The following is a 72,089-nucleotide window of genomic DNA, read 5'->3' on the forward strand; positions in this document are numbered from 1 at the left end:
CTCCACACCTTGATTAGTTCCAAAGAACTGGTCTACAATAGTGCTTTACACACAGTGGCCACTGACTAACTTGTTTCAGCTGGGTAACTCCCAAACCAAGGCCAGCTACTCTGCTCCAGACCAAACAATGACTGCTGGCAACCTCCAACCCAGCTCTACTACTTTGCACCAGACCAGATGATGACCAGTGGCAACGTGTTTTGACTGGGCAACCTCCAGCACCTCTCTGGCTATGCTCTTGATCAGACGTGTTGGTCTGTGGAACAGATGGTGACCATTGACTACATGATTTGGCCTGATGATATCCACCCCAGCTCCAGCAACTCTGCTCCAAGCACCTCACCTCCAGACCAGCCATTTTGGCCGGACCTTCTCATGCCTTCAAATGACCAAATCTATTGACCTGATCCTCAGTTACCTGTCCTTGATCATATGCATTGGTTGGACAGTCTCCTGGAGAACCGTGTAGAATCTGACATCCTTTTGCCTGATAATGATGTTCTGAGGAGCCTAACAGGGGCCGAGGAGATAGCTATTTAGGCAATGCAGCAATAAGAGGCTGTGGATCAACCAGTAGAAGCTCTGGTCATTTGGAAAATCTCACCCAAAGAGGGTGATTATGCAAGTATGGACCTTGAGCAACTATGTGGAGCCATGGGTGAAACATTTCGAAAGGCTCTGAAACTGATTAAGAGTTTGATTTCTTAGTTTACTACCTGTATTTTGATATAATTAAATGACTTTTTTCTTCATTAAATAACTCCCCTTAGTGTAATCAATTTAGTTTAAAACGCTCCGCAAACAGCCGGGTCTTATGAGTTTTAAAGGCAACCTATATTCATTATTTTAATATTCATTTTCAACCCACTGAATGGCATTAGGGTGATCTGAAAAAAATGTATTAAGGCTTTCATTAGTACAAAAAAGTCTTCCTTGGGATTTTGAATTTTATTTCTTATGACCTTTAAATGATATGTGAAAAACAAGGGGTCATGTTCAGATTAGATTAAGATCTCCCGCAAAGAGTGGGAGCTTATTTTTCTTATGACTACCTGTGACAATTATGAATTGTCGCAATGAATGTGAGTCTGAACAATCTTATTGTTAAGGCTTTTCTCAGTAAAAACAGAAGTATGCATTTTTAGTATTAAAACTTGTCTATGTATCAAAGTAGGAGGACTGCATATTTTCTTAATAGTTTTGAATCAGGTCAGAAGAAGTATTTTACATTAAAATCTTATTATATAAAAAATGGGATATGTTCAAATTAGTTTAAGTGTGCCGGGGGTTAATTATCAAGGTAAAAAAGGCTCATTATCAAAAAACAAAAAGGCGCTGACTTTTTGTGGCAATGTAATTAAAATAGGGTATAATGAATTGTCGTGATGAATGTGAATCTTATTGTTAAGGCTTTTATCCGTAAAAACAGAGGTATGCATTTTTAACGTTAAAATCTTATGATATGTTAGATTAAGTACGCCGGGGGCTTTTTTGTTGGAATTCAGCCGGGGCTCATTATCAAGAAAACAAAAAAGGCGCTGACTTCTTGTGGCAATGTAATTAAAATAGTGTGTAAGGAATTGCTGCATTAAATCGTGGTCTGAATGATCTTATTGTTAAGGCTTTTTTCAGTAACAGAGGTATGCATTTTTACTTTCTCGTATAGGAAGTATAGAGAAAGTATTGTAATTGTCCAAAGAGTCGATGTTGAGATTTTGATGAATCTCAGCATTTTAGACATCCCTGATTTTCACGCATACAAAGTGTAGGGAAAGTAGTGGAATCCTCCAAAAATTCAATTTTGAGATTTTGATGAATCTTAATGAAAATACCATTTTTGGAATTATGTCTGCGTGGGTGTGTGTGTGTGTGTGTGTGTGTGTGTATGTAAACACGATAACCTGAGTAAGCTTTCACTTTGGTCAACCAAATTTTGCATACAAGTATTAGGTACAAAATGGAAATTTCTGTCCACTCTTGAGCTATTTCCGCTAACCAGAAGTGGTACTTTACTTTTTTTTCACGCAGCTGCAGAGTCCGATTATTTCAACTTTAACTTTATAATAATTGTTCAATATATTATTAATTTGATTTGATTTATTGTTGATGGATTTTTAATGTATGTAATATAAAAATAAAGTCATATGAAAAACTTTCTGAACCCCTCTTAATTCTTTGGATTTTTGTCATTATCATTGGCTGAGCTTTCAAAGTAGCAACTTCCTTTTAATATATGATATGCCTTATGGAAACAGTAATATTTCAGCTGTGACATTAACTTTATTGGATATTAACAGAAAATATGCAATATGCATCATAACAAAATTAGACAGGTGCATAAATTTGGGCACCCCAACAGAGATATTACATCAATACTTAGTTGAGCCTCCTTTTGCAAATATAACAGCCTCTAGACGCCTCCTATAGCCTTTGATGAGCGTCTGGATTCTGGATGGAGGTATTTTTGACCATTCTTCCATACAAAATCTCTTGAATTCAGTTCAATTTGATGGCTGCCAAGCATGGACAGCTTGCTTCAAATTATCCCATAGATTTTCAATGATATTCAAGTCAGTGCACTGTGACGGCCATTCCAGAACATTGTACTTCTCCCTCTGCATGAATGCCTTTGTAGATTTCGAACTGTGTTTTGGGTCATTGTCTTGTTGGAACATCCAACCCCTGCGTAACTTCAACTTTGTGACTGATGCTTGAACATTATCCTGAAGAATTTGTTGTGTGGATGAAGTCAAGACAACAGCAGGCAAACACCTATTCAAACAAGCAGAATTCTTTTATTTCTTTACACTTGGTGAGCAGAAGGGTCCTTGCCTTACAGAGCCTAAGTGCAAAAGCCCCATCATAGGGGGGTGATTTGCATTTTTATAACAGAGATCTTCAAAGAAGCGGTTAGAAAAAAATAAGCTCAGTTTCATCCAAAGGTCACAGAACATTCTTACACAATTTGTTGATTACAACGGAAAGCAGAAATTCTAATCTTTTCTTATATTTTTAATTAAGCTTATCAGAAAACTTGTCATACGTTTGGCATCTTAATTGGACGATAACCAGATACCGCTGAGACAAGCCGGGAAGTAGCCAAAAACTGCATTCCCCACTGGCAGCCCTACTCTATGTAAGCACGCTTATTTATCTGTTATAATAATACCTAGCCACACAGAGAACATGCAGATTTTCATACAGAAGCTAGCAATAGATTTTAAATTCCATTCCACAGTTGATATTGGGTTGAATTCATCCGACCCTCGACTTTAACAAGGGCCCCAGTCCCTGAACTAGCCACACAGCCCCACAGCATGATGGAACCTCCACCAAATTTCAAAGCAGGTAGCAGGTGTTTTTCTTGGAATACAGTGTTCTTCTTCCACCATGCAAAGCGCTTTTTGTTATGACCAAATAACTCAATGTTTGTCTCATCAGTCCAAAGCACTTTGTTCCAAAGTGAATCTGGCTTGTCTAAATGAGATTTGAATATAACAAGTGACTCTGTTTGTGGCGTGAGTGCAAAAAGGGCTTTTTTTTCATTACCCTTCCATACAGATGTTATTTGTGCAAATTGCGCTGAATTGTAGAATGATGTAAAGACACGCCATCTGCAGCAAGATGTTCTTGCAGGTCTTTGGAGGTGATCTGTGGGTTGTCTGTAACCATTCTCACAATCCTGCTCATATGTTGCTCCTGTATTTTTCTTGGCCTGCCTGACCTGCTGGGTTTAACAGCAACTGTGCCTGTGGCCTTCCATTTCCTGATTACATTCCTTACAGTTGAAACTGACAGTTTAAACCTCTGAGACAGCTTTTTGTAGCCTTCCCCTAAACCAGGAGACTGAACAATCTTTGTTTTCAGATCTTTTGAGAGTTGCTTTGAGGATCCCATGCTGTCACTCTTCAGAGGAGAGTCAAAGGGAAGCACAACTTGCAATTGACCACCTTAAATACCTTTTCTCGTGATTGGACACGCCGGTCTATGAAGTTCAAGGCTTAAGGAGCTAATCCAACCAATTTGGTGTTACAAGTAATCAGCATTGAGCAGTTACATGCATTCAAATCAGCAAAATTACAAGGGGACCCACATTTTTGCACAGCCAGTTTTTTACATTTGATTTAATTTCATACAACTAAATACTGCTTCACTAAAAATCTTTGTTAGGAAAACACACCAGTACTCAGATGTTCCCTAGGAAATGAAAGACATACCACAGTTATCTTTTTGGTTGAAAGTAGAGTAAATTATTATGCAGATTGACAGGGGTTCCCAAACTTTTTCATATGACTGTAGATGGCTTCTTACATCAAAGGTTTAAATTATATTATTGTATTACAGGCTACTCCTAAGGCTACAGACATTTTACTAGATAAACAGGTTGTTCCAAGTAAATGGTTTTCCTTATTTAGGTTTTTTTACCAAACATTTAAAATGTATTGTTTAACTGTTTTAAAACTACAACACTAGCAGGCAGCCAAGATCCTGTAGCAACCCCTAATCTGCCCATACTTCTAAAAATGCAATGTGATGCACTTAAACATTTAAATGAAACATAATTAAATTTTTTCACAAACACAGAAACAAAAAATTCAGGTTCAAATATAACACAAAATTCAAAACGTATGCTTTCATAGTGTAAAAATCTCTTTAACCAAAAAGAGTATTTCTGTTGCTATGTTTGATAAGACGGTGACATTCAAAAGAATGAGTTGTATAGTCAGTAAGAGCACTTTGTGCCTGTCAGCTAAGGAAAACATGCAGGAAAAGTGAAACATTTTCATTTGGTTTATGATTCTGACTGCCTTTTGACTTCTGATTCTGTTTTGTCCTTTGACTTCTTATTGTGTTTTCCAATATTTATAAACCAAGCTGGACTGACCTTCTATCAGTTTACTTCAGAGGTTTAAAATAGTGAAGTTCAACTGCTTCATTACTTTGCCTAAGCACGTGTTTCAACTATTTGTACAATACTTTACTTAAGTAAATTTCACTTTGGGCTATTTTTACTTGGAGCACTGCTCAGAAACAGCCAATAGAATGCTGTATCTCAGTGGTTCTCAACATGTGGGGTGGGTCCCCCTATGGGGGCACGAAGTAACAAAAAGGGGGGTGCAAAAATGTGAAAAAAAGAAAACAGTATGAAAAATACATCTGTCATTCCAAAATAAAAGCACCATAGCACGCCTTCCACTGCTCATTCGTTCCCACGCTTGCCTAGCACTGATATGGAGACTGAATATGCCTTTTCCCCACATTCATATTTGAACACTATGTTCAAATTTGAAAAATGCAAATGTAATTCATATAAAATGCAGCGTCCTCTGTGCCTGCTAGCACCTAAAAAAATCTCTGCTTTCAAGAATTTGCCTTCAAATGTAAAGACACATGTTATGGTGTTTTTTTCCCTCTTCTTAAGCTGTCATTTGGGGAGTCCCTGACGTCTCAAAAAGCGGAGTCTTTTTAATCATTGCAAACAAGATTTTATGGGGACAAGTACAAATGTACTTTTACTTTTCTTACTTGGCTACTTTTTTTACTTTCACTCAAGTATTTTTTAACTGAAATGCTTTTTACTTGCAAAATTAAAACTTCTAACTACTTCTTCTTTTACTCAAGTATAATTTCAGAGTATGTTTTACAACTCTGGTTTATCCAATTTCAACTTCTTAAGTAAATGAACACTGCAGTTGTTTTGAGCACCTGTAGAACTGTTCCACTACATGTTTTGTTAAACTTTCTTTTAAATATTTTCTATTCTAATAGTGCTGCACAAGAGTCAGTGAAATTTCATCTTTCTTAGAAATACATAAATGAACTTTTTAGTGTATTGTTAATTTGAGAAATCTTATTGTAGCTAACCTTCAATTGTGCATATTGATTATAACAATAGTCCTCTTTTGCTGGCTTTTTTATCCTTATAGCATAATAAAAGTCTACTTAAATATTTTGTGAGATCAAAGAGGTTTTCTTCCTGTCTTAAATGTGTTTAAATGGTATTTCCAAGACCAAACATATATATACGTTGTCACCAAACTGGTAGTAAGATAGAATCTCAAATGAAATGTTAGGGTGCCAACAAGACCACTCTGTTTACTCAGAAAGTACTTAAACAAAAATCAGGCGCACAATGGTGCAGACACTAACAATAATATAACTAGCCATTGGCTGAAGTAGGGTTCAGGGATAAGAGCTCAGAAACAAATCCATCCATCCACTATCCTACCCGCTATATCCTAACTACAGGGTCACGGGGGTCTGCTGGAGTCAATCCCAGCCAACACAGGGCGCAAGGTAGGAAACAAACCCAGGGCAGGGCACCAACCCACTGCAGGGCACACCCACACACACACACACACACATACACACACACCAAGCACACACTAGGGACAATTTAGAATCACCAATGCACCAGACCTGCATGTCTTTGAACTGTGGGAGGAAACTGCAGTAACCAGAGGAAACCCACGCAGACACGGGGAGAACATGCAAACTCCACTCAGGGAGGACCCAGCAGCTACCACTCCACCACCGTGCTGCCCTCAGAGACAAAAGAATATAAGAAATTTGACAAACAACAGGAGACCATTCACTCCACCAAGCTTGTTTGTCTACCTAACAGCTAAGCTCTTCCAACATTTCATCCAGACTCTTCTGAAAGGTTTTCAAGGTTTCTGCTTCAACTACATGTTTCGGTAGTTTGTTCCAGAGTCCCACAACTCCTTGCATAAAGAAGTGCTTTGGATTTGTTCAGAGTCCTGGAGACTTTGGGCATCAAGCTGCCTCCCCTTATTGGCCATTCCACAGCTGAGTCAGCGCTGGACCAGCCAATCTGATGAAAGGATCCATCTACTCGATAATTCCAGCGATCCTCCATCAGGGATAACTTTACCTTAGGCAGGCAAAACAACTTGGCAGGTGGGCAGTGGCACCAAGTGCCACATTTGAGAAAAGAAACAGAATAGGTGAGGGTTAGTATCCAATTATAACGATCATATCACTTATGTTTAAGTGCTAATGACTAACAACAGAGATGCAGTATCTTCCTGTATGTACAGTTAATCAACAGCTCTAGTCAGGATATACTAAACTGAAGTAGTGAGTCTTCAGCTGGGATTTAAAAGCTGAGACCGAAGGGGCATCTCTTATAGTAGCAGGCAGACCATTCCACAGTTTAGGGGCCCTGTAACTAAAAGCTCGACCTCCCACTGTTATTTTATTAATCCTTGGAACCATAAAAAGACCAGCATCTTGAGATCTTAATGTGCGCTCTGATTTGAAAGTCATGATAAGTTCAGACAAGTAAGTAAGATCCTAGTCATTTAAGGCTTTATATGTTAAAAGAAGGATTTTGAAATCTGCCCTAAACTTAACCGGGAGCCAGTAAAAGGATTTAAGAACTGGAGTTATGTGTTCATATTTTCTTGTTCTTGTAATAATCCTTGCAGCAGCATTTTGGATAACTGGAAGCTGTATAGAGAACAGTTTGAACATCCAGTGAACACCGCATTGCAGTAGTCAATTCTACTAGAAATAAATGCGTAAATGCCTGATGCCTACAGCTTCTAGTTTTAGAATAAGTCTTTGGTGTGGGACTACTGTATCAAATTATTTTTGAAAGTCCAGGTAAATTATATTGTATGCTTTGTTTTTGTCAATTATTCCAGTTGCTTCATAAAAAAAAATCAAGCTTGTTTTTCCAGGACCTTCCTTTCATAAACCCTTGCTGGCGGTATTTAGAACATTATTTTCATTTAGGTAATTTCCTAATTTTTTTCTAATTTCTAATATTGTCCACAATTTTGCCTGGCACAGAAGTAATTATTGGTCTGTAATTACCAGGATCCATTTTGTCTCCCTTCTTGAAGATTCACATTTGCAACTTTCCTGTCCTCAGCTACTTCTCCTTTCTGAAATGACTGCTGAAATATACCTAAAAAGGATTTATAGATGCCGTCTTTCATTTCTTTCAATACAATTAGTAAGATCCCATCAGGTCCAGGGGTTGTATTGGTCTTCAAAGTATTGAGGGCTTGAAGCACATCTGACTCCTATTTTAAAATCTATTAACTCAGAGCTTGTATTTTACTTCTGCATGAGGCATTCTACTTGTTTCATCCTTTATAAATACTTAGGTGAAATATTTGTTCAGCTCATTTGCTATTTCCTTTCCCCTTTAACATGACTTCTCCATTTGTGCCACTAAGGTTTCTTAAATTCTCTTTTATTGTCTTTTTACTGGGATAGTACTGAAAATAGTGCTTGCTGGCAATTTTTATTTCAGCTTCTCTTTTGACATTTTGAATGCTTTTTTGAAATCTTGCAGTATTGTCTGGTGTTCCTCTATGTTAGAATTATTTGGCTTTTTTATTTGGTTTTCTTGCATAGTGATTATTTTAATTTTCTTGTACAGTCTTGCAGGTTGTAAGATGAGATGCTTCCTTCTGGGAGTGTCCTGCTTTTATACTCTGTGGACCAGAAAAGGTGGGTTCAGGTGCCATCACTGGGCATTGAAAAAGGAGACAAGGTGGTTAGCGATTGTGCCCCCTGGTGTCCCAGGCTGGTAGTGCTTACATTAGATGGGTCTGGAAGGTGACCCTCTGACATGCATACATGACAACATATAAACTCCAAAGAACAATGTAATAAAACATATACACATACTCAAATATATTTAATATTGAATAAGACGTAAATCAATGAAATAAATTAATTTAAATTTACATTTTTATTTTTTATATTTATCCACATATGAAACACATGGAAAAATGGTGGTTCTTAAAGACCTGTTTACATGGCTTTACTTCAGGCCATTGATGATTAAAGTGGTTATCAGCTTTTTGTACAAAAATGTCAAATAAAATTTACAATAAATACAATACAATACCATTTATTTTTGTATAGCCCAAAATCAGACAAGAAGTGCCACAATGGGTTTTACCAAGCCCTGCCTCTTGACAGCCCCACCAGACTTGACTCTCTAAGAAGACAAGGAAAAATCCAAAAAAACAAAAACCCTAGTAGGGAAAAAAAATGGAAGAAACCTTAGGAAAGGCAGTTCAAAAAGAGACCCCTTTCCAGGTAGGTTGGGTGTGCAGTGGGTGTCAAAAAGAAGGGGGTCAATACAATACACAGAATAGAACAAATCCTCAATACAGTATAAAAAATAAAAAAATTTACAAGTATGGAGCAGAATATTTGTTTGTGTTTTGCATTTGTTTTGTTAAGTGCAACATGTCCCAGTAGGGAGAGTTCAAGTATCCTGGCATGGTACTTGGAGTACCGAAAGGATGACCTCAGTGTCCCTAGATGTGTCTGTAATGGGGTAACCTTTAAACATAAAGCTTGGGTGTGCCTGACTAGCACATGGGTAAATAACAACTTACAACTTTAAAAAGAGTTGCTTAGCTTAAGAGTTTATTTACAGCATGTCAGGCCCCGAGGTTTGGCTTTATCAGGCTCTTGGAAACATTGAGTACCAGGAACAGTAAGGACACAGCTGGTGCAGCAAACAAAAACGTTCATTTATTGTGCAAAAGTCAATATTAATTTCAAAGCAATTACAAAAGTGCAAATAAATACTTCAATAGCTAAATGAAAAGGCAAAACTAGCTTCCTGTTTGACGGTGTCTTCCATCTTTCATTTCTAAATGACGTTCCTGTTGCCCACATGTAGTTCTTTATATTTTCCTACATTAAGCTGCATTTTCCAGGTATTTTACCAGTTCGGAAGGTTGTCTGGGTCTTTTTGAATTCTGTCTGCTGCCTCCTCAATGTCTGCCATCCCTTCAGTTTTAGCATCATCTGCAGATTTCACAAGTTTACTGAGTGCAAATCCTTATCTGACCTCCGGATTGCAAATCTCTGAAGTATTCAAAGTTTTTCTTTGTGCTCTTTTCTCACATGTACTTTCAGTTTTGGACCATTTTGTTCTCTTGACCAGGATATTGTCTCTTGTATTGGGCTTTAATTCCATATCACTTTATTTCTTTTTGTTTTGTTTTGTTTTGTTTTTTATGTGCATCTCCCGGTTTTTGCTCAAATGTTTATCTGCCAGTTCACTGACAGAACACCAACTGCCGATGACCTGCTAGTAGTCAGAACCAACTGTGGCTAAAAGGTATAAATGAAAGTCAATAAAAAGATGGCAAATGTAGACAAACAGTTCCTTCAAAAGAATACAAAGTTGTTGTTGTGAAAAATTATTTACAGTAGAAAAATATTTGAAAAAATAACATTCAGTTTCAAAAACATACATGTGGGACACAAAAAAATACATGATAAAAAAATAACAAAACAAAAATGCTCCCAAATCTGCTGAATTACAAAGTAAATGGGTCAAAAATCAGCCCTTCTATAAAAAGGAACAGATGTACATCAGCCCAAAATGAAATGATCTTTTTCTTCTTCTTTCGGCTGCTCCTGTTAGGGGTTGCCACAGTGGATCATCTTCTTCCATATCTTTCTGTCCTCTGCATCTTGTTCTGTTACACCCATCACCTGCATGTCCTCACTCACCACATCCATAAATCTTCTCTTAGGCCTTCCTCTTTTCCTCTTCCTTGGCAGCTCTATCCTTAATATCCTTCTCCCAATATACTCAGCATCTCTCCTCTGCACATGTCCAAACCAACACAATCTCGCCTCTCTGACTTTGTCTCCCAACCATCCAACTTGAGCTGACCCTCTAATGTACTCATTTCTAATCCTATCCATCCTCATCACACTCAAAGCAAATCTTAGCATCTTTAACTCTGCTACCTCCAGCTCTGTCTCCTGCTTTCTGGTCAGTGACACCGTCTCCAGCCCATATAACATAGCTGGTCTCACTACTGTCCTGTAGACCTTCCCTTTCACTCTTGCTGATATCTGTCTGTCACAAATCACTCGTGACACTCTTCTCCACCCATTCCACCCTTCACTCTCTTTTTCACCTCTCTTCCACAATTCCTATTACTCTGTACTGTTGATCCCAAGTATTTAAACTCATCCACCTTCACCAACTCTACTCCTTGCATTCTCACCATTCCAGTGACCTCCCTCTCATTTACACACATGTATTCTGTCTTGTTCCTACTGACCTTCATTCCTCTCCTCTCTAAAGCATATCTCCACCTCTCCAGGGTCTCCTCAACCTGCTCTCTACTATCACTACAATGCACCAATAACATTGGCTCATAGGGGTAATTCAAAGCCCCTACCTTGCAGCCAACTACTGCGCCACTAAACGTTCCTTCAGCTCTTCCCTGCATATTCTGTGTGTACTCAAATTGGTCCACCCAATACCATGGCTCACGCAGCCATTATAAAGGAAAAACAATCTCCCTTCCAACCTCAGAGCACAGCCATTCTTAGTGGTGGAAATGAACATATCTGCTGAACCCTATGTAGAACTGTGGCTTATATCCACACTCAAAAAGAGGCCCATCCATACTTAAGCAGAAAGACACTAACCCATAACTCTACAGGTATGTCAAACAGAAATACCAAGCACACTGTAAACTGCTTCCATCAAGCCAGTCCTAGTGAGCCCATCCATCAATACACCTGCACTTGACCAGAGCACTACATTTAAATTAAGTTGGCCAAATTGACAATAAGCTTCACAGAATAGAAGAAATTTGGACTCACAAACCCTGCCTGGAGGGAAGCCTGGTTTTACCTATTGATTTCCATCCATCCATCCATCCTCTTCCACTTATCCAAGATCATGTCGTGGGGGCAGCAGCTTGAGCAGAGATGCCCAGACTTCCCTCTCCCCGGCCACTTCTTCTAGCTCTTCCGGGAGAATCCCGAGGCGCTCCCAGGCCAGCCGGGAGACATAGTCCCTCCAGCGTGTCCTGGGTCTTCCCCGGGGCCTCCTCCCGGTTAGACGTGCCCGGAACACCTCACCAGAGAGGTGCCCTGGAGGAGCAGCAGCTCTACTCTGAGCCCCTCCCGGATGACTGAGCTTCTCACCCTATCTTTAAGGGAAAGCCAAGACACCCTACAGAGGAAACTCATTTCAGCCGCTTGTATTCGCGATCTCGTTCTTTCGGTCACTACCCATAGCTCATGACCATAGATGAGGGTAGGAACATAGATCGACTGGACGACGTTTTCCTTTGCCCAGAATTGGGTCACCGGGGCCCCCCTCTGCAGCCAGGCCTGGAGGTGGGGCTCGATGGCGAGCGCCTGGTGGCCGGACCTGCACCCATGGGGCTCGGCCGGGCACAGCCCGAAGAGGCAACATGGGTCCCCCTTCTCATGGGCTCACCACCTATGGGAGGGGCCAAGGAGGTCGGGTGCAATGTGAGTTGGGTGGTGGCCTAAGGTGGGGACCTTGGTGGTCCGATCCTCAGCTACAGAAGCTGGCTCTTGGGAAGTGGAATGTCACCTCTCTGAAGGGGAAGGAGCCTGAGCTAGTGCACGAGGTTGAGAGGTTCCGGGTAGATATAGTCGGGCTCACCTCGACGCACAGCTTGGACTCTGGAACCAATCTCCTTGAGAGGGGCTGGACTCTCTACCACTCTACGCAGAGTGGGTGTGGGCATACTTATTGCCCCCCGACTTGGAGCCTGTTCATTGGGGTTTGCCCCGGTGGATGAGAGGGTAGCCTCCCTCCGCCTTCGGGTGGGGGGACGGGTCCTAACTGTTGGTTGTGCGTATGCGCTGAACAGCAGTTTGGAGTACCCACCCTTTTTGGAGTCCCTGGAGGGGGTGCTAGAGGGCATACCTTCTGGGGACTCCCTCGTTCTGCTAGAAGACTTCAATACTCATGTGGGCAATGACAGTGAGACCTGAAAGGGCGTGATTGGGAGGAATGGCCCCCCCGATTTGAACCCGAGCGGTGTTTTGTTATTGGATTTCTGTGCTCGTCACAGATTGTCCATAACGAACACCATGTTCAAGCATAGGGGTGTTCATATGTGCACTTGGCACCAGGACACCCTAGGCCTCAGTTCGATGATCGACTTTGTGGTTGTGTCATCAGACCTGCAGCCCCATGTCTTGGACACTCCGGTGAAGAGAGGGGCGGAGCTGTCAACTGATCACCACCTGGGGGTGAGTAGGCTTCAATGGTGGGGGAGGATGCCGGTCAGGCCTGGTAGGCCCAAACGTGTTGTGAGGGTCTGCTGGGAACATCTGGCAGAGTCCCCTGTCAGAAGTAGCTTCAACTCCCACCTTCCGGCAGAACCTATTGATGTGTTTCATGATTTAAAATTCAGATGGGCCATTTATAGGATGAGTGCTACATGAGCATGACACAGCTAATGCTTTTTCACAGATCTTTAAACTAAAGCCATTCAATTGGTGCACCGGGTTATCTGCACACGTTATCTACTACACTTTCCTTTTTCATTAGCAGGTCAAAGTTCACCATCTGAAAATATATTACCCCTCTCCTCAGGTCAACAGTCACACGGTTTTGTGTAGTGCCTTTGATGTTAACAAAGATACAATGAAAGTTTAAGTTTGAAATGCCATCAGAATTAGAATCACAATTCACTTTAGAGACCAGGTGCACTAATATGTATTTAGATATTGTCCTGATAGTTTTGGTGCATCATGCAAGGATAACACAGAATTCCAAAGAATATAAGAAGATAAAATATAAAATGCTAAAATATGAAGCAGCATACAAGGGAAATGCATATACAGAGTCATGAATAGAGGAGTATCTGTCAGTGTCATTGCTCAAATAATTGAACTGGTGAGCAAGGGGGATTGACATGGGAAAAGTAGCAGAACAGTTTGAGGTGTTAAGTGGGAGTATATTTTTTAGTGAAAGTTTCAGTCCTGCACAGAGCACTATTTGTTTTGGACCCTTCCTGCATGACCTCCTTTGAACCTTATGTCAGAGGGCTTCACCAGGCTGTTGTTTTTATTTCCTATGTGGGTGAAAAATCTTTATCCTTGGTATGCAGCAGCATTTACAGAGTAAAAGGTTCTTTAGACTTCAGTGATATATAAACAAAATACATTTTTTTAACATGGTCACCTTTGGAGACACCAGCAATCTGTAATCACAGCATGCGCTAACAATTCATTGGTAGACAAAGCCTTTATAGCATATGAATATACAAAAGCATCTTTGGCATATAGTTGATAACATGCTAATCAAATATGAATAGATCCATATACAGTAAGTGACATTAGATCATTCTGTATTAGGTTACAAGGAGAGATACTGTCATAAATCTAGACCACCACCCTGGCCCATTAGTGAAAACTCGGCCTAAAAATCAGATCAAGCCAGAGATGGGCCAGAGAGACTCAGATAAGCAAATTCTAAGATTGGCTAGTAATGATATAACTATCAATTAGGGAAATTTAAAAATGGAGTAATTTTCTGAACATGAGGGTTTCTGTGTCATTTAAAGAGCACTCCTCCTTGTGAGGTAAGGCACAGGGAACTGAACTTTTGAACTGTCCTTTTCATCTTTACGCCTCTGACAAATGTAATACAGGAAGCTGATTTTTTGAACTGGGAAGTGGTACACCACTGGAAAAGATAAAATCCAGCGTGGGACAAAAATGAACCAATGAATGGGGAGATCTGGTCACCAGGACACATAATATTTCTAATATAAACAGAATTGAGATTTGTAATAAAGCAGAATCATCTTGAAGACAAAGAGGAAGGAATAAATCTGTATAATTGCTGTTAAATTGTAAGAATATCATCTATTATACAGGCATTTAGTCTTCTAATTTCGCATTTTATTCTTATGCTTTAATAAATACACTAAATGCATTTAATTTTAATTTGGTTTAGCTTTAGTTTTGTATTATAGTATTATATCTTTCTGTTCTCATAAGTTTAAGGAAGGGTGTCACCTTAGTGACATTAACGTTAACGTCAAAGTCTCCACTTGCTGCAGGGACATCGAACTGTTTGCCGTAAGTTTGCGTCCCTATTACTTGCCCAGAGAGTTTGGACACGTCATTGTTGTTATTGTTTATATCCCTCCTCAGGTGGACGTGGAGACAGCGAGTGACATCATCCATTCTGCTGTTGCTAAGTTACAAATGCAGCACCCTGAGGCGCTTGTGCTAATCGCTGGAGACTTTAACCATGTGAAGCTGGACAAAACATTACCAGCCTTCTCTCAGTATGTGGACTGTAACACCCGGGGAAATAAGACTATTGACTTACTGTATGCAAACGTTAAAGACGCATACAGCGCCACCCCGCTGCCTGCGCTTGGGAAAGCAGATCATAACCTGGTTCTGCTTCAGCCTCACTACAAACCAAAAGTGAGGGTCCTACCTGTAACCACATGATCATTCAGGAAGTGGACCCCGGAGGCTGAGAATGCTCTGAGAGAATGTTTTGGAACTACAGACTGGGATATCCTGCAGGAATCACATAGTGAGAACATTGAGGAAGTTGATGACTGCACTACTGACTACATCAACTTCTGTATGGACATTGTAGTTCCAGTAAGAACAGTACGCTGCTATGCTAACAACAAGCCATGGATTACAAGTGACATCAAGGGCCTTTTGAATCAGAAGAAAAGGGCTTTTAAAGACGGTGATCAGCATGAGCTCAAGCGCGTGCAGAAGGAACTCCAGGAGTCCAGCTCAGGGCGGCGAAGGAGCAGTACAGGAGAAAGCTGGAGCAGAAGTTGCAGAATAACAGCATGAAGGAAGTGGGATGGGATGAAGATGGCTGCAGCTCGAAGCGGGGTACCACCATCGAGAGAGACGTAAAGAGAGCAAACCAAATGAACAACTTCTTTAACAGGTTTGACCACCCTAACCCACTCTCACCTTGGAGTACTGCACCCTCCACACAACCTTCTGCTCATACCATGTCATAGGAGAGACATCCCCACCCATAATTACAACAGCGCAAGTGAGCAGAGAGCTGAGGAGACTTCGTGCCAGCAAAGCAGCGGGTCCAGATGGAGTATCGCCACGACTGCTGAAGGTCTGTGCATCGGAGCTGGGGGGTCCTCTACAGCGCATCTTCAACCTGAGCCTGGAACAAGGGAGAGTCCCGAGGCTTTGGAAAACATCTTGCATCACCCCAGTCCCAAAGGTATCACATCCTAGTGAGCTGAATGACTTCCGGCCTGTTGCTCTGACATCACATGTGATGAAGACCATGGAGAGGCTGCTGCTTCACCACCTGAGGCCACAGGTTCAACATGCCCTCGACCCTCTGCAGTTTGCATATCAGGAAAAGGTGGGAGCGGAGGATGCCATCATCTATATGCTACATCGATCCCTCTCTCACTTGGACAGAAGCAGTGGTGCTGTAAGAATTATGATTCTAGACTTCTCTAGCGCCTTCAACACAATCCAACCTCTGCTCCTTAGGGACAAGCTGACAGAGATGGGAGTAGATTCATACCTGGTGGCATGGATCGTGGACTATCTTAAAGATAGACCTCAGTATGTGCGTCTTGGGAACTGCACGTCTGACATTGTGGTCAGCAACACAGGAGCGCCGCAGGGGACTGTACTTTCTCCGATCCTGTTCAGCCTATATACATCGGACTTCCAACACAACTCGGAGTCCTGCCACATGCAAAAGTTCGCTGACGACAGTGCTATCGTGGGCTGCATCAGGAGTGGGCAGGAGGAGGAGTATAGGGACCTAATCAATGACTTTGTTAAATGGTGTGACTCAAACCACCTACACCTGAACACCAGCAAAACCAAGGAGCTGGTGGTGGATTTTAGGAGGCCCAGACCCCTCATGGACCCCGTGATCATCAAAGGTGACTGTGTGCAGATGGTGCAGACCTATAAATACCTGGGAGTGCAGCTGGATGATAAATTAGACTGGACTGCCAATACTGATGCTCTGTGTAAGAAAGGACAGAGCCGGTTATACTTCCTTAGAAGGCTGGCGTCCTTCAACATCTGCAATAAGATGCTGCAGATATTCTATCAGACGGTTGTGGCGAGCGCCCTCTTCTATGAAGTGGTGTGCTGGGGAGGCAGCATTAAGAAGAAAGACGCCTCACGCCTGGACAAACTGGTGAGGAAGGCAGGCTCTATTGTTGGCATGGAGCTGGACAGTTTGACATCTGTGGCAGAGCGTCGGGCGCTCAGCAGGCTCCTATCAATTATGGAGAATCCACTGCATCCACTAAACAGTGTCATCTCTAGACAGAGGAGTAGCTTCAGCAACAGACTGCTGTCACTGTCCTGCTCCACTGACAGACTGAGGAGATCGTTCCTCCCCCAAACTATGCGACTCTTCAATTCCACCCGGGGGGGTAAACGTTAACATTTAACATTATACAAAGTTATTGTCTGTTTTTACCTGCATTACTATCAATCTTTAATTTAATATTGTTTTTTGTATCAGTAAGGTGCTGCTGGAGTAAGTGAATTTCCCCTTGGGATTAATAAAGTATCTATCTATCTATCTATCTATCTATCTATCTATCTATCTATCTATCTATCTATCTATCTATCTATCTATCTATCTATCTATCTATCTATCTATCTATCTATCTATCTATCTATCTATCTATCTATCTATCTATCTAAGCAGGGATAGGGGTGTTAAACACAGGCCTGTGAGACAATCGTCTGCAAAACGATAACCAAACCTGTTAAAGTCTCAACACCAGGTACAAGAACCAGAAATATGGAACTGCAGGGGGAGCCTTAAAGGTCACCACTGCCGCCATATCTTTCACCTCTTAGCCTGAGATAAAGAGCCGGATAACCTGGGTATCCATCCAGGCCTGGTTCTAGACAATACATGATGTCTTCCTTTCAAGGTGGAAGGCTAACTTCAGGTCTGCATACTAGGATGAGCTCGTCCTACTTAGAGTATTTAAACAAAAAGGCAAAATAACTGAAAAGCTTAATAGGCTAGAACAGATACAGAAAGGGTTTCCACTACACTTGCTCCTACCCTCTTTTTAAAGGGTTTGTCCACCCAATGTATGTTAGTTTCAGAAAATCCTAATTGGTCCATTTTTAATTTACTGTCTTTTCATGAATGGATTTTCTTTGAAAGGTTCACTCTTAATTTACATTTAACTAGTGTGAGTTGGATTATTTTTGTTGTGATCAATTTTTTAAGAAAATCAACATACCAGAACAAGGTCCAATCATGTGAATGTAAATCAGAAATTAACCCAAAGAGCACCCCTCAAACTCCTCGTTCTTCATATAAAGTCCTGCTCCATACCACCAGGCACCACATTGGCACTGTAGCAACTGACCACATCACTCACCTGTCCATGGGAGCAACTGCATCAAAGATTTAGGTTTTTAAGATTTTAATGGAGTTGTTGGACGCTCCGTTAATTTGTGATGCAGATGACTTCAGAATAAATCAAATTACAAAAAAGCAGACAGCCAGTTTTTCAGTGTAATCAGGTCTGAGGGTCTTTTATCTATAGTATGGTTTCTTAAACTTTTTTTCTTGTGGCCCAGTCTTGTCCTTCTTGGTGTCTTTGAGACCTATACCATATTGATCATCAGATTTGGGGGGTGGAGGTCCTCCTGTACAATCCCCATTAATCATCATAACAGTGGGCTCATATCGGAGTAATGTTGACTGATTAATCAATCAACCCATGGCAACCCTCCACTACACACTTCACAAAGCATATGCGACCCATTCCAATTAAATACAATGGGGACTCACAACCCTTTGTGACCCAAAAGCACCAACCCACAACACAAACTATGGGACCCATAGTTTAAGAAACTCTGATCTAGAAGTAAGGAGAAGTTTTAGCAGATGCTGTTGATCCAACAAACTTGCACTGGTGTGTGAAGAAAGTGAAGCCTGAAATGTCTAGGATTTCAAGAATTTGTGGCAAGGGGAATAGTAATATCTTTCTGTCCTCTGCATCTTGTTCTTTTACACCCATCACCTGCATGTCCTCTTTCTCCACATCCATAAACCTTCTCTTAGGCCTTCTTCTTTTTCTCTTGCCTGGCAGCTCTATCGTTAACATCCCAATATACCCAGCATCTCTCTTCTGCACATGTCCAAACTAACGCAATCTCGCCTCTCTGACTTTGTCTCCCAACAGTCCAACTTGAGCTGACCCTCTAATGTACTTGTTTCTAATTCTGTCCATCCTCGTCACACCCAATGCAAATCTTAGCATCTTTAACTCTGCCACCTCCTGCTCTGTCTCCTGCTTTCTGGTCAGTGCCACCATCTCCAACCCATATAACATAGCTGGTCTCGCTACCGTCCTGTAGTCCTTCCCTTTCACTCTTGCTGATATCTGTCTGTCACTAATTACTCTACTGACACTTTCCTCTACCCATTCTACCCTGCCTGCACTCTCTTTTTTCACCTCTCTTCCACAATACCCATTACACCCCTAACGAGAGTAGCTGAAAGAAGAAGAAGAATCATTGAAGAGAGAAATTAGAGACCAGAAAACCCAAACAAGAGGACTAAAACAATACAATACACATATATGTCTGTGGGAAATCAAGTGAGCAGAAGAGACAGAGGACATCTGCATGGACACTTATTTTAAATATATAGTAGCTTAGGGTTAATTTGTGCACAAATGTATATTGAATAAATTGGTGGTTTTTAAAAGTAGTATCCCAGCGAAGAAGGGAGGACAGTGTGAGGTCCTGAAAGGGGTTTATAGCGGGTTTTACATCATAGGGAGTGAAGAACTGAGACAGGTTTTCTGGGAGGAGAACAGGAGCTAGCAAGAGAAAAAAGATGATCACAGGGTAAAGGAGATTCAAGGGAGACACCCTTAGCAATGAACCAATGTGCAAATAGTATAAAAAAGTGGACTAGGGAATGCCAAGGTGAGACTTGGAATGATGTAAGGCCAGAATCACCAAACTAATCACTCAATGCACTGATACTGTGCTGCGTCAAGGTAGGCAGAAAGCTTTCACAACCACCCAATAGCAATGCACGATTATGAATAATTTGCATACATTGCCTGACTTCTTTCCCGTTTTATACCAGATTTGGAAAGCATATGTTATAATGGTTCCTAGGTCAAGTACATAGGCTCTGAGATTGAAATTGGTGCATATAACTATAATTAATTCATAAGAGAATGAAATTGCAGATTCAAGGGAAACCAAACTGGAAGGCTTCAAGAGCTCACCCAGGTCTAAGTTTACCCAATGGTAAAATTGTAGCTGGGGAAGTGACACTCCTGCACCACACCTAACCCTGATTATAACAGACTGTTTGAGTTCGGCTCTTCTGACATTCCATATAGGACAGGACAGCAGAAAACAAACCTCTGACCAATAAGACACAGAAGGAGGTAGGGAAATCATGGAACTTTGGAAGCTGAGTCTAGGATTAATGTTCATTTTCATAGTGGCCAACCAGAGCTGAAAAGACATTGGAATTCTGGACCTTGACTGGATTGAGGATTTGAAATTTTCAAAGACACAAAGAAAGTTTGAGATAGCAACATCAAGAACAGAGGATATTCAATTGCCCTAATTATACAAGTCTTATAAGATTAACTGAGGCAAAACAGGAGCAAATATGACTAGTTAAATCACTTTGAATCAGTTTAAAAATAAAAGATTGCAGTCTTTGGGACATCTGAATTATGTATTAATGGCCTGGAATTCTGATATTGATATTGGCCTGATTTAGATAGGAGAGAGTTGATTGCATTGTTGAGTCTAGGATTTAGGTAATGAGAGGAAATGGCTGTATTCAGCATTAGGAAGAGAGGTAAAGAAAGCTGTTACCACAACAACAAAATTAACTCAGGTGCTATGCTATCAATGTCAGGGGCTTTGCCTTTATTCACTGAGCCCATATTCAGTGCTAAATCCTCTGAAAGGTGGCATAACTTCAATGAATCTAAAAAAGGTAATTATCCCAGGGAGGGAGGCATATGCACCTAAAAAACATTAGTGAAATTAATAATTATTATTTGATATTGAAATGACAGTCAATTTTTGTTTGCTAAGTCAGAATCTAAGGTGGAAGGAAAAGAAACTGGACATAGAAAAGGGATGAAGGGCTGGTGACAATCCGTATATCATCAGCTAGGGCATAATAACAAACAAAGCGATGTTGTTTCTGTTGAAGTCCTCAGTTAAACTTCCCATTACTACTTGTTACCTTGTTTTAAATCAGTGTGCCTGGAAGAGTAGAAAAGAATTACAGAAAGTAATGTAGAGGTGAAACACTACCATCATTAGACTGAGGTATCTTCATGGTTGGAAAGCAAACCAGAGAGACGAGAAGTGTCTCTCTTCAATTTATGCTGAAAAACATAACTTAAAGTATTAACTGGATCTACAGTTCAAATTCCTTTCATAATTTAAAAAACTTTGATCATGTCACTTCTTAATGTCCTTTTGTTTAAACTAAAATTGCACAGCTCTTCTAATCCTTACACATTACTCATCCACTGCAGTCCTGGAATCAGCCTAGTCACTCTTTTCTGGAATTTTTCTAGAATTGTTATGTCTATTTTTGTCTTTACGGTTGTCATAGCTAATACTGTATATACATATTGGAAAATATTATGGCTTGTTGGCAATGGGTGACAGGGATATCAGAAACTTATTGAACCAGGAGTGGTTGAAGCATTAGAGAAAGCTATTTTACAACAACAACATTTATTTATATAATACATTTTCATACAAAAATGTAGCTCAAAGTGCCTTACAAAATGACAAAAAGATAGTTAGTTAGAGAAAACAATTAAGATTAAGCAAAATCATTAAAGAAATAAATAACAACAAAACAAGGTAAGGTCAGATGGCTGGGAGAACAGAAAAAAAAAAAAAAAACTCCAGTTAGGCCAGAGGAAAAAAAAATCTGCAGGGGTTCCAAGGCCACCCCCAACCCTCCACTCTACCTAACATAAATTTTCCTAAATCAAACCTCTTAATTTTCATGCTACACATGATAGTATTTGATGAAACTGGTCTTATGGACAGATGACACACCTGCATTCATTCCATTATCTCAGGGGGCTGCATGGTGCCTTGATCAGGTGGTGGTGGTGGTGCAGATCCCCACCACAGAAGAACTAGAAAAGACAGCAGATAATAGTGGGGATTAGAAGAGATGCAGATCCCTGAAGAATATGATAATTCTATACCCATATAGTCTGTTAGGAATACAACTGAAATGTAGCTATGAAAAAGTCAAACTAAAATAATGAGTTTTTAGCAGCTTTTTAAATTGTTCTGCAGTTTTAGCCTGGCAAACATCAATCGGTAAAGCATTCCAGATTTTAGGTGCATAACAGCAAAAGGCCACCTCACCACTTCTTTTAAGTTCGGCTCTTGGAATTATAAGAAGACCTCCATTTGAAGATCTAAGATTACCACTTGGAGTGTAGGGGTACAGGCATCCCAAAATATAGGACAGAGCAAGATTATTTAAGGCTTATAAATCATTAATAGTATTTTAAAATCAATTCTGAACAACACAGGTAACCAACACCAACAAATAACAAGAATAAATGCAGTGGTGCAATTCGAAAACATTTTATGCACGTTTGGGAGCCATCAGCTAAAATCATCACGTCAGCCAGAATCCTGCTTCATTCTGCTCCACTAACATGATTCTCAGGCGAAAATAGTGGCCAGACCTATGAACTAACTTTACTCACAACGCTGACTAAAATAAAACCCTGTGTAAGCCATGTGGAATGAAGGTTACAGGAAAGAACAGCAGAAACCTGAAGAAGCTTCTAGAGGACCAACATCCTGAGACTCATAGATAGATAGATAGATAGATAGATAGATAGATAGATAGATAGATAGATAGATAGATAGATAGATAGATAGATAGATAGATAGATAGATAGATAGATAGATAGATAGATAGATAGATAGATAGATAGATAGATAGATAGATAGATATTAATCCCCAAGAGGAAATTCACATACTCCAGCAGCAGCATACTGATAAAAACAATATTAATTAAAGAGTGATGAAAATGCAGTGGAAGTTAAAAAGCGCAAGGTGGAGAGTGCGAGGTAAGTATAACAGTCAATAACTTTGTATAATGTTACCGTTTACCCCCCCCGGTGGAATTGAAGAGTCGCATGGTGTGAGGGAGGAACGATCTCCTCGGTCTGTCAGTGGAGCAGGACAGTGACAGCAGTCTGTCGCTGAAGCTGCTCCTCTGTCTGGAGATGATAGTGTTTAGTGGATGCAGTGGATTCTCCATGATTGACAGGAGCCTTCTCAGTGCCCGTCGCTCCGCCACAGATGTTAAACTGTCCAGCTCTGTGCCTACAATAGAGCTTGCCTTCCTCACCAGTTTGTCCAGGTGGGAGGCATCCCTCTTCTTTATGCTGCCTCCCCAGTACAACACTGCGCAGAAGAGGGCGCTCACCACAATCGTCTGATAGAACATCTGCAGCATCTTGTTGCAGATGTTGAAGCATTCTAAGGAAGTATAGCCGGCTCTGTCCTCTCTTGCACAGAGCATCAGTATTGGCAGTCCAGTCCAGTTTATCATCCAGCTGCACTCCCAGGTATTTATAGGTCTGCACCATCTGCACACAGTTACCTCTGATGATCACGGGGTCTGTGAGGGGCCTGGGCCTCCTAAAATCCACCACCAGCTCCTTGGTTTTGCTGGTGTTCAGTTGTAGGTGGTTTGAGTCACACCATTTAACAAACTCCTAGGTATGTAACGTTATAGGTGGTGACTTCCCCGATGCCAATACCATTACCTCCGCCTCTTGTTCTCTCTGCTAATGCTAATGCATCAAGTGCGTCAGTTTATTTTAGGTGTGCTGCTGGTTGGGATGTCATATCGTCAGTAAGGTTGGTACTACACTCTTGCATGATCGCAAATATACAAATAACTTTAGATGGCACAGTAATATGTGAGAAAAATGTGAGTAAAAACTACATATGAAAAAGGCTTACAATGGTGATGATACAGCACTGTAGCAATACATCAAAATGGAAACAGCAGAAGTCATGTCTGGCAATGTTGTGTGTTTGAGAACTTCAGCCTGCAATTTGGGAAAATGTGCTTATTAATGAAAACAAAAACCCAACACACAGACAAACATAGGATTTTGTTACTGTCAGTTTTACCCCTTTATAAGTTACTTAAGAAACAGATTTGTGCAGCTTTGAGAGCTCAATCAGCATCTGAATTGTTACTGTTCAGCTTGTAGCGTCATGCAGATGAAATGACGGGGGGATTAATCGCTTTTATTACAGTGTCCTACACAGTCCCAATAAAGGCATAGAAGCTTCACATTCGCTCTTTGATATTACTGAGCACATGTACACATGGTCATCCACGCATCCATCCATTTTGTAACGGGTGGATATAGTTCAGGGTCACAGGTTCAACACCTTGCATGCATCCGCTTACACATACGGTCACAGTGGCAGTGACGATAATAGCCACAGCAATTAAAAACTGAGGCAAGTTTCAAACAAAGTGGCTATTTGGCATTCCTACATCATCAATGAAATGAGCTGCTCCATTTGTTAATCGTAACATAAAATGGTTTTAGTATTTTAGTGCTTGAAGCGCATCTCCCAATTAATACAATATGTTCTGTACATGTACAGTACGGCAAAACAACACTGCTTCATTCCTGAATAAGAATCTGCAAACATTAAATTTGTGTTATTCATTTGGTTTTTGAGGGCAACTGGTGTTTATGAGAATATCCCCAAAAATGTGAAGAATGTAGTAAGAACACATATGATCTCATATATTAGAATGGTACATTAGTGAATATAATACAGTCTCTCAGTTATAATTAACTGACTACAGGTAACTTTTGTAACTGTGGATTTGCACACACGCTAAGCAATAACAAAGTCGGGTCATTCATGTGAGATGCTTTGGAAACAGCACAGCAAAGGCTCTTTTACAAGAGTTCTGAAATAGATAGATAGATAGATAGATAGATAGATAGATAGATAGATAGATAGATAGATAGATAGATAGATAGATAGATAGATAGATAGATAGATAGATAGATAGATAGATAGATAGATAGATAGATAGATAGATAGATAGATAGATACTTTTAATAGTGGATTTATGTAAAATATATGACTCATCTGTTAAATGTTACTCTTTAGTGAGTTTCTAAACAAATTAACAATGTAAATTAATAAATCTTTAAATCTTACAATCTTTAAATCTATAAATCTTACAATAGTAAGCCTAACTGAGGGATTTTCTGACAAACCAGATTTTAAAAGATTTTATTTCAAAAACAGTTTAAGGGTTTGTTTAAATGTAAGTATCCTAAATTATTTGGGAATTTACTAATTTAACAGTACAGACATAAAAAGTTTGAATTTTTATTTTTAGTATTATTTTAAGAAGTATTCTTCAGTTGCTGGACAAAAAATATCAGAGAATAATTTTAAAATGTGCACCCTGAAATTAAATGTGTGCTGCTTGGTCCAGCTGTTTTTGGTAAAGTCTTATAGCAGCATAACTAAGGCATGTTGAAGGCCAGAAAACTGTGTTACTCATGTGTGCATGGGAGGCAGCAGGGAGGTCCTGCTAATGCTGAAACACAAGTATAGGGGGTAATCAGGTGTACTAACACTTCCTCTGCCATCCTTACAGGAGCAGTAAGATCTAGTCCTCTTCCTCTTCTGGCTTCAGACCACGCCCTCTGATGACCTCACTTCCACTTTTCCACCAGATGACCCGCCTCTTCCTTTCCCTCATTGCTATAAAAGCATACCACCTTTCTTCTGCAGTCAGTCCTGGAGCTAGGTGGAGTATCACCCAGCTCTTTACCTTAAGCAAAACTTAACGATATACTGGGTGGACCCCCAAACCTTTTCCTTTGTGTTTGTTTTTCATTACATTTGTGATGACAGACCACAGCTGCCATTATCCGACCAAGAGCTTTTGGAGTAAATCCTTTCTACACCTTTATGTTCAATAATCATTACATGTGTACATTTTAGTATAATAGTTTAGAAGTACAGTATATTCTGTGCATATTCATATATTAAACAAGATAGCCATCTGATTTTGACTGTTAGACTAATTTACTTTTACTTTTATTCAATTAAAACCAATTCAAAATTAATTTATTTTTTGTCGAGTAAAACTAACAAAAATTAAATGACTAAAATGTGATTAAAATAAAAATGCAATTTAGTCAAAAGACTAAAACTAAATGAAAATGTATTGGTAAAATTAATGCTGAATTCCATTTCCCACTTTGGGCCTATGTATGCCTTAAAGGCCATCTCTTGAGTTTAGGGTCTGGCTTTCTCTGGTGATGCCAGTTTCCAGTTAGACCAGTGAAGGTCCTGGTCTGGTTTTGGTGCTTTTGAGGCCTGCACTCTTTTTGACATTTTGTGTCGTTGCATCACCACAATATCTAAGGCTCTCGATCTCAAATGAAGCACACGTAAAGCAATTTTGTCCTAATGTAGTGTGTTTGGCACAGTATGACTGACTTAATTGATTGACTAATTTAGTGGAATTCTTACACAGAGTAAGTCTCTCAAATGCAAAAAAAATGTAAAACTCAAAGAAGAAGCAGGACATTAAAGAAATTCTCTACCCCAAAATGATATTGTTAATATGTCACTTTCATATCTCATTTAGTTTGAAGTGATGGCTGAGAAAACTTTTTAATGTCATGGTGTCATGCAGAATTGTGATGAAAAAAAGTTTATGATATAGCAGAAGACAATGATAACCAATTCTAAACAATGTCAAACTATGTGAAAAAAATGTGTATGGAAAAAAAAATCTCAAGTTATTTGTGTCACATAATCCACATGTCTATTACACAGTCATATGCAAAACAGGCATTTTTGCTAAAATATCATTACGTAGATGCTTTCAGAAAAGTTGTCACACATCACAAACATGAACAGAAGGTACATAGGATTGATTTTTTTAATTGAAGTTCAGCCTCTCCCCCCATTCACTGGTCAGGAGTCCTATGTGACTTGTGTTTCTGATTTAAATGTGCCAGTGAAAATAAATATTGGTCTTCTGACTAAACTACATATTACTATATAGGTATTTAGTTAATTATTGTTAGTTTTAGTCTAGTTTTGGTCGACTATGATGGGTTAGTGTCACAATGTTTGTGTCATTTACCTTTAAGATCAAAAGGTACAGAGAAAGGTGTCCTGGCGTTCAAATCTTCAATATTTTAAAATAATAGATGCCTTTATTTTCATTATATTTTGCTCAAGACAAACAAGATTAACTTAAATGCAGAACACTTACATGGACAATTTAACATCAAAGCATCTTTTCTTGAATTCTGTCACCTTACAAACATCTGTTGAAACAAAGCAGAAGACTAGGATGATGCCTCAGGCTGTGTTGATTACTTTATAACCTGAAAACAGATGAATGCTGTGGCTCTAGGAATTGCCAAATTTGTTTGCAGATTAGGAAAGAAAAGAGTTTGGAGATACTTAACAGATCAAAGACTGTGTTGATTATTTATGGCTTGGAAAATAGACATACAAAACAGATCAAAAACTGTGAATGAAGTAATCCATCATGCAGACAGCCAGTGTGGAAGAAGAGAATCACTAACCCGTGATTATGGAAGGAGTCAGGGTCTCACACCAGAAGAGAATGTTCAAAAGCTTTCTTTTATTATTGTTATTTATGGCATACCTAGACTGGAGTGTCAGTAGCATTGCAATGCCCGACCCAGTAGATGTTTCAGCTCTTATATATCAGCTGGTTGCGTGCAAAGCTTCACACTTTTGCAGAAGTACAGAGGATTGATGCGAGAGCCTAAAAGCTAAATTTATACGGCAGTTACAGAATACAGAGATAAACTTCTTCAAGACTCACAGGAAACGCCTCTAAATTCAGGTGAAACACTTTTTGTGGACGGCTGTTCACTAAGACTGGAAAATGGAGCTCCATCCACCAGTTATGCGGTGGTCCAAGGGGACCGCCTACTGGAAGCAAAGCGACTCCCATCAAATTTAAGTGCACAAGCAGCCGAACTCATAGCATTAACCCGAGCCTGCCAATTGTTCGAAGACAAGGAAATTACTGTTTACACAGATTCCAGATATGCTTTCGGGGTGTGCCATGATCATGGGGCTCTCTGGAAATTGAGAGGTTTTAAGACCAGTACTGGCAAACCAATACAACATCAGGCATTGATTGAGGCATTGCTGGATGCCATAACCAAACCCTCAAAATTGGCTATTGTAAAATGCCAGGCACACACTGGTAAACAGGATCCTGTCAGTAAAGGGAACGAATTGGCTGACTATTATGCAAAAGACATCGCACACAGTAACTTTCCGATTTCTATATTTCAGCAAAGTCAGGACCTGAACATGGATAACTTGGTTGTTTCTTTGCAGAGTGCCGCCACTGACGCAGAAAAAAGACAATGGAGCAAAGCAGGGTCTCTTCAAGAAGGTGTTTGGACCCACAAACAAACTAACAAACCTTTCCTCCCTAAAGCTTCTTTCCCAGGAATGGCTAAAATAGCTCATGGACTGGATCATGCAGGAAGGGACGCCATGATACAGGACATAGAAAAAACCTGGGAAGTAACTGGATTCTCGAATTTTGCAGATCAGTTTTGTAAACGATGTGCCTTGTGTCAGAAATTCAATGTAGGAAAAGGCACACAGGTAAGTCCCGCCGTCACCCCTAACCCAATGGGGCCATTTGAACATTTGCAAATGGATTTCATTGAGTTAACTCCGTCAAGGGGCTACCGATACTGTCTGGTCATTGTTGATGTGTTCTCCCGGTGGGTAGAGGCTTTTCCTTCAAAACATAACGATGCTAAAACAGTAGCAAAAGCTTTGGTCAAAGAAATCATTCCAAGATGGGGTATACCACAGAAATTACAAACTGACAATGGGACTCATTTCGTTAATACGGTCATAAATGAATTGACCACCTGGCTCCAAATTAATGTGCACCACTATTGTAAATATCATCCACAAAGTGGAGGCATAGTCGAACGGTGCAATGGCACCCTAAAATTAAAATTAGCCAAAATATGCGAACAAACTAATCTGTCTTGGCCGGATGCTCTTCCCTTAGCTCTGATGGGATTAAGGGGTCGGACACATCGACAATTGGGGCTCTCGCCATTTGAAATTCTTACCGGTCAGCCCATGCCCATTGGTATGGTTGTGGGAAATGTGAACTTACATACTGTAGACAATGATCTTCTTTCTAGTCTTACAGGTCTTAGAACCGCCCTAAAAGAGGTTCATCAACAAGTGCAGCAGGCCTGGAGAGACAGCCCGCCTGTTAAAGACTCCCCTATTCCATTGGGTACCTGGATTCTGGTCCGCGACACTCGGAGGAAACATTGGCATCAACCAAGGTGGAGAGGTCCATTCCAAGTCCTGCTGTCTACTCCTCACGCTGTGAAAGTTGAGGGACTTCCTGCCTGGATCCACGCGTCTCATTGCAAACCATGGCGATCCTGAAGCTGATTTCCGCTCTGTGCCTCATTACCTTTTCTGGGGGACAACGGCACACGGGGGGTGATAGGCTCCTGTATCAAGCCAAACTGGCTAACAACGAAAAATATCTGAACATTTCGCTCACCACTGGCATCACTGCTACTGTGAGGGTAGATTTTTGTTATATTGTGGACTGTGGTGACGGTCGCCAGACCGATTGGGTTTGGTCAGATAAGTATGTCTGTGTTTCGAGTCCAACAGATGCTGAAGACTGGTGCAACCGCTGGGGTTTGGTGTTTTCTAACACTGGCCCCCATGATTGTGGATACGCACCCTATAAGGCTACGACTCATGATTTAAAAAATCGCTTTTCTATCATTAAGGGGCATGCAAATTCAGCCTGTGAACCAGGGGAGTGTAACCCTCTTATTATCACACTTAAAGACCCTTCAATACATGACACGGGTACATATGTCTTAGGGGCCTATGTCTCTGGAAAAGATCCACTAGGGAAATTTAACCTGATAGTTGCCGACCCTCCCCTTAACATTTCCTCTAACGCCCCGGTTCCTAATACTACTCTCACATCATTTCCCAATGCCACTAACACAGGTGATTCCGTGCAGCATATTGCTTACTTAAACGTCACCACCCTTTCTTTCACTTTTTCCATAGAAACTGGGTATGGCGATCAGAATCGCTGGTTGCAATGGATCCTCTATTCAGCCCGTCAGGTAAACCAGTCTGATTGCTATGCATGTGCCACTGCCCGTCCCCATCTCGGTACCACTCCATTCCCTTTAACAAACCTTTCTGATCCTATCGGTTTTCCCTGCCTTCTTTACTTATTCACCACGCCCTCCCCTATACATACTAAGTGTAATACTTTACATACCCTCTTTCCCCCAGTTCCCCCCATGACTTCCCCGATGTTCAGGCCCTATCTTGGGAATTATACTTGTTTCCTGCGCGTTTCACCTAACAAAACTGCCATTTCTCTGGGTGCTCCACTGCCTCCCTATTGTTCAGTTACACATAATGTTTCCATGAACCCCGCCCTAAATTCCACCTTGCCAGCCAATATTTCCATTACCTGGTTTACCTCTCAAATCATTGCACGTGCCGATGTTTGGTGGATGTGCAAAAGATCAAAACTTTTAGACATTCTTCCTCCAGACTGGACCGGTACCTGCACCCTCGTCCAACTGGTCATGCCTTTCCGTCTTCTTCCCTTACATGGGCAACCGCCTTTGCCCAACCCCCATCCTCATAGGGTCCGTAGGGCACTGCCCATATCACTTGCCAATTTCTCATTGCATGGCCCTGGTGTATACATTGACTCTATCGGCGTACCCAGAGGTGTGCCTAGTAAGTTCAAAGGCCGTGATCAGGTTGCTGCTGGTTTTGAATCCATTTTTCCTTTAGTCACTATAAACAAGAATGTTGATTGGATTAACTACTTATACTATAACCAACAACGTTTTCTAAATTTCACTAAGGAAGCCGTTGAAGGCATACATGAGCAGTTGGATAAGACTTCACTAATGACTTGGCAGAATCGCCTAGCGCTAGACATGTTACTAGCCGAAAAAGGGGGTGTTTGTGCCATGTTCGGAGATACCTGCTGTACATATATCCCCAACAATACTGCTCCTGATGGCTCCATTACACGAACCTTAGCTGGTCTAACTGCCCTCTCTCAAGAATTGGCTGAAAACTCTGGAATTGATACCCCTCTGGATGAATGGTTCACATCGTGGTTCGGCCCCTGGGCACATTGGCTTAAATCAATTTGTATTTCTCTTGCAATAGGTCTCCTTCTATTGCTACTCACGTTATGCTGCATTGTTCCCTTGGTCAGACATTTGGTCTCCCGTCTTTTTTCTAGCACCATGGCAAAAGCTTTCCTATTACATGAGGAACGTACTCTTTTCTTTGAAGCCGAAACCGCCTCTTTTTCAGCCTAGATTCTTTTTCTGCTCAAAAGGGTCGAGTGTTGAATAAGAATAAAGAAAACCTTCCATTTTGTATTTTGAGTAGGGCACAGCAAAAATCTAAAAGTGTGTACGTGGCATTTAGCATGCACAACAGTTGTTTATTTGTGTGAGCAGTTCAAAAGAATCTGACTTTACCAGGAATATGTATTTTTCGCAACTTGTTCTTCCTGTATAATGAAGAAGTTTATCTCTGTATTCTGTAACTGCCGTATAAATTTAGCTTTTAGGCTCTCGCATCAATCCTCTGTACTTCTGCAAAAGTGTGAAGCTTTGCACGCAACCAGCTGATATATAAGAGCTGAAACATCTACTGGGTGGGGCATTGCAATGCTACTGACACTCCAGTCTAGGTATGCCATAAATAACAATAATAAAAGAAAGCTTTTGAACATTCAATCAACATCACATGTCAAAAGCCCTACATGGAATTTTAAAATAAATATGGGTTGTTTACCAAAACAGAAGAAGAAAAAGCGATGACAAAAAGGATGTCAGAAGAGGCTGAAGGCAACATCAGAAAAGGAGACCATTTCAACTGATTGTCAGCTAAAGCATCTTATGAACAACATTGGTTGCTAGATTAAAAGCCATCCCCAGAACAGCTTCCAATCCTCAACATACTTTGAAAGCTTTTTCTAAAACTATATAAATCTAGACTTCGCTATCTATTTTTTCTTTTATATTTTCCTCTACTGGTATTATTGTTCTTTAATAAATACCAAGTTGCTTGTAACTTTCTATACTTTATCTTTATATCTAGAGTCATTGAAGTATTGAGGTAAATATTTAGAGCACCTGGAGCAGTAAGAAAATGACATATGATCCAAACTGCGAGATTTATTGGGCTGAGGATGAAAGCTCTATCCATTAGTGAACAGTATGTACAGTAAGACATCATTTGCTGATAAATGACCTACAGCCAAGGATGTTGAGCCTTGTATATCTGAATATATTCTTGGAAACCAAAAGTAATATTTAGGTGTGAGATATATGTAAGACATTGTTCTGGTATCAAGCTTGAGTAAGTCATGGCTAAAACCACAATAACATATTTAGAGTTTTGCGTTGTTAGAGTATTATGCTACACTAATTTCCCCTATTGCACTCTTTATTGTGTAGACTTTATCAGAATGCTTCAAATCCCATAGACTTAACAGTTTATAAGGTATTGTACTTTATAACTTACAGTAATACAATACAGTTTATTTTTGTAAAGCCCAAAATCACACAGGAAGTGCCACAATGGGCTTTAACAGGCCCTGCCTCTTGACAGCCCCCCAGCCTTGACTCTCTAAGAAGACAAGGAAAAACTTCCAAAAAAACCTAGTAGGGAAAAATGGAAGAAACCTTGGGAAAGGCAGTTCAAAAAGAGACCCCTTTCCAGGTAGGTTGGGCGTGCAGTGGGTGTCAAAAGAAGGGGGTCAATACAATACAATACACAGAACAGAACAAATCCTCAATAAAAAATTAAAATTTTTTAGAAGTACGGAGCAGAATTTAACAGTAGATGATATCACATAATAAGATTTGGATATTTTTAGACTCCTGGAGACCTCTTTCATCAAGCTGCCTCCCCCATTTGACCATTCCACGGCCGAAACAATGTTGGTCCAGCCAATCCGATGAAAGGACCCCTCTTTCTCATGATTCCTGCGATCCTCCATCAGGGATGACTTTACCTTAGGCAGGCAAAATAACTTGGCAGGTGGGCCGTGGCACCAAGTGCCACATTTGAGTACCGAGAAGAGAAACAGAATAGGTGAGGGTTAGTAACAAATTATAACAATCATGTTACTTATGTTTTAGTGTTAATGACTAACAACAGAGATGCAATCTGTACAGTTAATCAGCAGCTCTATTCAGGATATGCTAAACTGAAGTAGTGAGTCCTCAGCCGGGATTTAAAAGCTTATAGTAGCAGGCAGACCATTCCACAGTTTAGGGGCCCTGTAACTAAAAGCTCACCCTCCCATTGTTATTTTATTAATCCTTGGAACCATAAGCAGACCAGCATCTTGATATCTTAATGTGCGTTCTGGTTTGTAAGTCATGATAAGTTCAGACAAGTAAGCCGGACCTCGGCCATTTAATGCTTTATATGTTAAAAGAAGGATTTTGAAATCTGCCCTAAACTTAACCGGGAGCCAGTGTAAGGATTTAAGAACTGGAGTTATGTGTTTGTATTTTCTTGTTCTTGTAATAATTCTTGCAGCCGCATTTTGTATTAACTGGAGGCTGTCTAAAGAACAGTTTGCTTCTTCTCACCTTCCCTTCTACATCTATAACCTCAGGCAATTAACACAGAGTAAAATAACAAACAGGAGTTAAGTTACAACTTCTAATTATATATTATTAGAAGCACTCATAAAATAATAATAATAAAGCAAAGTACATGTGAATATTTGCCCTCATACAACCTGATAAACACTAGATGTATAACTTCAGGTGGAACAAAGACTTGTAGTTACTCAAATGTCTCTGATCAAATCATGATTTCTAGTCAGCTTTCTTCAGGACAGGCAGCATGCCTGTCTCAATATGACTGGTGGGTTGTGCTCCTCATTGGGCTGTCTTCATGACCATTGTGTAAGAGAGTGGAGTAAAACGACCACTTTTCCACATTCCTATCCAAATCCTTAGACTAACAGGGCATCATGGTACAGAATGGCCTCTGAGTCAAAACCAATCGCAAACAGCCATACTTCAAACCAATAAAATGCCGGTACAACTCATCCCTAAGTTGCTGGTTTATAGATTAGATAATATTATCCATCCATCCATCCATTAACCAACCCACTATATCCTAACTACAGGGTCACGGGGGTCTGCTGGAGCCAATCCCAGTCAACACAGGGTGCAAGGCAGGAAACAAACCCTGGGCAGGGCACGCACACACCCACACACACACCAATACACCAAGCACACACTCGGGACAATTTAGAATGGCCAATGCACCTAACCTGCATGTCTTTGGACTGTGGGAGGAAACCAGAGCACCCAGAGGAAACCCACGCAGACACGAGGAGAACATGCAAACTCCATGCAGGGAGGATGCAGGAAGTGAACCCGGGTCTCCTAACTGCGAGGCAGTAGCGATACCCACTGCACCACCGTGCCGCCCTAGATGAGATTAGATAAACATTTTTAATCCATGTGAAATTCATAGGCTCCTATCATAGTCACCCTTACCAAGCTGGTCTGAAGATCCATCCCCCACACGGCCTTTTTACACTTGCCCTCTTGTGGAGTATGTCATTGTGGTTAGTCAAGCCATACAACATGGTGATGTAAAAGGATAATGGGAACACTTGGCATCATCTTCTGTTGACTAGGTGGTAGTGAATAACCTTCTGAGAGCTTGACTAGAGAAGGGAGTACAGTGCATGGAATGATAGCCCTTATGGAAGTAACCCCCGAGGAAGACAGGAATAGTTCAATCAATCAGCTTTTATTCAGTCACAGATGAGTACATGAATTCATGTGTTGCAAGGCAGAAGAGCACAGATTTCCCTTTTCAGTCAGCTTATATTTTTTCCTTCCCTCCCCCTTCCCCTTACTTCTCAAAAAGCATAATATCGTTTACCTAGGCATTTCATCTTATATTGCGCAAATCGGCCAACCGTTTCTGTTTTGCATGCATATCAGATGTGGCCCTAAAGAAGGAAGGAATATCTTTCCAGTGTCTAAGAGACGCGTTCCTGAAAAGGAAGTTGTCCTAGGTCAGCTTACTGCACTCTGTCTTACAACAGATGCCTGTATGAATAACCTGCCATTATTGCAAAACAGCTTTGTCAGCTTTTAACCCTTCGTAACTTGCAAGCATTTAAATTTTTTTTCACATTTCCCTTTTTTTTTAAATGTCCATGGAAAAGTGTAAAGCATTAGGTATCGTGGCATATTTTCCACAAAAAGATACACCAAAATGCCCATTGTGCACATTTCTGTGTTTTCTCCACAGGAAAATCTCAGTACAAATGAAGCTCCCCCTGACAACCAGCAAACACCCTTTTCTGATTCCAGCATTATCGGGGTTGACTCACTCTTCAAACACCATGGACCGTCAAGATTTTTTTTCTGTCTCTGATGCATCTTTAGGATTGTTATCACCAAGACTGTCATGATAACTGACAAAGTGGAGAATGTGCTACCAGAACATGCCTTGTGGCTCCACAACATGATTACATGTGAGCAGACATGAGCCTAGTGACATTTTTTCACTGAAAATCTTTCTTTAAATACTAAATGACATGCATGTAAATGTTTAATGCATGTAAATCAGTGTTTCCCAACTATTCCTATGTGCCACACCCCTAGATAATGATTTATGTTCACACCCCCTAGAAAAGTAATATCACATTTAAAGATGAGGAAGTCACATTTCCAATTTTTAAACCACATACAGTACTGCAGGTGAACAAATTGAACTAAAAAAACTTTTAAAGCAGTGCATAAAATTTAAATATAAACTGAGAAATTTACCTTTATAAATCAAAATAAATGTGTCCCTCATGAAGCTTAGATACTCAATTGATGATGTAGGGGTTGGGGTATCCTGCAAAGCTTCAATCACAATGAGGAAATGACATAATCAATGATTGAGAGGTTTGGGGAACTGGAGACCCCTGTGAAGCAATTGGTCCCAGAGAGTCGCTAGCAACAGTTAAAATGACTGTGCTACTACCAGTAGGAGTGATGGGCTAAGTGTAAGCAGCAGGTGTCGCGTCTAATTCAGTCCCCCTTGTCCCCCACTGGCAAAAATGTCGACCAAACCTTGACATCAATCATGTTTCATGATCAGGGCTCACACAGAAATCAACACTAGACCTTGCCCATCTCTTGGGATGACTGCAAGGACCAAATTCCATTCTCTTAAAAAATTTACGAACACACCACTCCCAGTGAGGAACTCATGAGAGCACACATTTCTGCAGCTCATTTAGAGGTGACAATTACACATGATGCTTAATTCTTTTCATATCATAGAACAAGAACACTAACTAATAAATGACCTACAAATTACAACACAGTGCAGGACACAGATTGCACTACGATACAGATCCTTTCTTGCGTCACTAACCAGTTATCATTATACTAATTCAATTAAATCAGAATAAAAATATTTCCAGAATATTTCCAGTCAGTTAGCTGACTTTTTTCAATTAGCTAGCTCTGGCAAATATTCCAAATTGGAAAATCTATAGGAAATAGAACTCTATATGAAAAAAATGGATAGGCACAGATACTGGCAGCTTTAATGATTGTGGCTGTTTGTCTCATTCTTATCTTTACCACAGAAATGAAAAGTAGTATTGGTCGGGCTCTAAACCTTGAGGGGTATTAAAGACTCTAGAATACCTCTAAGCTGTTCTTGAGTGTGTGTGGGTGAGTGAACATTGAAATTGCATCCTGCCCTGAGTTTGTTTCTAGCTGATGCCCCCACTTCTTCTGAAGCAGACTTCACTTTTCTACTAGGCTGACAATACAAAAGCACTAAGGGCTATCAGTGTTGCTACCTTGGCATAATAGTAATTTTTTATATTGAATTTTATTGAATTGAATTAATATTTTATATTGACAGAATGACAGAAGATGTCTAGATGGTGCAAAAACATTTAAGAAAAGGTATAAACTATAAGAAGGTATTTAAACAGTTTTATTCGCCTGTTATTGCATTGGGATCCTCAATCCACTGCGTCACTTTGACTAATGACTGGGCACGAGGATCTTTGTGATACTTTTATCTTTTCAACATATTCTGGCTGAAGCAAATTCACTCAGCTTCAAAGAGCAGCTCAAGTAGTGTTGTGGAGAATGGACTTGCTCTCACTTCAAAGTAAATACCCGGAGTCTTGGGATGGGCAAGCAGGTTAAGACTTTATTGCAAACATTCACAAAGACATCATAGTTCAATGATGTGAGCGCCTTTTGTTGGATGAATCTTATTTATTTATTACAATTCTTATCAGTATTTGTTTTGTACTTGAACATTTTTCGTCATTATCTGATTCCAAAAACACAAATCCTTCATTCCTAAAATAAGAAATATATTCTCATGCTTTATCAAAAATAATTGCTTTTCTGCCCCCTTACTTGCCACCATTACTTTAAAAACCAAAAACCTAAGAGTGACCTTCGCTCAACCACCTTTTTATGTCCACTAAATCACTTCTCACATTCCTGACCTAGGGCTGGTTGATTGTGGTGGCTTTCGATACATTAAGAAAAATAACAAATACCGGCATGAGCCTTTAATAGTTTAACTCTTTCATAACTTAAGGCTAGCTAATGCAATATGTTCCCTTTTGAATTGTTGGAGATCACATTAATACAAGTTTTTAAATCCTGTGTAGTACAAGCTGGAGTAAGGGAGTACACCAGTAAACTGATTTGTGGTTTCCATGAAGTACAATGGAGTTCTGTATTTTTAAATAGCCTTGCTTATCATAGCACAAATGCTGGGGAGTGGAGATGTGTTGCATTTTGGTTGCACATGAAAATAAGAACTTCACTGAAGTAACTCTGTACTTGTGATAAGACTGTTACTACTACTACATGTAATTATAGAAGAAGTGCACATGAAAATATAATAAACTTATCAGCCACAACAGCAAACTGAAGCAAAATGATATACAAAAACAAATTAAACTTCTTACAGACTGAAGGAACCTGCCACTATGAAGGAGCATCAGAAACCATCTCAATTAAAAAGCAACAGTAAGTCTACAAATCTGATTGTGTAACTTTCCCTTCCTATTTTTTTAAGAAACGTATATGCTTCATCTATATAGATGTGGTCTACAGATTTCAAAACATATTAGCAACAATTTCAGTTAAACCACAGGAACAAATTGATTTTCATATGGAGTGTTGTGTCTTGTGGCTCAGCAGACCGAATAGACAACCATGCATGTGAAAGTGAAAGAAGTTGTAAAGATGAAGAGCTGGTGATTTTCTATTCAAAATCTCATTTGAAAGACAGAGTGGACTTTGTGGATCAAAGTGACTTGACTCACTTAACTGAACATATAATTTCCATGGGCGAGCAAGAAAATATCCAAAATGGAGATATTATGCCTTCACCTAAAGTTTTCTGTTCCCATTTGGAGGCTAAATGAGAATATTTGGATGAGACTTTACTGTCATAAAGTCAGAATGGTGCAGCATTCAAGACTTTCACCAAGACATCAACATCTGGGGCATCATGCATAGCAGCAAACGCAGAATTCACACTAAAATATGGCGTATAGGCAAAAGTGGAAATGTGCATACACTCAAAAAAAATTCAGAAGCACAAAACCATGCGTAAGCCAACTTCCACACACTTCAGCTCCATAAATCCCGGTCAGTGTGAAAAGTAATGCACGTGCACACGCCTGCCGTACCACTCCGACTCTTCCCATAATTTTGTATATTTTAATATGCAAATCAATATAAATATCATCTTCCATTCGCCATTTAGTTAAAAGACAATAGCAAAAACACGAATGCAAAGTGGAGGCAAGGCAAAATGCACTATTTGTTGGCTTAAGCAGTGGTATAAACAACAAAAGGAACTTGATCGAGTGATACAGAGTGGCGGAGAAACTCAAAAGTTCAAGTTCAGAAAGTTGTACAGTGCCCAAAATAAAAAAGAAGTGGTCAGATATCAAAGTCACAGTGAAAAGGTGAGTTGTAGCCCATCGTCTGAGTGTCATATGAAAGCTTATTAGGGTACAGAGAAAAGAAAAAAAAATAGGGGAACAGTTACAGACAGAGAGAGAAAAACAAACAATTCTCTCTATTGCATGATAAAGCACCAGGGGACAAACCAAACCAGGGATTTCCCTCGTGCAGGCACTTACCAGTGCTTAGTGCTTAGCTCCACATTGATTATACCGTTAGTCCCATTACCTGTTAGGTGGAAAATGTGGGGGTATCCCAAGGGGTTTTAGTGCATTCAGAGGGTGTGTGTATTGGGGGGATTCCCCATTGGAGTTTTCGTGAGGTTGAGAGAGTTTGATTCCCTTTTGGAGTTTTTGCACATTTGAAGACCCTAAGGATTAGGGTGGGTGAAGTAAACTTTTCACGCAGTCATTCATACATGTCAAAATGATACATGGGATGAAGGAAGGCTGAGCTCTTGAATATCAGGGCCCTAGAAGCCACCCCACTGATGCCACTGATGCAGGCCTATTTCAAGCTTATCATTGTCTGAGTGTAGTGAAAGGTATAAAAAAGTAAATAGTAATTATTGCATCATTGAGATCTGTTAGTCTTGTCTTTTATTTCAAATGCTTTTGTTAGCAATATATTGAATCATGATATATAAATAAAGACTTCCTAGACCACAAGCAGATGTTTTTCAGGAAACTGAAGTGAGGCCAAAGGTTAAAAGTTACCACGTGTCACTGTTTTTTTCAAAGTCTAATAGATTTTAATAAAAGCAGGTTCAGTTTACAGACAAATTACAGTTTAGCTCAATACATAAAGACTTGCTTATAGAAGCCAAAGGTAACAAAACAACGTAAGAAATGTGACAAATGAGAGAACCAATGCAGTCCATTAAGCTTGTTTGTTTAGCTAATAGCTAAGCTGTCCCGATATCTCATCCAGGTACTTCTTAGAGGTTGTCAAGTTTACAATAAACAGAAGATTGTTAAAATGTGCACACTGTAAATGGCAGGAGAAGGGTGGTCAGCAGAAAATGTATTTCGAATGGTTTACTGTGGTTAAAGGAATGGCTAAAAGAAACGAATGGATAGTTCCTCCAAACGCTAATGCTAATGTACTTATTGGTCAGTAGAACAGTCTTTCAATAGGTAATGAAAACTAATTGGCAACATGAAAAATGTATGATGACATAACATATAGTAATATCAGCAGATGTTCTTATTTGATTGGTTAATTTCCGCTCCTCGAACCGCCACCCTATCGTGGTGGAGGGGTTTGCGTGTCCCAATGATCCTAGGAGCTCTGTTGTCCGGGGCTTTATGCCCCTGGTAGGGCCACCCAAGGCAAACTGGTCCTAGGTGAGTGATGAGACAAAGTGCGGTTCAACAAAACATCCATGATGAATACAAAATTTGGACAGCGTTTTCCCTCGCCCGGACACAGGTCACCGGGGCCCCCCTCTGGAGCCAGGCCTGGAGGTGGGGCTCGATGGCGAGCGCCTGGTGGCCGGGCTTGCACCCATGGGGCTCGGCCGGGCACAGCCCGAAGAGGCAACGTGGGTCCCCCTTCCCATGGGCTCACCACCTATGGGAGGGGCCAAGGAGGTCGGGTGCAGTGTGAGTTAGGTAGTGGCCGAAGGCGGGGACCTTGGCGGTCCGATCCTCGGCTACAGAAGCTGGCTTTTGGGACGTGGAATGTCACCTCTCTGAAGGGGAAGGAGCCTGAGCTAGTGCGCGAGGTCGAGAGGTTCCGGCTAGATATAGTCAGGCTCACCTCGACGCACAGCTTGAACTCTGGAACCAATCTCCTTGAGAGGGGCTGGACTCTCTACCACTCTGGAGTTGCCCCCGGTGAGAGGCGCCAAGCGGGTGTGGGCATACTTATTGCCCCCTGACTTGGAGCCTGTACATTGGAGTTTACCCCAGTGGACGAGAGGGTAGCCTCCCTCCGCCTTCGGGTGGGGGGACGGGTCCTAACTCTTGTTTGTGCGGATGCACCAAACAGCAGTTCGGAGTACCCACCCTTTTTGGAGTCCCTGGAGGGGGTGCTGGAGGGCACACCTTCTGGGGACTCCCTAGTACTGCTGGGAGACTTCAATGCTCACGTGGGCAATGACAGTGAGACCTGGAAGGGCATGATTGGGAGGAATGGCCCCCCCGATCTGAACCCGAGCGGCGTTTTGTTATTGGACTTCTGTGCTTGTCACGGATTGTCCTTAACGAACACCATGTTCAAGCATAGGGGTGTTCATATGTGCGCTTGGCACCAGGACACCCTAGGCCTCAGTTTCGATGATCGACTTTGTGGTCGTGTCGTCGGACTTGCGACCACATGTCTTGGACACTCCGGTGAAGAGAGGGGCGGAGCTGTCAACTGATCACCACCTGGTGGTGAGTTGGCTTCGATGGTGGGGGAGGATGCCGGTCAGGCCTGGTAGGCCCAAACGTGTTGTGAGGGTCTGCTGGGAACGTCTGGCAGAGTCACCTGTCAGAAGTAGCTTCAACTCCCACCTTCCGGCAGAACCTATTGATGTGTTTCATGATTTAAAATTCAGATGGGCCATTTATAGGATTGAGTGCTACATGAGCATGACACAGCTAATGCTTTCTCACCGATCTTTAAACTAAAGCCACTTCCTAGAGCTGGCTGGCCATCTAAACTGAGCGATCGGGGGAGAAGGGCCTTAGTCAGGGAGGTGACCAAGAGCCCAATGGTCACTCTGTCAGAGCTCCAGAGGTCCTCTGTGGAGAAAGGAGAACCTTCCAGAAGGACCACCATCTCTGCAGCAATCCACCAATCAGGCCTGTATGGTAGAGTGGCCAGACGGAAGCCACTCCTTAGCAAAAGGCACATGGCAGCCCGCCTGGAGTTTGCCAAAAGGCACCTCAAGGACTCTCAGACCATGAGAAAGAAAATTCTCTGGCCTGATGAGATAAAGATTGAACTCTTTGGTGTGAATGCCAGGCGTCACGTTTGGAGGAAACCTGGCACCATCCCTACAGTGAAGCATGGTGGTGGCAGCATCGTCCTCACAGGTGGCGCAGTGGTAGTGCTGCTGCTTTGCAGTAAGGAGACTGTGGAAGATTGTGGGTTTGCTTCCCGGTTCCTCCCTGTGTGGATAGCGCTTTGAGTACTGAGAAAAGCGCTATATAAATGTAACGAATTATTATTATTATTATGCTGTGGGGATGTTTTTCAACAGCAGGAACTGGGAGACTAGTCAGGATAAAGGGAAAGATGACTGCAGCAATGTACAGAGACATCCTGGATGAAAACCTGCTCCAGAGCGCTCTTGACCTCAGACTGGGGTGACGGTTCATCTTTCAGCAGGACAACGACCCTAAGCACACAGCCAAGATATCAAAGGAGTGGCTTCAGGACAACTCTGTGAATGTCCTTGAGTGGCCCAGCCAGAGCCCAGACTTGAATCCGACTGAACATCTCTGGAGAGATCTTAAAACGGCTGTGCACCAACGCTTCCCATCCAACCTGATGGAGCTTGAGAGGTGCTGCAAAGAGGAATGGGCGAAACTGGCCAAGGATAGGTGTGCCAAGCTTGTGGCATCATATTTAAAAAGACTTGAGGCTGTAATTGCTGCCAAAGGTGCATCGACAAAGTATTGAGCAAAGGCTGTGAATACTTATGTACATGTGATTTCTCAGTTTTTTTATTTTTAACCCCTTAACCGCCCTCTGCCGGATATATCTGGCATCGTAGCGTTATTGCTGACGCCTTACTGCCGGAATTATCCGGCACATTTGCCTATGGTTATGTGAATGCCTGGCGCGTAGTATAACTGACAGTTTGGCGTGGGTATTATTACTACATCGTATTTCGACAACTCTGTGGTTGTATTGGCCGCTCACGTGATGTGATTCGAAAGTGAAAGCTGTGAATATGGCGAAACTTAAACTGACTTCAAGTGAGGTTTTGCAGGCGATTTTGGACAATAATTCTGATCATGATTGTAGCAGTTCTGAAGAAGATTTTAGCGACAATGATGATCAGCAACGTGCGCTGCATGATACTGTAAATGACGACGCATCGGATGATGGCCATGAGTGGGTGTATCCCCAGCATCTCAACTGGACTGCTGCCCGTTATCTGAGCCAGATAAGAAAGATGCAAACCGTGACCGCTTGTTCAAGCTACATCCTTTGATTGACCATTTATTTGAAACATTTCAGCAGGTATTTCAGCAGGTAAATACTGCTTGAATAAATGTAAAGTAAAAAAACGAAAATTGTTCAGATTTCTCCTGGCATGGGGAATATTTAGGGAGTTGGCGGTTAAAGGGTTAATAAATTTGCAAAAACCTCAAGTAAACTTTTTTCACATTGTCATTATGGGGTGTTGTGTGCAGAATTCTGAGGAAAAAAATTAATTTAATCCATTTTGGAATAAAGCTATAACATAACAAAATGTGGAAAAAGTGATGCGCTGCGAATACTTTCTGGATGCACTGTAAATTGGCATAATTCAACCACTCATGGAAGCTTTTGGCTTGGACAGACTGAAGACATGTGTAGTTTATAATGACTAGGAAAATTCTTTGGAAAACTCTGAAGATGAAGATACTACCATCAAAGTCCCCAGTGAAATACTGTAAGACCACTGTACTGTCCCTTGGGCTTCCTCCGATGTTGGCTTTTACAAGTAAATGTGTTATAAGTTGCATGTGTGCTTTAATTTGTGCATTAATATTCTTGCCTTAATATTTCCTCCTTAGTTACTGGTGAGGTATTTATTTTAGGTCTAGTATGACTGCAATTCTAAAATAACACGTTTAAAGGGAGCATGAGCACTCTGATGGATACGTTGAGCTTACCCAGTGCATCCAAATTACGCCACCTGTCCATCCTGTTTGAAAGTCACTCTCTATACAAACATTCAACATTGTAACTCCAACTAATCGGCTGAACAACTCCCAATCAACCGGAACAGCTCTCACAATCCTTGAACCATATGCGCTGATGGCTTTAATACAATCCAGTCATTAGATAGATAATGTGGATGAATAATTTAGAGGTAACAACAGGTAAGTATTTTGGTTTGCAGTGTACCTTAAAAGGTATAAGAATTGGTTGTGGAAAACTACTGAGGTGGTCAAATGCAAAGCACAAAATGTACTGAAAGATGACTAAGAAGTCAGCAGGTGTCCTGTGAACAACCAGAATACACAGTTGTTACATGCACAGAAATTTCAACGGTGGTGGCTCAACTCAACGTGTGCAATACAGTTAGAACCAGAAAATAATAATATAGACTTTTATTTTGTATAAATCATTTGAGTGTAAACCAATTAACCAATCAGAGTAAAATGTATGCATTGATTGACACTGCATGTGAATTGAATAGTTTATAAAATGAATTGTATCCTTTGTTTCTCTGACCATTCTCATCCTGCTCTAACAGACTGTTGTGAGAGATGCTCCCTCCTCAGCTTGGTGCTACAGATGTAAGAAGTGACGCAGATGGACAAACTTAAAAGGTTTTATCAGACTCACATTGATAGAAGATGTTTCTTTATTTAATTAAGATGTTGATTTCTATCACAATAGAACTTTGTTATATGATCACAAGCACATGCTCTTCTGCATCCCTGTCTGCCACATGAACCTGTTTGCTGGATGCACTCTTGAATCTCAAATCACCAGCATGCCAGTGTTTCTAAAACCTGTGTCTGCCAACATCCATTGATAAATCCAAATGATCATACTTCTCCTTTACCAATTAGCAGAACAAGCAATGGAAACCTAATTTAAACCACTCTTTCACACCTCCTTAATAGAACAAAAGAAGTGATTGTCTAATAATTAATTACAAACCTCTACTAAAATAGAACGGAACAAAAACAGAAGGAGCAGAAAAGACAGCAAAGCCAAACAGCTGGCACAGTTCCCAAATGTTCTCATGGAGAAAACACAAAAGGTAAGTAGACGTACTGTATGGTGATCGAAACAAACCATAATGAATATATTGTTGTTAAATGTTCAAACTTACAATAATAAACTATGGATTAAATATATATAAAATAGGAATCCAAATCTGAACTGCAGTTTTACCTCTCAGATGAATACCATAAAAACTAACACTGATTTAAACAGCATCAATCAGGACATCTGGACCTACAAAAGATATTGAAACTGATAGCAGTGCAGACTTCTGGGTATTGATTTAAACTCTGTGTTGACTTGAACTTTGTATATTTTACATCATTCTTTTAGCAAGGCCTACAAAAAAACAGAAATATTTGGAATTTATTAGCCTGGGATTATTAGGATCAGAAGGGACTTCAGTATGGGAAAGACAGCACTGAGGTAATGCAAACATGTCAGCGGTTTTAAGATTATCGATTTTTCATGTAATCATTGCTAAATCTTCATGAAATGGAATGCATGCTGCACAAATACAGGGGACAGAAGAAAGAAAAACAACAAGAAGAGAAGATCAACAGAAAGACAAGAAGTCTGAGTTCCCAAAGAAATATGGGTAAGATCTCTGCAGACTGAACAAATATCTCAAACAGCTCTGCACTTGGACAAGATGCAACATGCAAGATACAAGATATCTCTATTGCCACTGTACAATACAATGAAATATTGTTTGGAGCAAGCCTATAGATGCCTTAGATAAAAGTATGTAAGAGTAGATAATAAACTAAGTAAACATTAAACTATGAGAAGCACAGTTACTATTAACAGCTCCAAATATACACAAAGTAAAAGTAAAGGTAAACATAAGCATAAATAATAAATAAATAATAAAGCTCTGAGGCTAGGGATCTGTGCCGGCAATCAGAAGGTTGCCGGTTCAAATCCCATAAACGCCAGAAGTGACTCTACTTGAGCAAGGCCCTTAACCTGCAATTGCTCTGTCCTGGGTATGACGTTAATCTGCAACCAGTCCTGCAAGCAGGTCCTCTAACTTTCAAGGAAAATTTGGGGATTGGTGGCAGGATTGGAACTCCAGGTACTGTAAAAAAACCTCACACAGTTCAGTGTGGTGCTGAGGTGTCACCCATTGCATGGCTGGTGTGTGGAGTAACATACTGTAACCTGCACATGCTCCCAACCTCTCACCTCTACAGTGAAGATTACAGTCAATGTAATGGTCTTTAGTTCCACATGGGTCATGTATAAGTGTGTGGCTATGCTGTATGTGGTTGATGCAGATGTTCAGTTTGATCACTGTTCTGTATAGGAAGAGACAGTGATCTCTGTGCATTTAATAGGCTGATTGCTTTGGATTAAAAGCCTTCTTCAGCCTATGAGTGTGCAGGCATACAGTGCTCAGAAGCACCTGCCGGAGGTCATAGGAGTAAAAATGCTATGGCCAAGGTGGGTTGGATCTTTACAAATGTTCTTTGCTTTTCTGCTACAGTGGGTAGTGAAGATATCTTCAAATGATGGTAGCTGAGTGCCAGTAATTCACTGAGCCATTTTGATGATACGCTGGAGGGGCTTCCTGTTCTCAGAGGTGTAGCCAGAGTACAACGCTTTAATGCAGTGCATGATAACAGACTTTAAGGTGCACCTGTAGAAGTTAACCAGCAGCTGTTGTGGGAGTTGTGCTTTCTTCACGCTCCTCAGAAAGTGAAGCCTCTGAAGACCTTTCTTGGCCATTGCTGTTGTGTTTGTTGTCCATGACAGGTCCTGGCTGATGTGGACTCCCAAGAATCTATAACTCTGGACTGTCCCCACTCTCTCACAGTTAATGCATATGGGATGGTGACCACTGTAGTTCAGTCTCCTGAAGTCCAGAGTCAGTTCTTTGTTTTCTTGGAATTGAATGCAAGGTTGTTGTTGTGGCTCCAACTCTCCAGATTCTCCACCTCTTCTCATTCTCACCATCATCTGCATTTTGGCATAGGCATTTTTCAATAAGACTCTGCTCAAATAGATTTCCTAAACATTTAAAACTCTTTTCAAACAGATTTTGCTACTAGTAGTTATACAGTGTTTTATTAGTTTTGCTTTGTTGCACTAGCATGTTTATATTATTCAAGTGGGTCACGGTATAGAGCTAAGAGCACCCAGTATGGGCCATCACCGTAGTCCAACCAGGGTTTGCAGCTGGGAAGAGATGCTTTAAACAGTGCTGCCATGGTGAGTGGGCACCTGCTTTGGTGACTGACACAGGTGTACTTCAGGACTGAAGACAACCGCTTGGCCTGCTTGTGCTGAGCTAGTAAGTCTCTTTCCTTAAGGCAGCTGCCCACATGCAGATTAGGCTGTTGCTGTTAAAAAGTTATATTGAAGTACAGATACATTTCAATGATAAAGCACATCTAAGAGTGACAGAGGCAGCAGGCAAACAAACAGAATGCCATGGCTATGTCCTGGTATTTATTACCTGTATATTTAAAAGAACCAATCTCTTCCATACTTGCCCATATTTCTGAGAATGAGTCCCACATGGAAAAGATTGAGGGATGAATTTCTAAGAATCATTAAAGTGATTATCCCAGAAGATTTTATTAAACATTAATCAAAATGAGCCTGTGCTGAACAATCAACAAAGGAGGGCAAGCAAAATTCAAGGAAAAAAAAACTATTGTGTAGACACAATGGGCAGAGCTCGGGCCTAACCACAACATTTACCATGTAATCATTTTGTCTGGAACACAATATTACTTTTCACTGATATTCTGAAGACATTCAACGATATTAAAAAAAAAATTCAGAACCATACTTTTTAAAATACATCATTAATATTTGCTTCATTCAGGGGGAACAATATATTAATTAATTTGTCTTAAAGTTCCAAAAAAATAGAGGTTCTTTTTGTGCACTATAATCCTAACAAATAGCAAGACAATACTTAATTTCATTTCAAAGAGCTTGGCTGACTCTCAGTTAAATTTAGGTGCCGCCATTGACGCCATGTAAAGAGCATCAGTTGGGTCAGGTAGGATTTGGGAGGAGTTTCAACAGGGTGAGGAAGGATTCTGTCTGTTCTATCTCTCTCCTTGTCTGGGATGGCTGCATTTAATTGAGAAGCAACCATGTAAAACCTACCATTGACAGCCTACAGTATAAGAGTTGCCAGAACCTGGTAACGTTTAAATGCCATTTTTCTTATTTTTCTTTATTTTGATCACTTTTCACCGCTTCATTCATATACAGTATATACTGTGGAAAGCATACCCCCGGACACAGACAGACAGACAGACACCAGAATGTCCAAAACACACTTCTTTATTTCCTTTTCGCACCACAATGCCTTCCTTCACCAACTCTTTCTTCTTTCTCTTTCTTTTCTTCTTTCTCTTTCTCTTTCTCACCGCCTCTCCCCTCCTTACAAGCTTTGTCTCCTTCCTCCCAACTCTGGCTCAGCTTCTGGAGGGAGGCGGTCCCTTATATACTGACCCGGATGAGCTCCAGGTGCTCCCCTTGATGACACTTCCTGGTGTGGCAGAAGTGTCAAGAGAGTCCCCGGAAGCACTCCGGGTGCCCCTGGGAATTCTTCCGGCAGCACTTCCTGGTGTGGCGGAAGTGCTGCCATCCAGGACTTCACGACTGTCTGGGCGCCCCCTGGTGGTGACCACGTCCTCCAGTAGGGATGAGTGTCCCAGCTCCAGTCCAGTGGCCCATAAGCAGACCCAGGCGGCTGCCCCCTCGTGGCCGAGGGGAAGTATTGTCCATCACGGGGACCATCCAGGCGTCCCAGCTGGGTAGGGTCCCCATCCATCTGGGACAATACATATCAATCGGTTTGGTCATTTGTTTATGTTTTGGATCTTTGGCATTGCATCTTGATGATGTTATAATATTTAGCCAGTACTAGTGGTTCTAGATAGTGTAACTGAGGCACTATATAAGCGCCGACCCGACACAGATGGACACAGAGGCACGTATAAAACAAACACAGGTTTTATTTTTCTTCACCCATGGGCGCATGTCTTCCCCATGACCCACAGGCAATACACAGTCCATAAAGCACTTAACAAACACACCAACAATCCTTTCTCCTTTACCACCACTCCTCCTCAGACTTAGTCCTCCTCCTCTCGACTCTGGGTCTCGAGTGGTGGTGGCTGGCCCCTTTTATAGCCCACCTGGAAATGTTCCAGGTGTTTGACCACCTGGTCCCAATTGCACCTCCAGGTGGGGCTGAAGACTCATCCAGCCCGGCTGTTGACTCCAGACAGCCCCCCCCTAGCGGCCACCCCGGGCTCCAACCAGGCTGTGGAAGACTCCATCTCCCATGGAGCCCTGAGGGAGGTTGGGGAATCACCGTTGGCCAGGGAGGCTGCCACCAAGCGTCCCGGGGGAGGTACTGAGCTGCTCATGGTTGCTCCCCCGGAATATAAGCAGCAGGCTTGTCACAATAATAAGTGGGTGTTTTATTTTTAACCTTAGTTTTTACTTTTGTTTTCCTTTAGTTTGTTTAGTTGATGACATGTTGGCTGCATGTTACCACATTCCCATTCATGTGGTCATGAGAGTTGCGATTAGCAATGCCACCAGTATTTCCAGTACCCTGTAAATCTGGCAGCACTTGGCCAGTCCGGTATCCTTGGTGGATATTCAAAGCAACAAAATATCGCAGTGATAGTTAGCTTCTCTTTCAAGTAAGCCTTAGCATTATGCTGTTCTGTTTTTTGACCTTTGTCTTTATCCTTCGGTTTTGTTTGCTGTTTTTTTATTGTCTTCCTACATTTAACCTTTGGCTCATTTTCGGGAAAACGTCTTTATGATCCCTTTTCATCTGCTGGCCATTCTGTTTGCTCACAAGAATCCTCTGATATATTAGTTGTTCACAGCAGACATCATCTGATACTTTAGTCGATGTTGGTTTTTCAACATGGGAAGGCTGAAACAGTCATTTCTTTGCTAGGGTTCCTCCCTTGGCTTGGGTTCAGAATCATGATTTATGTCTCTTTTTCATTTTTGATACTTTGATTTATGGTGTTTATGTGCATTATTCATTGTTTTTGATTTTGTATGTTAAGCTGCCTGTGTTATATTCCTTGGGTTTTGTGGGTGGTGACCCCAAGAGGTGGAGGCACCTGTCAATCACTGCCTAGAACTGCCCCTCCACCTTATAAATCTGGAGGGTTTCCCACAGTTGCTGGTGACTCATAGCGAAAACACTAAGGAGTTGTTGAGTGAGTGTTTATTGTAATTTCTGTGAGTTATTTGGATCTCTCATTTTTTTTGTCCTTCTTGGGGGTATTCTCCATATGTGGTTTGGCAGAATTAAATTGTTGACGATTTAGCATGATTCTAGATCTGTCGGTTCTTCAAAACTCTTGTTGGATGTAAACCTCACACCTGCTCAGGAGCGAGTTAGTTTTATGTAAACAAGGATTAGCTTGCACACTTAACTAGTGTCTGTGCCTGGAAATCCGTTCAGTCATGTCCTCGGCATTCATAGATGAGCAACCGATTGCAATCAGTGTAGAGATAATAAGAAGTCGAGAGAGTTTTGCACGGTTGTCAAGATCTTTTAGCCTGTCCGGATGATCATCTTTTTGAGAGATATCTCTTCAGCCAAGAAGGATTTTTGTACAGCAGAAATTTATTAGCTCCTTATATTAGGAGCCAAACTCCGAGAAGTCATGCTCAAACAATCACGCAGACTGTATGCATTTCTCTGAGGATTTTTGGGAGCAGCACTTTTTTGTATATGGTAGGCAATGTGAAAAATCTGTCAAAGAGAGCTGTTTGTCAGGCAATTCGCAAAGTCTATTTGGACCTGAAACACTTCCTCAGAGTTTTTATTATTTTTCTTGGGCATGTGCAGACAATTAAAGAAGCCTTTAATGTCATTAAGTTAATATATAGGCAAAACGTTATATAGCCTACGTTTTTTTTGAAGAACTTTAAAATCAGACGGATATTCTCATTTCCAAGGATTTCCTAATGCGATTGGAGCATTGGACTGTACTCAGATCCAAATCAAGGCCCCATCAGGCACAAATGAAGGAGGTTATGTGAATAGAAAAGGCTTTCACAGTATTAATGTACAGGTTTTGTAACCTATAACGTTACAGCTGAAAATAGCCAATAGGCCTGTTGACATAGTGAATAAATTTGTCTAGCATACATGCTATGGATACATTCTCAGATTATCTGTGCTGCATCTTGCATCATTTCCAACATGGAGGCTAGATGGCCAAGTTCAGTTCATGACAGAATTTTTAGGGAGTCACACCTGTATTGGACACTTGAACAAGGTAATACCCATACATATTTAGATATCATGGTGAAGCGTTTATTTTAGTCAAAGCTGTAACACTTTACAAAGGTCAGCATGATTGGATCCTAGTTGGAGACAGGGACTACGCCGGCAGAGTTTTTTTAATGACCCCATTCCTCAATCCCAAGCCTGGCCTGCAAACTTGATATAATGCAGCTTTGTCTCGCACAAGGGCATACATTGCAATGAACTTTTGCCACCTAAAGATGAGATTTCAATGCATAAAAAGGCTGCGGGTTGCACTCGACAGAGCATGTGACATACTGTAATTGTTGCATGCTCTATCTTACACAACATGGCCACCATCAGAAAAGAAAGGGCCCCTGAGGTGGTGGTGCAGCTTTTTGGCTCCACATTAAATTGGTAATACACACAGGATGCAGGATAGGCAGTGAGACAGGTAAGACTTTACAGTTAAGAGTCACATAGTTGAATCTGACATTTCTTCCTATCTCCATTTACAAAAGAACTCAAGATGTTAGTTGGTACCTTTCATTTTAGGTGTATGTCACAGGGTGAACATGAATCTATGCCTCACACAGTCAACATGTGGCACCCTCTGAGGCCTCCTCATCCCCGTCACCATCTAATGGCTGACCCTCAACACAGTATGCACAATGGGACTGTTCTTGAGATCACAAGAAGATAGGCTTCACAACATTTTCTTGAAAAATGAGCAGAAGTGTGAAATCAGGAAGTTGGAGAGTTGGGGGAAAACAAGCATCTAATTGGAATAGGTAAGTGGTCGTAATACCAAAAGTTAAAGTAGAGAATAACAAATGCAAATGCAAAAACAAGAAGCAAGGTCAAGGACATGAAGTAAAGGTCCTAAAACTACAACTTTTGGAAGCACCTTTTAGTCACCTTCTAAAACTAGAAATAAAAAGAGAGAGTCCCATTCAGTTAAAATTTAATGTCAGAAGTTGTGCACCATAATTTCACACTGTATATGTATATAAATATATATATATATATATATATATATATATATATATATATATATATATATACATATATATTAAGTTTGGGCAAGTTAATGCATTATTACAGCATTAACACATTAATTAATTAATGTCGACAATTATTTATCGTGCATTAACGCAGTTTTTGTTATTATTATTATTATTTTGAAAGCCTCAGTCTCACTAGCGATCAATAGAGATCAGTGATCTCCTTGTTACAACACTTTTCGATACGCTTTTGTTGATTTGACCTCGATTCATTGTGCGTGCATGAGTATCGAATAGCAAATGGCTTCTAAAATGGCATGAGGAGAGATACCAAAGTGAATGCTCAAAGCAAAACTTTTTCATATTATTGCTGAATCAGGCTCTGTTTTGTTGGACTCCGATTTTGATGCAAGTGATCTGGAGATGTAGGTTCGAAAACGGGAGTGAGGTACCGGCATCGGCTGATCAGTCCCCAGCTAATCGTGGTGCTGAACACGTGCATGTAGCTGATGCACCTATGGCAATGTTCACCTGGGAGGACAGACACTTACAATAACAGGAGGTACAAACCATAGTGTGTCCCACCCCCACGCACCTGTCTCACAGAGACAGCCAGGCAGTCAACCCATCATACATTCCTGCTGGCCGTCAAGCCGCTGCTGCTGCAAACAGGCACTGACAGCAGGCACAACATGGCAGCAACAGTTGTTTTATGTTGATTTATGTGTGACACCATTGCTTTGTGCGCTTTTCAGAAAACTGAGTTTTTCTGGAAAAATATTAGCCTTCAAAGAGTTGCTACTGAACATCGACTGTTTATGCTGATCCCTGATAAAAGAAAATGTTTCTGCTGGTATCTGTTTAGATAAAAAAGAAAACAGATTTAGAAATGTTAACTTGCTGTTGGTCGAAAGATGCCTGTTATAATGTTATAATATTTTAACTGATACTATGTAAAGGGAATACTTTCTGTTAAAAAGCACCTTATTTGTTTAAAGTGTTTGCAAACCAAATACATGCAATACACTACTTTTGAGTTCATTGTTGCATTTTGCATATAACAATGTGATTGCTGTGATTGTCTGTGATTAAATGCGATTAAGTTCTAGGGTTATATCTGTCTCTCACATAATTACTCAATAAACCTCTGGGGCTAGAACCTTGATCTTGGTCTTAATCAGGAGCTGACATGATATGAGCAGACAAAGCAAAAAATGTAGCTGTCAGCAGCCTCTATAAAGTCATCAAAGTCAGCATCTTTCTTACAGCCAACTGCATAGAGAAACTGATCGAGAAGATGACATGGCAAAAGGAAAAAGAAGGGCAGCGACATCTGCTAAGCATGAAGCAAATTGCAGGAGCTGATTATGTGATAAGACATGACTGCCCTCATGATTTACTGTCGCTAGTGGTGGCTCACCCCCAGTTCATCAAAAACTGTCATGAGCATCTTTCACCTTCACCACAAGAGTGCAAGCAAATAGCTTCATATCACCTTGAATGAAAAAGGGATTGACCACGTTCCAATCCCAGTTTATCTTGGAGTCACTCTCGATAGTACCTTGTCTTTCAAAAAACATCTGCCGAAGGCTGCTGCTAAAATTAGGATGAGAAATGACCTACTTGCAAATCTGGCTGGTACAATGGGGACTAAAGCAAATGTATTGATGTCTTCCTCCTTGGCTCAGTCATACTCAGTGGCCAACTACTGCTTTCCAGCATGGAACCATTCATCTCACTGTAAACTGGTGGATACACAGCTCAACAAATCTATGCATATCATAATTGGTGCTCTCCATCCAACCCCTCTCAAGTGGCTAAGAGTACTAGCTAACATAGTGCCCCCTCACATTCAGTGTGATGCTTCTACTGCAGGCTTTTTAACAAAATATGAGAAGCACGACTGTTTACTTATATATGGTGACATTGTCCACCATCTGAGAATTCATCTCCTTTCCAGACACCCAATTTGGTTGTAGCCTAGGGATGTTTTTATTGCTAACGCATGGAAAAGGCTATGGGAGGTAGATCCTCCTACAAACTCTTTTCTGATCAGCAACCCAACAAACATCTGACAGGTTTTGACCTTCCTAGGCAGGACTGGGTCACGCTGAACCGCTACCAAAGAAGGCATGACAGATGTGCTGTGAACCTACATAGATATGGGGGTATCATGACAACCTGCTCTGTTCGTGGGGACAACAGCAAACCATGGCCCACATCATCAACGACTGTCCCATGCTAAAGTTCAGCGGTGGTCTTGCCATGCTGCATACAACCTCAGCATCTGCTGTTTATTGGTTGAGACGAGATAACTGCATTCGCTAAACCAACTAACATGTGACAGGAAGAAGAAGATAGACATCCCCGGCATCCACTGTTGCTTCCTCCCAAGCCCCGCATACTCTTCTATATACCATTGCTTTAAATACAATAGTTTTCTCTAATGGAGGAGCATCCCAACAGCCTTCGAGCAGTTCAGCTGCAAGATAATGGGCACCCATCCCAGTGGCAATCAGGGGGCAGAGCCCCCTAGTTATGATTATTTTATTATTATTATTATTAATGTATTTTAGGATACTTAGCATTAGTTTTACAGGTTCTTCCCTCCCCCATACCTAGTAGCTAAGGGTTATTTTTTAATAGAAACTACCTGCAGGACCATCATGTCCCTTATCAACTCCTGTTTTATAAAAAAACAATCTAAGGAAAGTGACTCACAGTAGGTTTTAGTCAACAGATATTTATAAAAGCACCCAATTTCAGATGTGAACTCAAGAGCATCAATTCCCAGTTTCCGGTGTTCTCAATGCATGTACTAAAGACTAATCTGAACAAAAAGTACAACTCATCCTTTACTTCCATCACATGTCTCCAAAGTAATAGTTTTTAAAAAAATGCAGAAACAAATATTTTTTCCACAATATCTACAAATATGTGTACAAATAAACCGCTTACTGTTGATGACAATAGAGAGCAAGTATTGTCATTTTTGGATAGTACGTCATTAAACACTAGTAGTTCCTGTTGCCTTGGGTATGTATGAACTTCTCACAATCTTTTAATCTGAGGTTCCCACCTGAGGATCTCTCAATGGTCTCACCCCACCATGATGGTTGAGCCAACAAAATTGCGGTTATGACAAATGCACTGCTGTTCAATGACTAGTTGCAATTAAATTCCACTTCTGTAAGGTGAAAAATAAGTACAAGTGTGTTTTGGGTTATGGAAGTCTCAACTTGTGGCAACTTCAGAGATACAGGTGAGCACATAAAACACTATTTTTGTCAACTGAATTGGAACTGATTTTACTGTAGCAACTTCCATTTTTTAATTAAAAAGAAGCAAATAGTTTTGACACTGATGAATACATAGCAGTCACCACTAATGATGTGTAAAAAGTACTGTACACAATGGACTTTGCCACCATTTTTTAATCATTTTGTGCACATGTCACAGAATGTAACCAGCAGCACACACATCTGAGAAGTAAGCGCAATCACAGGTAAGCAGTTCAGTCAGCAGCTGGTTCTTTGGCTGGAGCAGCACAAGCCACTGCTTCATCCTAAGTAAGCCTTGCGTGACAGGCCATCTCTGCTGAGGGATCAATTATCAGTTAGTGGTGACTTTTGTGATATTGTTTTGTCTTTTCCAGCTCTACAAGGTACTGCTTCATCATCAAAAATTGCAGGATATTTAGACATAAAGTCAACATACTGTTCATACCAATGAATCACTTGATGCCATGATTAACAGCAGGAAGTTCATAGCCAGTTGGAACAATACCACAGCAGATTGTATCAATTTTACTGACAAAGAATGAAAGAAACTGCTCACATGAAAAAACAGTACTATTTAATCCCATCACAAAATAAGTGTGAATGGCCGCATTAATTGAATTAAATAAGACCCTAGAATTCTTAAAATGACGGGATACTAAATCAGCGAAGAAATCATGTTTAGCTTTCTTAACTGCAACCTGGAAGCTGAATAGAGAAGTCCTAAAAATCTGTTTAGAAACAATCAGTCCATCTTTTTTCCAACGCCGTTCCACAGTTTGACAGGCGGTTGCATAGTTTCATTTAGCCAGGGAGCAGGCCTTCCCTTAATACAGCGTAGCTTGAGCAGAGCAATTGAGTCTAAAACCATTTTACAAGTAAAATTAAATTCTAAAACAGAATCATCGACACCATCATATTGGACATGTACATCAAGACTAGAGAATATGATTTTAAAATTGGATATAATAGAAGAATTTAAAAAGCAAGAACAGAGTGGAGCACAACTAGTAGTAGGAACATCGAAAGTAATATTCAGATCCATCATTATAGAAAAGTGATCAGTAAAAGAAACATCGCATAAATCAATATTATTAACTGAAATAACACGTGTAAGAACAAGATCAAGGGTGTGACTGAGAGAGTGAGTTGGCCTATTAATATGCTGGATTAAATCAAATGAGTACAATAGTGATAAAAAGTTATTAACCAAAGGTTTCGATTGACAACGAATGTGAATGTTAAAATTACCAACAATAAATACTGTTATGGGAGAGGGTAATATCAGCCAGGAGGTCAGAGAAATGAAGATATCATTAATTACAGGAGGTCTATAAACCACAGCAAACAACAAAGAAGGGGAGCTGCAAACTTCGAAAAGTTGCAGTTCGAAACTACTAAACAGACCCCTTGTAAGGCTCCGACACAAGAACATACTTTTAAAAACAGTGGCAATGCCCCCACCACGACGAGTCAGCCGAGGAGAGTTTAAAAATGAATAACCTGATGGAACCAAGTCAGTAAAACATGAAGAGTCACCATTTACAATCCAGGTCTCAGTGATGAAAAAGAAATCCAGTTTTGAGATAATACAGTCTTGCAGAATAAAAGTTTTATTAGACACTGATCTCACATTCAAAAGAGCAGCCTTCATAGAAGTAGAAGATCTTGCTGCAGGACGAGCGTGTGAAGATTAGCAGCGTTTACTCCCCGAGAGCACACTGAGGAAGAGTGATGCTTTGAGATGGAGAAATTAAAGCCAGTATCCAGCACCCATGGACCAGGGATGGAGTCCTGTGCAGAAGAAGATGGGTCATAGATGACTTGAAGACATCGAGAATCCAAGCTCTGGGACTTGAGTCGGCGTTGTTTAACAGCAATACCAGCTCTTCTTCCACGGTGGCGGCTGGTGCATTTATGTCTCCGAGAAGCATTCAGCTCATTGATACAGGTGAACACCAGCGTCCAGGTGAAGAAGTCAGGAGATGAATAAAACAAAGGTGGAGGTTCACATAATATCTCATCAGGAGATGAAAATTGAGAGGAAAGCAAGCAAGAAAATATGTTAAGTAAAAGAATTACGATCATAGGACAGTGGCCGCTGAGATTAAATAATACATAAAAACAAAGTTGAAACATAGATTAGCGAGACGAGCAGATGGCCAGCCACACCAGTCGGCTGTCCACAAAATCCTCTTTTCAGCTGCAAAACCCTGGATGGGAATGGGAGCATCAACTGACCCAACCAAACAATTCAAGCTTGCTATGGCAATAAAAAAAATGAACACAGTTGAATTACGGTTAAACTTGAGTCAGAGTCGGTGTGAGTTGTAATGTTACGCTTTTATAGTGTTGGGCCTGATTAACTCTCAGGACAGAATTCTACTGTCATCTGGTGGATGAAATGAAATCAGGCTGCAAGAAATCATGAACATGATAACTCATTAAAATTCATGAGTGGGGTGGAGCCTCCATCTAAAAAGGAAAAGGTGTAAAGGCAGGTAGAATGAACCGAAACTGAACCATTTGTCGAATCAAGCAATAGTGATGGTGATGTGAATTGGTCATCAGACATAGACATGGAAAGTGAAACTGATGCATGATATGGTACTGTACAACCAAACAGCCGTGGTATGCCCATTGAATTTGGTTGTGTAAAACTCCAGCAAGGTGTGACAGTAGCTACATGACAAGCAAAATATTAGGCCTCTAAGCACTGTTCTCAATGCAGTAACAGTCAATGTTCGTGTCAGGGCAAATGTGGAAGTCAGTAAGCCCTACACTGTAGTAGCCTACAATAACACAAGAGGTCATGTTGATCATGCAGGTCAGGCACTCTACCACAATCTACCCTCTCATGCTCCAGCTGCTGAAAAAAATATTAGAAAAGTGTGTAAAGAAATACACTCGTACTTTCCCGATTGCAACATTGGACTGGACATCTCAAAGTATAGAGCATGAAGGATGTGTACTAAATCTGCATTATTGTGGCAGTGGACATTAGACATGCCTTTTCCACTGTAGTTGTGTTGACGTTTTGGTATTTACATGTTTCTGTTACATGTAATAACATATTTATTTGTTGTTGGAAAACATTTTATATTTTATACAAATAATCAATATTCTTAAAACCACTGACAAGGCTGATGTCCCTTCTGATCCAAATTACACCCCCTATATAAGAAACATCACCTGGATGCACTAGGACACATCATCCGTGATGTATCCTGAGGTCATCGGGTGTTTTGGGTCTCGCAACATCATACACCCTTGCTCAGGCGACCCAGCCGGGGCTGATCAATCCCCAGCTTGTATCCTAGTAGCGATCCACGGATCAGCCCTCTTCATCCAAAGCCACCTTGAGACTTTCTCTGCGGCTTCACTTGTGGATTTAAAGGCCCTCTTCTTGGCCGCTCCTGTTATGCCCAACTGTGTGAGGACTCTGCAGAGTGAGTGCCCTGCAAATCCTCTGCAGCCAATTTCTATGGGCTCATAGAGTACCCTCCAGCCTCTGATCCTGCATTCCTCCACCAGTCCTGGTACTTTCCTCTCGCTAGCTTCCCCGATACGCTCTTCCCAGGGCACTGTCAGTTCCAGCATGATCAGCTGTTTTGAGGCCTCTGATGTAATGATCATGTCTGGCCGGAGTGTTGTTGTTATAATTTGCTGCGGAAACTTTAGCTGGTTTCCCAAGTCAGCCTGCAGCTGCCAGTCAGAGGCTGCGTGGAAGAGGTCTGTTATTACTGCCTTTGCCTGGGATTGCTCTCCCGCTTTAACGAAGGTAACTGCCTTCTTTGGGGCGTGGAGGAGTTTGCTTGTCTTGATGGCTGCAGCCAAGCTTTCAGCAACTGCCCTGAGCACCTTGTCATGTCACCACCAGTAGCGGTCACCTGCCAGTGCCTTAGGGCAGCTGCTGAGTAGATGTTCTAGAGAGCCTCTTCCTGAATAAAGTGGGCAGGATGGTGTCTCACTCTTTCCCCAGACGTGGAGGTTTGCTAGACTTGGCAGGGCATCGTAGACTGTCTGCACCAGGAACCGGACACGAAAGAAATCTCACCGCATGATGTCCGACCAGGTGATCCTTCGCTGGAAAGTACTCTCCCACCTTGTCCATGCACCCTGTTGCCGGAGTCCTACTGTCCTTCTCACTCTTTCTTCCTCCACCCCTGCTCGAACCTCTTCCTGGAGTAGATGGATTCTCTCCTTTCCCTGGGCCTTGCCGACCTGGGTCTTTGGGAAGTAGCCCAGACCTGCTCTACCTGTTGCCACGGTGCCCACCAGAGCCTTCTGTCTCAGGCGTGACTCTTCCACCTCCACAGCCTTCTCCATCCTCCATTTCCTGCCTGCCCTCATCTCAATGCCAGCTGCTGACACCTTACTGTCCTTGGAGTCCCTGTACTGTAGGGCTTCTCTGGTGCATGCTACCATGAATTCTTCCGTGAGGCCACTAAATGGTAGCCGCAGGATGTTCCTTGATCCATACAGTGCTGCGCTGGTGAGGCTGCGTGGGAGTCCCAGCCACCTCCGAAGAAAGCTTCTGATCTTCCTTTCAAGGGACTCAACTGTTGAAAATGGGACTGCATATACCAGCAGAGGCCATAGGACCCGGGGCAGGATTGAGTGCTGATAGATCCAGGCTTTAAACCTACCAGGCAGGCCAGACCTATCAACCTTGGTGAGCCATGTCCCAAACTCCTGGGTGGATTTCTGAATAGCAGCTGTGTCTTTCAGACTTGAGTCAAAGACTTTCCCCAAACTCTTGACTGGCTGCTCTGTGATGGATGGGATGACTGTTCCCACTAACACATTCCAAAAACATTGCAATTTGGCAATCTGTTTTTTAGGATTCCAAAAGAATGATCTGAAAGATAACAGGTTTGGATCAATAAAGTTTAAATCATAAGATTCATTTAAGGGATGCAAATATATCTGCCCAAGAGTTGGTTTGAGATGAGGTTAGGAATCTAGCAGTCTGCAGGTGAATATGCTTTGTTTGAGAGGATTGTAATCTTATTTTTATTTAGGCTTTGTTTAAAAAATAAGTTAATAGTTTGGCTGTTCTGATTGCTGGCTGTTTGAATGTTAGTTTTATGGCATTCCATCTGAGCCACACAGTTCAGTTTTCAATTGTTTTAAATGTCTGTAAAGTTTTTATTTGTATATACGACATAATGCATAGCTCAGTATTATTAGTTTAAACATTTATTACAATAATATTCATATGGTGTATCATTATGCCATACACATGGTAATGTCAGTATTTCTATATATTAGCCATTGCTGGTACATGAATTATTTGATTATATTGTGAAAGATGGAGGAGCTACAGAGTTCCAAACCCTGGACACAACTAGCGCAGACATAGTGATGGGGTCAAATACAGGGATTTTATTTTTTCTAGTACCTTTACAGGCCCTTCTTGAACCCTCTGCATAACACAACACAGCTTCAATAAAGATTTTTCCTCGTTTTCCATCCTACTCCTCTTATTCCAAGAAAGTGTTGTCCCCTACTTCCTGACTCCAACTCACTTGGATGAGGTTGAGCAGGTTCTTATATCTATGACCTAGGGGCACTTTCAGGTCAAACAGAAGTCCCTGAAAGTAAGGAACAGGTGGCCCCCAACAGAATGGGGATGCCTCATGGAACTACAGGTACCACCATGTCTTTGTTGCTGTCCATGTGGGAATCCTAAACCTACGATGCTGCCATCAAGCATATCAGGGGATAAAGGATTCAAACATTTTTGTCTCCATTGGTCTTTCAATTATATTGTCCTTCTGACTGTGTAAGCGTCCCTGTTCCCTCCCACTTTAAGACACCTGTCCATCCACTATGATACTATGATGAGGTCTTTGAGATGTGGAAAGGAAACTGGACTATTGAAGAAAATCAACAAAGACACAATTAAACTGAAGCCTATGGGATTGCTCTAATTATAATTTCAACACATATTTCTAAGGCTGTTATTTCAGAAATAAGAAAGACAGAAGTTTCGAAGTAAGGGAGTGGTGGCTGTGTGGCTAAGGATCTGCACTGGAATCTGGAAGGTTGCTGGTTCAAATCCTGTTACTGCCACAAGGGATCCTACTCTATTGGGCCCTTGAGCAAGGCCCTTAACCTGAAAATTGCTCCAGGGATGCTTTCTGTACAATGTGTACATATACAATGGGTTACTTTTGAAACAAAGGAGTTGATCAAGCTTGGATGACAATTAGTTACCCCCTTACCAGGCTGGAAAAAAATCTTTCTTGGTGCAATGAGAAAAGACATGAATGGAGACCCCACTGAAACAACAGGAGACATTTGGATCATGCCATATTGGTATAATTAGTTCTCAAGGTGAAAGGGAAAAGACAGTAAGCTCAATGTAACTTGAATTATTGATTTAAAATGTGCTTATTAGAAATCAAAAGGATTAAAATTAATTAATTAATTAAGACACAAAAGGAATAACATGCTGTAACATGTTTCCTGAACAGGGTCATGGGAAGAGGTAGTGAGGAGAAAGAAAAGCTCAAAGTTTTAAACAAAAAGGAATTCAAAAGGCTGTATTAATAGCTGCATTTATATCTTTAGTCACAACCATACAAATTTTAAAAAAAAATTTTCATTGGTTAACACCTTTTCACAAAGCAGAAAGAGGAACCAATCTGTTCACCTTGTACACCTCAGGAACACAAACTTATTTCTAAATGTTGTAAATGTGTCTCTCACAGGTTCCCAAAGTCGATCTCAGCTACTGAGCTGGCAAGGCAGCATCCAGCATGAAGTCAAACGCATAGCAATAAAAATCCACAGTGTAATAAAGTTCATTTTAAAAACCTTTATGAAAATTCCTCAAAAAACAAAACAAATACAGGAAACATCACACATAAACATAATGGTGTCTTCTTTTTTATGGTACAGTCTTCGGTTTTCTTATATTAAACTTCAGTTATGTTCTGCATACTTCCATCCATCCATTTTCCAACCCGCTGAATCCGAACACAGGGTCACGGGGGTCTGCTGGAGCCAATCCCAGCCAACACAGGGCATAAGGCAGGAACCAATCTCAGGCAAGGTGTCAACCCACCGCAGGACATACACAAACCAAGGACACATTAGAAATTAGAATCGCCAATCCACCTAACCTGCATTTCTTTGGACAGTGGGAGGAAACCGGAGCGCCTGGAGGAAACCCACGCAGACACAGGGAGAACATGCAAACTCCACGCAGAGAGGACCCAGGAAGCGAACCCGGGTCTCCTAGCTGCAAGGCAGAAGCGCTACCACTGCGCCACCGTGCCGCCCTTTCTGTATACTTAAGTTATGTTATGTTATATTCTGGGGTGGCCAACTCTGTCCTAGAGAGCCACAGTGGTTATAGGTTTTAACCCTAACCATTTTCTTAATAACAAGTTTCTGCTACAAATTAACTTCATTTATTTGCTCAGACCCTTTAAACCAGGGCTAGCAATGTGGCCACAGTGGCTTCAGGTTTTTGTTCCATCCCTATTGTTTCATGAGAAATCATTCATTGCTGATGATGAAGCATGTTAAGATTCTGAACCCCTAATTGCTTATTTTAGTCTTAAACGTTCATCCAGCAGGTCTACATGTAGCTTGTCTCCATTTCCACCTGCGTGTATTCATCATTCACTATTTGGTTTAAGTAAGTACTCAGAAGGAAACTAAAGAGAAAGTGAAAAACTGAAAATTATTCATCCATTTTAGGGTTCAAATCACTTGGATGATACATGCATCATTAGAAAGTGAAAAAAATCAGTGATTTAAGAATGAACTGACATGGTAGAGTTAAAACTTTAACAAGCTATGAGATTAAATAAGCTGTTATTGGTGAGGATTGGCTTCTAATTAAGCGAATGGATTGGAATAAAAACCTGAGGCCACTGATCAGAGTTGGCCACCCCTGTTACAGGGTGCAGGTTACATGTTGAAATTGTTTGTGCCCCCCTCAGAACTACGATTATCTGTCTCTTCAGTATGACAGGAGAACAAGCTACAACATTGCATTTGCAGAGTAGCCTTCCATTTCCTATTTAACTGTATCCCGTTGTTCGGGAATGCAATATCATTATGTAATATAATTATTAAGAATGTATTTTAGTTATCTTTCTCTTCAACTTTAAGATTTTTAAAAAGTATTTGCAGAGTAGCCTTCCATTTCCTATTTAACTGTATCCCGTTGTTCGAGAATGCAATATCATTATGTAATATCATTATTAAGAATGTATTTTAGTTATCTTTCTCTTCAACTTTAGAGAAAAGCCAAGCAAAATGACACCTTTTATTGGCTAACTAGAAAGATTACAATATGCAAGCTTTTGAGGCAACTCAGGCCCCTTCTTCAGGCAAGATGTAATCAACTTTAAGATTTTTAAAAAGTATTTTAATCAAGAAGTCTGCATTTATAGGTCACATGATGTTTAAGTAGGGCATTAGCATGTATGCTTTTTCAGTTAACATACTTTAAAAAATTTTAAGCTACTTTCTAACCAAGGTAAACTTTGATGTGTTTGTTAAAGATAAGAATCAAGCTGAATAAGCAGACCTGCCTGCAAAACATGAGTTGCTCAGTTTACACATAAATATATCAATCAAAAGGTGACCACTGTGAGATTTAAACATCAAGAAGCACAGTTTGTGTGCAGATAGCTCACAAGAATTCCATAAACTGAGACCAGTGTGCTTGGACAATTGACAATAATTCCATATAAGGAAATGAGTGCACCATCACGGGTGCAAAACCACATCTCAGATTACCTTATGGAGCAGGGGTGTCGAACTCCCGGCCTGGAGGGCCGCAGTGGCTACAGGTTTTCATTCTAACCCTTTTCCTAATCAATGAGTAATTTTCAATGCTAATTAACTCATTTTCCTTTCATTTCAATAGCCCGGTTTTTAAGGGTCCTCTGAATTGATTTGTTTCTTCATTAAATGGCAAGCCAAACAGCAATGACATGTGAAATGAGCCAACAGATGACCAGCTAAACTGGGATTTCAAACTCCAACCAATTTCACTCCAAACAGTCTCTTAACAAGAAGCTGATCCTTGCTGTTAATTAAGCCCGTTATTTAATTCAATGGCTTGTTGCTGCTCTCATTCTGCCACAGCAGACATTTCCAAATCTGTTGATTTTTCGTTTTTTTTCTAAGAACACCAACAAAATATTTTGATGACCTGAGAGATCAACCTTACTGAGACCTTCACCTTTATTTATTTTCAGATATTGTGTGATGGGCACAGGTGACCTGGTCATATGGTGGCTTGTTTGATGTCTCATTATTCTTTGGCTACTAATTAAGGAAAAAGAGACAATTAAGGGGCCTGAGTCAAGTTAATTAAAACTAAATCAAAAGAAGTTAATTAACAGTAAAAACGGCTCACTAATGAAGAAGATGGTTAGAATGAAAACATGCAGTCACTGCGTCCCTCGAGGACTGGAGTTCGACACCTGTGTTATAGAGTCAGACAAAGAGCAGCAGGAAGAACAGAGCCACCAGGAGAGCTCCATGCGGTGACTGTTGTGAGTGACCTTTTTCTTTCATTTTAAAGGAATTTCTGACGTTTTTTATGATGAAGTATGCATCAAGATAGAGATTTTTTGTGCAAGGAAATCCAAACATTAAATTCCTTTTTCTATATACAATGATCCCTCGCTATATCGCGCTTTGACTTTCGCGGCTTCACTCCATCGCGGATTTTAAATGTATGCATATCTAAATATATATCACAGATTTTTTGCTGGTTCGCAGATTTCTGCGGACAATGGGTCTTTTAAGTTATGGTACATGCTTCCTCAGTTGGTTTGCCCAGTTGATTTCTGAGAAAGAAAAATCATTGTTCAATTATAATTATCGTGTATTGTTATCTGTACTAATGCATTAAGCTACAATAAGCTATTAATGGACTTACCTCTGTTTTATTGATGAAAAGATATTGTATATTACTTGCTCTATTAATGTACTAAACAAATTGTAGAGATATTATTACTTAAGGCTGCGTGTAAAATTAAAAGAACAACTTGCAAACTGCTGATTCTTAGTCTGTACTCAGGAAACTGCTAGCCTCTGTAGAAACGTTTGCAGCTTCGTGTAATCAGCAGTAGCAGGCTCTTCTACTTCTGCTTAAGTTATTTTAAACAAATTGTGTTGTAACCCTTGGGCATATTATCAAACTCACCCTATTGTGTAACCATACCTCGTGCTAAAGTCTGTCTCTGAAGAAGAAAATAACTGTTATAAAAGGAAGTGACTTTTTGTAAAGAGCGGGCTTCCTGGTCTAGCTGTCAGTGACACAAGCTGACAGGGGCTGGAAGCCTCCTCTCACCAAGAATAAAGAAATTGCTTCTGAGCTATTGAATCAGTGTCTGCCTGCTGTTTACCTCGAATCTTCGTCCACATTTCATACAAGGGACGCTATTGGCAGATGGCTGAGAAGCTACCCAACCAGAGCACATATTACATATTAAATAAGCTCCTCAATGATATACGATATGCTTCCCACGCGGTGCTTCGCATGCTTGAAAGCCTGAACAGCACGTATTGATTTTTGATTGTTTGTTTTTCTCTGTCTTTCTCACTCTCTCTGACATTCTCTGCTCCTGACGGAGGGGGTGTGAGCAGAGGGGCTGTTCGCACACTGGCCTAGAGGATACGGACACTACTCTAAAAAATGCTGAAAGACTACCTTCACATTGCTCCCTTCCTTGCAGCTGCTTTGTCCGGCGGTGCTTCGCATACTTAAAAGCCAAACAGTCCTATTGATTTTTGATTGTTTGCTTTTTTCTCTCTATCTCTCTGACATTCTCTGCTCCTGACGCGCACTCCTTTGAAGAGGAAGATATGTTTGCATTCTTTTAATTGTGAGACAGAACTGTCATCTCTGTCTTGTCATGGAGCACAGTTTAAACTTTTGACTAAAGGGTGTTATTTCATGTCTAGAGGGCTCTAATAATGTTTAAAAACTTATTTAGAAGGCTGTAAACAGGCTTTCTATGCTCTAACTGTGAAAATATTCGATTTATAAATAAAGAATCCTAATTCGCGTAAATTCATTTATCGCGGTAGAGTCTGGAACGGATTAACCGTGATAAACGAGGGTTTACTGTAATGTGTCCATTAAAAGTTGGAATACATTTGTTCCTTGCAGCAGTGCTATTTGTGCTTTGTTACAAGCATCACCATTTGATCAGTATGTTTCCATGGAGTGTGAGCCTCTTGTTACACCATAAAGTCTGTGCAATTGTGAACTTCATTGCATGTGTCGTTCCTAGTGGATGTAACATAAACAATTATGATATATTACTAAAATTACAGCAAAAAAACTATTGATAAATACTAAACTATTGTTTATGCAGCCTAATTTAAGCACATAACAAATCCTTAATTGTTCTTCCTAATTATTTTCTGTTTTTTAAAGCAAGCAAAGTTTAGAACATTAGAACAATATGGACAAGACCAAGCTATTCAGCCCTACAAAGCTTGCCAGTCCTATCCACTTAATTCTTCTAAAATAACATCAAGTCTAATTTTAAAAGTTCCTAAAGTCCTATAGTCTTCCACACTACTTGGTAGCTTATTCCAAGTGTCTATGATTCTCTGTGTAAAGAAAAAGTTCCTAATGTTTGTGTGAAATTTACTCTTAACAAGTTTCCAACTGTGTCCTCGTGTTCTTGATGAACTCATTTCAAATGACGGTCGTAATCCAATGGACTAATTCAATTCGTAATTTTAAACACTTCAGCTGTGTCCTTTTAAAGTCAGTGTCTTGATTATCCAAGCCATAATCCAAGAGTTGAGAAGAGAAGTTTCATCTGCTATTAAGGCAATTTCTCCCATTTTAAGATTTCTTCTTGGTCTTTGACATTTCTGTGGCTCTTGAAGTTTTGACAGGTATTCCCAAGTTTGTCTGGTTCAAGACAATATCCACTATCAGATATTGTAACTGTTTCCAGCTTATTGTGTGAGGAAAATACTCCTGAGAGTCTGGCAGCGCCGTATCTCATATATCCATTTAAATTAAACAAGCTTCAGAGCACAAGTGCCAACTTGGCATTAATGCATATTTAGCGTTATCTCATCAATAGGCTCTTAATCACACTTCATGCTGGTTATATGTTATTTCCCCATTCCTCACAATTAGGTATTCCACTTTATTCCATTTCTTTCAATATGTCAGAATATTTAGGTGTTGATCGTTATTTGGGGATTGCAAAAGTCAAGTGTCAAGTAACTCCTGACGTATGTTATGGCCCACATAAGCTCCATTTACTTTGGCAAAATAATCTATCAATATTTCCTACCTGAAATGTTTTAAAATATCCACTCAGCATGTTATTATTTTTTAAATACTTCACCCCTGTAAGGTTTCTAACATGTCTGTATTGACAGATACATTCCACCTTATCACCTTAAACCCAAATAAGCAAAAATACCTTCTTTCATTCCTTCATATTAAAACTTTTTTCCCTTGTTGAAACGGGAAAAGGGAAACTTTGTTCCCTTGCACCTTGTAGCACTTACATTTTTAGGATTGAAGGCAATACCCCAGATGTCATCAAAGCCTGAAAGCCATGATGACTGATTTAGATCATTTATGTTAGGTAGAATGACCGGTGGGGGCTGGGTGGTCTCTTGGCCTTGGAACCCATGCAGATTTTTTTTTTTTTTTTTGTTCCGGCCCGTCTGGAGTTTTTTTTTTGTTTGTTTTTTTCTGTTCTCCTGGCCATCTGACCTTACTTTACTCTTTGTTACTTAGAATTGCCTAATCCTGTTTTTGTCTCACATAAGCTTTTCTTTCTTCATGTTTTAAAGCACTTTGAGCTACACCATTTGTATGAAAATGTGCTATATAAATAAATATTGTTGTTGTTGTTGTTTTACCCAGTTATGTATGTCAAATAAATTCATTTCCTCTAACTATTTTTTTTGCCTTAAGTCAGGTACACTACTCTTCTATTATTTGTCCTTCTAATATTACTTTGTAAGAGTTAAATTTGAACCCTGCTCCAGTGTGTACCTGGTATGTGTCTGAGTCTCATATCCTTCTGAGCTGAGGCTTAAAAGCTGACACTGCTATTTTTAATCACTATGATAAAATGTGTTTTCTGTTTTGTACCAAGCTGGATCATATATATATATATATATATATATATATATATATATATATATATATATATATATATATATATATATATATATATATATATATATATATATAGGCCATTGTTCTTTTCTCTTCTTGAAATTCACACAACTCCTCAACACAAAAATGAAAACTATACATTCAAAAAGTCACATACATCCTAAACAAACAGGACTATCAATCAAATTGTGGTAATCTAAAGTATCAAAATCTGCCATGTCCTGTTAGCAACTAGGTGTAACCAATCATGTTAAATGTTTTCTGAATTTGTAATGAATTCCTTTTAAAGAAAAGTGACCTAATCAATGAATTGTATAAATATAGCCTGAGGCAATTTCTTCCTTTGTAGCAATGTGCTTAACATGTGGCTAACATGTAATACACTTGTTACCTCTTCGAAGATTTAGATAAAGAATAACGATTGACGCTTTCTCCTGCCTGTGTTTTACTGCTTAAATCGGGGCATTCCAGTGGGGGGTGCCTGTCTGTATTTATAAGTTTCTTCCACAACTTCTAATTTTCTCCAATCAGCCTTTTGCAGGAATGTCTCAAAACTGCTACATATACTTGATTTAAAGAATGGACTTTTTGTCACTTAGTCGTAAACACCAAATGCACCAAACAATACTTACCTGGTATGTGGACAACATACCTAACCCCTGGTTACCCAAAGATGCCATGAGACATGTTGTCTGGCTTATGTCTTATCACTTGTGGCTGTTCATAGATAGATAGATAGATAGATAGATAGATAGATAGATAGATAGATAGATAGATAGATAGATAGATAGATAGATAGATAGATAGATAGATAGATAGATAGATAGATACTTTATTAATCCCAGGTTCTTCCCCATTACAGAAGACAAGGGGATACTACAAAGGTACAAATTGCACGATTTCTTAGAATATTTGGCAGGCGTAACATCTCTGCAATATTAATGCTGTATTACAAACTGGCATAGGTCCTGAAGGTACAATACAATACAACATATTTTTTGTGCTCTTCACTGAGTTCAGGCACAGGATGCTGTGAACAATTCTCTGTTAAAACACAAGTATAGATTGATTACATTAATTACTAAATACAGAACTGGCAAACATATAAATAATTCCATTCCATTTTCCAACCCACTGAATCTGAATACAGGGTCATGGGGGTCTGCTGGAGCCAATCCCAGCCAACACAGGGCGCAAGGCAGGAAATCAATCCCAGGCAGGGCGCCAGCCCACCGCAGGACACACACACACTATGGCCAATTTAGAATCACCAATACACATAACCTGCATGTCTTTGGACTGTGGGAGGAAACCGGAGCACCCAGAGGAAACCCACATGCAAACTCCACACATGGAGGACCCGGGAAGCAAACCCGGGTCTTCTTACTGCAAGGCAGCAGCGCTACCACTGCGCCGCCGTGCCGCCCACATATACTGTAAATACATATTTCTTAAAACATTCAAAGAATAAGGTAGAAACTAATTAATATTAATGGAAACCAACAATAACAGCCCATTGATTAATTTATGAATTGTAAAAGAGAAAGTCAAAAACAAAGTTTCAGTCCTGGAGACCTCAGCCAACTGGCCACCTACTCACTCCTGGGTTTTTAGAGGAGTCTGTGCTGGCCGTCCAATCCGATGAGAGAATCTTTCCAGAATTACACCTCTTTGAATATGCAAATCAATATAAATAGCCCTTAAGATCAGCGTTCTGTGAAAAGGCAATGGCAAAAGCACGGGGGAAAATAGAAGAATTTCAGCGAATACCAAGTGGAGGCAAGAAAAAATGTACTACTTGTTGGTATAAACAAAGGAAAGTTGATTGAGTGACATAGCGCGTCGGAGAAACTCAAAGCTCAAATTCACAAAGTCGCACAGTGCCCGAAATAAAAAAGAAGTTGTGACATATGAAAGTTGCAGTGAAAAGGCGAGTCGTAGCCCACCGTCTGAGTGTCATATGAAAGCTTATTAGGGTACAGAGAAAAAAAAAGGCACACAGTGGGGAAAAAACCACGAAATGTCAACTTTAATCTCGAAATTTAATCATGTAGTTTATTTTGTCATTAAAGTAGAACATCATAAACTTCATCTTAAAATCGTTTAATTTACTAGTTTCTCAAATCCCATCATAACTAAAGTAGCACGTTAAATGCTTTGTGTTGCATGTGTTCTTCTATATGCTCTATGTGTGTGAATTACAATTTGCTTCTTAAAAAGGGTTTCTCTTACTCCGACAGGACACAGAATCCATTACATGCATGATATTACAGCTCTCTGAATAATTTAAATACTGAGATGTATACTTGATATCATTTTAGTATTCATATCATATCAATTAAAGCACGTATTAAACATGGGAACATGGTGGCGCAGTGATAGTGACGAGCTGGCTCCCTTTCCAGAGATTGTTCCTGCCTCATGCAAGACGCTTGCTGCGCCGTGCGCGACCTTTGATGAAATAATTTATTGCAGTAGTACTGTCTCTTTCAAACGTACTAACCTCCAATTCCTGTCCTTCTTTTTCTTTCTCCAAGTACCCAATTGCCACACAGTCAGCTCTGTAATAGACGTTAAGCCATCTGTAAGCTTAGAACTCTCATTCTTCAAAACTTTTAAGGAACATTGAAATATCTTCATTGTACATGTTTAATTATTCTATCCATCTATCCTTCCAGTGTCACGCCAGTCTCAGCAAGAATACAACACGAGGCAGGAACAATCCCTGAACAAGGTGCCAGTTCCTTGCTAGCGCTGCAGCACCGTGTCCTCACATGTTTAATTATTAAAAATACAGATTATTTAAATGATGTTAACATGTTATCTATATAATGTAATAAACATATTTTGCTGCATTTCATCTTAAAAATGATATCGTCATCATATGTAAATACGTGCTTTATAAAGAGGCTCAGGTTGTGCAATATTATGACTGTATCGCAAGTTTACAGTGAGGTAATTGTACTTATAAGTACAAACAGTTCTACAAGGAGCACTTGATGGACTGATTGATTGCGTTTATAGTTCTTGGGGTGAAACTGTTTCTGAACCGCAAGGTCCGTACAGGAAAGGCTCTGAAATGTTTGCTGTATGAGAGCAGTTCAATAGACAGCTTGGCTGAGGCAGCGTGTGCTTGATGCTGTATACCGATAATTCTCTTTCCAATCAGCTGCTGTAGAGCTGTGATTCCACACTCAGATACAGTGATATAAATACTCCAAGTGGTGCAGTGAGAGTAATATGGAAAAAGATGATCCTCTGTGGCAACCCCTAACGGGAGCAGCTAAAAGAAGAAGAAGAAGAAGGTGCAGTGAGAGTAACAACACTAAAGCAGCTATGGTATTTGTAATATGTTTGGCTATTCCATGGACTATTATATTGTTACAGGTTCATTACAATCAGATGCTTTAAACTAATAAACAATATTATATCAAATATTTAAGTGTATATGATAAAACCACATCAGGGATGTGGATGTAAAAAAAAAGGAAACCACACAGCGTGAAAATATGTGTTGC

General features: G+C 40.5%; 1 pseudogene; it reads left to right on the forward strand.

Annotated features, from left to right (window-relative positions):
* The first annotated feature begins 29,349 nt into the window (after positions 1-29,349).
* LOC127529031 (putative nuclease HARBI1) lies at positions 29,350-51,560 on the forward strand (annotated as a pseudogene).
* Positions 51,561-72,089: the final 20,529 nt, after the last annotated feature.

The sequence above is a fragment of the Erpetoichthys calabaricus genome, chromosome 1, assembly GCF_900747795.2.
Source record: "Erpetoichthys calabaricus chromosome 1, fErpCal1.3, whole genome shotgun sequence".
Taxonomy (NCBI): Eukaryota; Metazoa; Chordata; class Cladistia; order Polypteriformes; family Polypteridae; genus Erpetoichthys; species Erpetoichthys calabaricus.